Here is a 59,122-nt window from a genome sequence, read left to right on the forward strand (position 1 = left end):
AGGCTTTATTTAAATGGAAAACTTCCACAACACTATGATTCAGATGTTGTTTGTCTGTCTTTGTAAAACTTTCACAGTGAATATCAGTATGTTGTGTTTCTCTGAAGCTCAGTTCAGCTGAGAATATTCAGTTCATGTCGCCTGCAGTCAGTAGCGGCCCTAGCCTGTTTCCTACATAATTTCCTTAGGGATTAATAAAGTATTCTGATTCTGATTGCTTCAGGATACATGACCTGCCATTATCCAATGGCACATCTGCTTACCTGTATCTTTTGCTCGTTTCTCCTCTTCTTTTCTATTTTTTCTAAACTGAGCACCTGATGGCTTTGAACTTTTCTTGTCCATCTTCCATTGGTTTTAATTTTGCACTCCAGTATGAACACAAATCCCCCATATCGAGGATCACCACAACATAACCTAATAGACCTACACCTTAGTTCACAGATTCACTTTGTCTAGGGTGTATTTCTGGGATTTCACACAACCCAGGATTCAAATCATGAATACAAATGGGCTTGGATTTACAACATTATGAATGAAATGTGCTCTATTTGGAAGCACCCCCTCCCCTTTCGACAGGTTGTGTGTGAGAAATCATCAAACTGTAAATTATAAATTTTAATTGTTATTGATCCCTTTACCCCGAGTCCTAAAGTGCATATTTATTTTCTTACTCTTCTTATATTTATTGTTTGTTTACTTGCACTGCTGTAACTGGAGCTTCGTCGTCTCGTGTCTGTATATACTGGACTGTATGTAGCGGAGATGACAATAAAGTTTTACTTTGACTTCAGCAGCGAGCAGGCGCACCGAGGGCTCTCGCGCTCACTTTTCGCGTACAGAATTTCGAAAAAACATCGGTGCAAATTATAAGTCTATATTATAATATCTGGTGTTTTCATGTTTGTTGGTTTGTTTTTATTTTGCGAGTTGGTTATTAGATGCTGTGCCAGCCAGCCAGAGAATCCCCCGCCCCGCCCTCTCCTCCCTGCAAGCAGCAGGCGCACCTCGCAAACGAGGGCGCCCTTACTCCCAGCAAATGGCCGATAGAAAACCGATCGGTGCCTGTGACATTCCCAATATGCGCTGGCATGACGTCGTGGCAGCATGAGTACGAGCAATTTTTATTATTTTTTTTTTCTTTTTGCTGATGCCCGTGATGCCGTCCCCCACCACGATGCCGCCCCGGGCAACCGCCCGTGCCGCCCGTATCGCCCGTATCAAAAGCCGCCACTGCCTGCAGTTATTTTGCTGCAGATTAGAAAAACTGTGATGTCAGCTTTATTGCACTGCTTCCTTCTCTGTCAGATAAGACTCAACAGGTTGCAGATAGAAAATGTATTCCTTCAGCAGAGTATTAAAACAAGAGTATATGTAGTGTAAGATATATCTGCATTCACATTACAGAATGTGACAGCTTTCAGTGAGTAATGTGCAGAGACAGAGTCTGACTAAAGAGACATTACAGTGAGACCTGTTTGATCAGCGGAGACAGTCTCTCTCTGCAACAAGTGTTTGACTTTAACTGTCACACAAAATGATTCAGCTTCTTTAAACCCTCCAACAAACCTTTAAATTTTTATTCCTAAACAAAGGAAGTGATTCTAAACTTATGTTTCCGAGCACCAGCTTTCTCACAAACCCGTCCTGTCCCAGTTTTTTTTCTTCTTTGTCACGGTCTGCAGACAGGCCGTGCGGTGGTGTGTGTGATGGACCCAGGTGCATACACAAGTGAGTAGACGGGAGTGGACTTAACAGAAAGCGAGCCTTTATTATGGCTGAAGACAAAGTGCACAAACAAAGCAGGGATGGCGTGACTAGACTATAACTAAACTGGGAAAACTAATACTGCGACAAACTAAGAAAACTCAGACTATGATGATCACTGCAAGGACTGACCGGGAAAACATGGAGGTGAGAACACAGACGACGCGACACAGACTGTACGAAACACAGAGACTAAATACACATGAGGGAAGATCAGGGGAAGTGGATGCACACGGGGAACACAGGTGACACTGATAATCATAACAAGACACGGCAGGAGTGAACGTAACACTGATGGGAGACGGGCAAAGTAAAGCAGGAAGTACACAGAGGTTCAAACAGGAGGAGAGAGAGCACGGGGAGAACGCAGACATAACGGGCTGGGGAAAACATAGAATAAAGCACAAAGAGAGACGAGGGCTCATAAATACACAGAGGGGCACACAGGGGGTAAGAGTCACGAAGGGAAAACACATAAGGAACAACGTAACAGATCAACCCAGGAAGCATGGCCTAAATAAAGAACAAAATACAAAAATACATGAAAACTAAGAATACTGGGCCCACATGGCCCAGGACCATGACACCACCCCCCCCTAAAGGGCTGGCTCCCGACAGCCCAAACCCGAGAAACAAAACACAAGCGAAACAGAAAACACCCCACCCAGGGCGGGAGGCGGGGGACCAGGACGGAGGGAACAAAACGAACCAAAAACAAGGAGCACGAGAACAAAACTGAGTCCACAAATACACAAAAGAGTCCAGAACAGGAAGGCGAATGTCCAAAGAGGCCCGAAGGCCAACCCGAGAGGCGACAACACAAAAGTCCAGTCCAACCGTTCCGGAGGCCGGCCACGGGAAAGGTGGCCACGGTGACAGAACAGATCCGGAGGCCGGCCGCGCGGAAGGCAGCGGCGGCGGCGGAGCAGTTCAGGGGGCCGGCCGCGCGGAAGGCAGCGGCGGAGCAGTTCAGGGGGCCGGCCGCGCGGAAGGCAGCGGCGGCGGCGGAGGAGACGACGGAGCAGTTCAGGGGGCCGGCCGCGCGGAAGGCAGCGGCGGCTCTCCAGTGTCAGGCGTGCCGGCCATGGCCCGGTGGGCACAGGACCAGCCGAAGCACAGGCCGAAGCCGCGGCAGACGAGGCTGAAGACTCGGAGGCCGGACCAGGCGAAGGCTCTGAGGCTGCTGCGGCTGGCGAAGGCTCTGAGGCTGCTGCGGCTGGCGAAGGCTCTGAGGCGGCTGCGGCTGACGAAGGCTCTGAGGCGGCTGCGGCTGACGAAGGCTCTGAGGCGGCTGCGGCTGACGAAGGCTCTGAGGGAGCTGCGGCTGACGAAGGCTCTGGAGCTGCGGCTGACGAAGGCTCTGGAGCTGCGGCTGACGAAGGCTCTGATGAAGCCACAGCAGGCGAAGCACAGGCTGGAGCTGCAGCAGGCGAAGCACAGGCTGGAGCTGGCGTAGCAGAAGGTGGCTGGATGGGCTCCTCGGGCCCTCCAGCAGACGAGGCGTGAGGCTGGACGGGCTCCTCGGACCCTCCAGCGGAGACAGAAGGCTGAACGGGCCCCTCGGACCCTCCAGCTGACGTGGCATGAGGTTGGTGCGGTTCTCCAGAACCCCCAGCTGACGAGGAAGGTTGCTGAACGGGCCCCTCGGACCCTCCAGCGGAGACAGGAGGCTGAACGGGCCCCTCGGACCCTCCAGCTGACGTGGCATGAGGCTGGTGCGGTTCTCCAGAACCCCCAGCTGACGAGGAAGGTTGCTGAACGGGCCCCTCGGACCCTCCAGCGGAGACAGAAGGCTGAACGGGCCCCTCGGACCCTCCAGCTGACGAGGCTTGAGGCTGAACGGGCCCCTCGGACCCTCCAGCGGAGACAGGTGGCTGAACAGGCTCCTCGGGCCCTCCAGCTGACGAGGCTTGAGGCTGAACGGGCCCCTCGGACCCTCCAGCGGAGACAGGTGGCTGAACAGGCTCCTCGGGCCCTCCAGCTGACGAGGCTTGAGGCTGAACGGGCCCCTCGGACCCTCCAGCGGAGACAGGTGGCTGAACAGGCTCCTCGGGCCCTCCAGCTGACGAGGCTTGAGGCTGAACGGGCCCCTCGGACCCTCCAGCGGAGACAGGTGGCTGAACGGGCCCCTCGGACCCTCCAGCGGAGACAGGCGGCTGAACGGGCCCCTCGGACCCTCCAGCTGACGTGGCGTGGGACTGGACGGGCTCCTCGGGCCCCCCAGCTGACGTGGCATCTGAGGAGGCCCTGGGGAGAGTCTCAAGCTCAGAAGCGACTGGTGAGGCAGCACATAGAACACTGTTAGCATGACAAGCTTTGAAAACATAATTTCTCAGGTCATGAACACTTTCGGTAACTCGAGTAGTAGATGCCAACTCCCTGTCGGTATTGTCAACACAATAGTTCATGGTAGGATTGCACATAAGTCCGTAGCTGGATTCAGAGTCACATAAAGAGGCAGGCATGCTTATGGCTGGCCTAACAGTCTGCGACTGAGAAGCAGTAGCATCAGAGCTCACGTTCCTGTGCATTTGGTCTTGAGCCCTGTCTGCAATCCCACCATCAGGGAATACGGAACTAGACTCCACTACGATCTGCACGCGGGGGTAACACTCCGTCTCGGCTGTACGAGTTTGCTGCAGTAGATAACAGTCTGAGGCGGAGAGAAAGCTCACGCCATTCCTAGCAGGCTCAGAAGCAGACTGTACAGTCGACGTGTGAATCCCTTTCGCTGTCTCATGAACCTTTGCTCCATGTGGTGCGGCTATGGGAGCAACACTAGAAAAAGTCCTGGATTCTACAGGGCCAAGAACGTTGTCTGTGGTTTCGTTGTGTGGTTTTTCAAAACAGTTACACACAGTCCTTTCATTATCACAACACTGCTCTGACTGGCCCTCATTCGTAACTAGAGTTAGGTCAGTCACAGCATGGGTGTCTATGAAATCATGATTAATGGTAGAGCAGTCTTTGGCACCAGTTTCTTCATAGCTGGGCCCACAAAAGGGCAACCCAGTACACTCCACTATATCTGGTTCATGAGATGAAAAAGCACAGTCACTCACCTCCGTTACAAGAGGAGTCTGGGGCAAAACTAGGACGGGTGCTGACTGGACAGCTGCTGCCCCCACCTCTTCAGAGACTTCAGCACAGTACAAACAGTCTGTAGTTGCTCCTTGAGGAAAGCTAGGCAGTCTCTCTTCAGACTCGGTAGATGGTTCACGCAAAGTTTCAAACCTGGCATGAGGTGGCTTGGTAATCGTTGAATTGTCAGAGGTAATAGGATTTAATTCTTGATCACCCACACAACTAGGACTGCTCGCTAAGGATGTCAACACATTAAATCGAAAGTCGTCTGATACAGAATACTTTGAGTCTGACCCCTTACTCCCAGCATCTTTCATTATTCCAGAAAAACCCACCGATTGCAGGCTCACTGTGTGAGACGTAACGTCCTCATCACTAGTTACCTCAGAAAATCCCTTTGACTTGAGGTCTTTGGCTAAGGGGCTAGATACGACGTCAGAAACTGAGTCAGGGGTACTCACGGCTGGATGGCTGATGGGAGTTAAAGCCTCAGATGGCATTAACTGAGGGACCTCCTTAGGGTGGGGCTCAGAGCGCCGGCGGCGAGAGTGCCGTTTCTTTCTATCCGTGGAAGCGGGCGGGGTGAGCGGTGGAAGTCCCTGGCAACTCCGGGGACCCCCAAGAGCCAGTCGAGTTCCCCGGAAAGAGCGCTCGTCATGATCAGGAGCGAGCCACGGCTCCCTCCCGAACTCTTCCACTAGCTGTGCGCCTGCGGCGTGCTGCTGCCCCTCGTGACCGACGTCCAGGACCCCCACAGCGTCCGCGGGACGCTTCGTGGAGGGCGAGACAGGACGTAGCAGTGCGCGATGGCGGCGAGAACGCCGCTTTCCCCTTGAAGCGGCGGTGGACAAAGCCTGACTCTCCCTGGCGACCGGCTCCTCGTCCTCCAACCACATCCGTGCTAGAAAGACAGCAGGGGACGAGTAGTCCGATCGGGGCGGCGAGGGCGGGCGGCAGGTGCGAGGTGGGGAAGTTGGCGAGAACTCCTCCTCGGGGATGAGCCAGGGCTTCCAGCGGAGCTCGTCCTCGCGATACGCCCGTAATACCTGCTGCCGCTCCTCCTCACCAAAGTCAATAGCAGCTGGCATCTCCTTGAGCCGCGTAGTGCAGTCAGGCGATGGCGAGGAAGCGGAAGCCGATGGAGCGTGAGCCGAGGGTGCGTCGGCGGTGAGCCACACCGTACCGATTCTGACCGCTTCAGGCTCACGAGGCAGCGGGGAAACAGAGCTACAGCATGGCTCAGGCGACGGCTCACGCTTACCGGGCAGCTGCTGTCGCGGGCGGAGTTGAAGAGTGGAGGCGAGAAAGTCTATGATGAGGGGATGCAGCGCCTCCCATAACCAGGGGAATGCGTACATGCATACTCCGGCTTGGCGGGCTAGCTCAACCCGTTCCTCCTCCCCGGAACACTGCAGCCAACCGCCGCATAGCGACTCCACTGTCCGAATGATCTCCTGGTCTTGTGACGCTGGGTCCGGCATGGTCGCGTCGTACTGTCACGGTCTGCAGACAGGCCGTGCGGTGGTGTGTGTGATGGACCCAGGTGCATACACAAGTGAGTAGACGGGAGTGGACTTAACAGAAAGCGAGCCTTTATTATGGCTGAAGACAAAGTGCACAAACAAAGCAGGGATGGCGTGACTAGACTATAACTAAACTGGGAAAACTAATACTGCGACAAACTAAGAAAACTCAGACTATGATGATCACTGCAAGGACTGACCGGGAAAACATGGAGGTGAGAACACAGACGACGCGACACAGACTGTACGAAACACAGAGACTAAATACACATGAGGGAAGATCAGGGGAAGTGGATGCACACGGGGAACACAGGTGACACTGATAATCATAACAAGACACGGCAGGAGTGAACGTAACACTGATGGGAGACGGGCAAAGTAAAGCAGGAAGTACACAGAGGTTCAAACAGGAGGAGAGAGAGCACGGGGAGAACGCAGACATAACGGGCTGGGGAAAACATAGAATAAAGCACAAAGAGAGACGAGGGCTCATAAATACACAGAGGGGCACACAGGGGGTAAGAGTCACGAAGGGAAAACACATAAGGAACAACGTAACAGATCAACCCAGGAAGCATGGCCTAAATAAAGAACAAAATACAAAAATACATGAAAACTAAGAATACTGGGCCCACATGGCCCAGGACCATGACATTCTTCTTCTTTTTATTAAAGTTTCACTTTCGTTTTCCTGAACTTGGTGTCGCAGATGATCTTGTCGGTGTGAGTATCCATGTGAAGGTAATGAAAGCAGTCTGTGATGGTTTTTTTTGTTTTGTTTTGTTTTTTTTAAGTTAACATCAGCTGTGTGCAGCTTAGTTCCAGCACAAACAGCACAAATCTGCTGCTGCATAGTTCACAGTAACGGACTCACGAACAAAGCGACTGGTAACCTGTTCGCCATTTTCTGTGTGTGTGATCAGAGTCCGGGAATGAGAGCAGAAACAGTTAGTTGATGGTCAGCAGCTTAACTCAGAGGATAGAGGGACAGGTCTGTGTAAATTATTGTTTAATATAGATGTAACAAAAATTCGACATAAACCTCGAAATACAAATACTGCGTCACAAACCTCTGACTCTCTTCTAACAGGAAGTAGGCTTTTGTTCACTGTTTACACCCACAGAAGAGTGGTCTTACTCAGAGACTGACTGGACCAAACTTTTTTATGAACTTTTATTGTTCATTAAACTTTATTAAATTTAAACATAATCATTTAAAGCTGATTACATATCAATCACAATTGTTACTGACTTTCTCACTGACACGCCCAGGGGAGCCTGAAGCAGCTGTCTGTAAATCATTACCTTATTCCTAAAGCTGATATCAGAGTACAATTAATCTGCACAAGTTTGTGTTTAAAGACCTTAAATTCCAGTTAGACATCAGTTCATCAGTTCCCCACATTCTGTGTTCAGCATGAGTGCTGATGTCATCAGTCTGTCATCAAAGTAGAGACAGAGCCAGTGATCTCGGTAAGATCTATACATATCTAGAAATACTGAGTTTGTGGACATCAGGGAAGCTTTTTCCCTACATGACTGCTTCCAAACATCACTGAATATATTTTTGGGGAGTTGTTGAACATCTACAGAGAGTCTGGATGTGCTCTGACAGCATTTTACACTGAAATATTCAAAACTCTTAAGTACAGATAAAATGTTGCTAAAACATTAAATTTAAAAAAAGATCGATGTTAACGTGAACTACGTCTACAGGCAAACAGAATCATGATCACATGAAGAATGTTTCCAGTGATAAATAATTAATCTGTGAATAAATCGGAGTCCTTTTCATGGATCTTTGTTGATCTTTCTCAGAAATGTATTAAATCAAAGTGTTTTTAAAAATTACGATAGATTTCTCTGTAGTAACAACGGTTTAATGTTGTAATTTTAAAGCTGTGAGCTGAAATATGTGTGTGAAATAATCAGTTTCAATTTGTTCCATTGGTTCGTTTTCTGCAGGCAGACTGCAGACTGGGAAACACCAGTCCTTCTTAGTCCTTCTACTCACAACATATAAGAATCCAACTGGAACACGTCCTGTTACTGAGGTCTGTACTACGAAGCAGGATTTGATCTTATCAAGGTAATGTCAGGGTTCTTACAGGGGTATGTTCCCAATGGTAACTTATGCAGCTATTTTTCAGTGTCACGGACCAAACTTTTTCAAACATGCCGCACTTTTAATTGTAAACTTCTGTTCACTACTTTTCCTGTCACACACAGTCATACGTGTGTTTTATTTTTAGCTTGCATTATCAGTTTAATCTCTTCATATACTTCCTATAATATAGGTTTACCTTACTTTGTAAAGTCAGCAGCTCTGTCACGACTACACTCTTCTCTGACTCCTCATGTCTACACCATCATAATGCCCATTAATAAATATATATATATATATATATATATATATTTGTTTTGTTTTTTTGCTCAGATTATGGTTTTTGTTCTGAGCAACTTATAACAGGTTGCCAGTCTGTCATATGACTAACACAAACAGACAGACAGTCATTCACACTCACATCTATGGGCGTTTAGAATCATCAGTTAACCTAACCCCACTAGCTGCATGTCTTTGGACTGTGGGAGGAAAAAAATGCAAACTCCACACAGAAAGGCCCTGAACTGGTGGTGGAGTCAAACTCAGGATGTTCACACTGTGAGGCAACAGTGAGCCACTATGCTGCCTTAAAACTGACAAATCTCGAAATAGTTAAAAATTTACTGAAAATGTACTAATTGTGGTTCAGCACAATCATGTTTCAGTTTTTAGCCCTGTTTTGGTTCATCATCCTTTTGGAGGATCTGTGACCTGTGACTGAGACAAAGCTTTCTGATACTGGGCAGCACATTTCACTGCCCAGTATCTAGGGTTTTGTTGTTGTTGTTGTTGTTTTTTGTTGTTGTTGTTTGCAGGAACACTTTTCTTTCACAAATAATCAGATTCATCCATTATTTATTACTTATATTTATCCAACATGATTCCTTCCAGATGTCTGAAGTAATGCTGGTATCTGTACTAACTGGAAGAAGTAGTCTGTAAACAGATTTGTTAATATTTCAACCTTTGCAGTACAAATGTTCATATTTCAAATAAAGCAAGCAGGCTGGGTGTGGCTGTGTCTGTTTGTTTTACAGCATCAGAGTCACAGCAGGAAGTTGTTGCTGTTGTTGTAATCATTGATAAGTTCAAAGACATTAGGTAAAGGTAGAGCAGCTGATCTTTGAGCTCTGAGATGCATCTTAAAACTCTTTTATGATTTAAAGTGTTCAATGTGGCGGCAGCCAGATCACAGAGAAGAAGCAGAGGATTTTCTGTTTTTCTAAACAGACGTGGTCCACACAGTGGAGAACCAAAGAGTGAAGAAGTTCATTGGAAGAAGCTGAGTAAGTGAAACTTGGATTCATTAGAGTCTCTGAGGTTTTGTCTTCATCACAAATCAGCTGCTGCTCTTTGTTAGTGTGTTTATGCAGAAAACTGATGAGGACTGTGATACATTGGATAAAGACTCAAAACCATAATGTGCCTTGAATATAAACTTGACAAAATCTACAAGTAGATATTTGGTTTACTCTCTTCTCTTCAGGCAAACAGTCTGTGTCAGTGTCTTCAGGTGGCTGCAGGTTTTTACCAGCTTCATTAAATGTTTCTCATTCTGCATTTCATATCACATCTGCCACTGTTTGAGCCTCTTTAACAGAGGAGATCAGACTGTAATGTGATATTTAGTAAGATTCAGTTTTCTTGTGAACTCTGAACAGATTAGATAGAGGCTCACAAATCAAACTATAAAACGAGCTCTGATTTGAGTTCAGATGGTTCAAATGCTGGACTCCAGTCTGACTGATACTCAAGTTGTTTTATGGGCATCAAGGTTCATGTTCATTTGTTAAATATTCTCCATAATTCGTGGATAATATTTAACAGGAATCAGTGAGCGCCCCCTGCTGGTTCCCCCTGAGTGCTGCTTGTCAGTCTACAGTGATACTGCAGGATGGATTTATGGAGGCTTTGAGGGATTCACTGCAGTTCTGCTGTAGTTGGTCCCTCACAGCTACATAATCAGTTGCAGTGCCACTGATACGAGCTACACCAGTTCTATGGTGCCTACAAACAAGACACAAAATACCAACAGATTGTAAGGGAGACCAGGTAGTGTGAACGATCACATATGTGACATGTAAGGTGTGGATAGATAGACAGAAAATCAGTAATAAATAAAAGGTAAAATTAAATAGCCTGTCTCACTCATTGCTGATAATGTGCGGTAATAGGGATAATGATAAAACTAGAAAGATGCCATTGTTATGTTCTGTTAATGAAAACTAATTTATTATCCTCATCTAAATAAACTTCTGTTTCAATAATCACAACATGTGCATGTATAGAATCATGAGCAATTTGCATTAAATAAATAAATAATTGATTTTTTCAAAACCATTTAAAAACTCTGCGTACTGCCACAATGTGATTTTTATTCTTCCCTGGAGGCTATATCTCTACCACCATTATTTATTTATTTTCATAGAAATCTTCCATAGATGTTAATTCAGGATTATTTTTGATCGCTGTGTCTCTGATAAAACCTCAGTAACATCTGCAGCTGCAGCTTTTGTTGTGAAAGTGGAGTTTCAGAACAGAAGTTTGATTAATTGATTCTCTGAGGTTTTGTTAGCGTGTTTATGTAGAGAACAGATTTATTTCATCTTTAATGTCTTGGCAATCAAACCACAAAGTTCCTCCAACAATAAACTGTAAAAGTCTGTGAGCTGATATTTGTAGAGTCTGTAGGTAGAGATGTATTCTCCTCACATCAGAATAACTGTCTGAGTGTCTTAATCAGAAGACTGCAGGTTAGCTTCAACATCATGAAATGTTTCTCACCATCCACTTTACATCACATCTAGAACTGTCTGGTCCTCTTTAACAGTGAAGTTTGAGTATGATGACATGTTTATTAGGACTCAGTTTTCACTTTGACCCTGAAGCTCTGGGCTCATAGTCAAACTATAAAACTGGAGATGTGATATGAGACACTGGTGCACGTGACGGATTCCAGTTTGATTTTGATGGCCAGATTGTTTTATGGAAGAGTTCATTATTGTGCTAATGAAGAGGTTCAAAGGAAGTTTGAGGTTGTTATCACCATCTGGTCAGAATGTGAAAAAAACAGCCATCAATCTGTTGAAGTATATTTCAGTTGATTGAATTGTAATCAGTGGTAACTCAACTTAAAGGAAGACACACATGGACTTGTAAACTCTAAATGAGAAAACAAGGTTGGACTACAAGTCACTAACCTAACTTACGAATAAAGGTTTAAACTCAAGAGACCAAATCAAACTCACCTCAGCTCCCACCCTATGTGAGAGTGAAATGAGTGAGCTGTAAGTGAGTGCAGTCCTTATATAACGTGTGCCAGATGAGTGCAATTAAGGGACAAAGTCCAGAGCCAATCAATGGTGAGAAAAGGAAACAAGGCCAATCTGGTGAGCTGAAGGAGAGTGGGGAAAAAATGGTAAGAAAAACAAGAATCTTTACAACAGCCGCCCCCATATTTCTAGTTGGAAATATGTTTAAATTACCATAGTCAAAAGTCCTTTTCAGGAAGTGAAGGCAGGGGGATGAGACATGCTACAGGTTTTTGTATATGTTTTATCCCGCACTGCGACTTCTACTGTTCTTATGTGGCTATCTGTGCTCTTTAGAAGGCGTGTTACTTTCCCTACAGGCCAAACACTTCAGTGGGTTGACCCAGAGGTAGACGGCATAAAAGTCCACAATTCAAAGTTCAAGGGGCTGGCTGCGTGGAAAGCGGCGGCAGCGCGAATTTAAATTTGATCACGCCTGTATCCAATTCAGTTCCAGTCATTTCCTGGCTCACAGCTACTTATTGTGTCCCAACATGATCTGTATTTAAAAATGGCTCATCCTCAGTAAGAATGGAGCTTTGAACTTTAATGCTTTCTGTTTGTGTAGAGACACAGAAAAACTTTGATTTGATCTTATTCATGAGATCAAATGAGGTTTTGTGAAGTTATGCTGTGCCTGCTTCCTGAACATGTTGATGGGAGGGAAATCAAAGGGCAGATTTAATCTAATGCCAACAGGAAGGAAAGGAGAGAGATGTTCCTGTGTCACCTGGGAGAGTGATATTTACAGGAAAATCAGAGATGTTTAAAGTGAGGAAATGGAAAAAGAAGAAAAGAAGGAACCTTTACTTTTGATGTTAAAGTCTGCTGCTCCTGCTGAGCATCTCCTTCCTGTCCTGCTTCAGGTGGAGTCTTGACTCCTTCCAGGAAGTAGCTCACCTGTGTGTCAGTCCATGTGTGGGGTGGAGATTCTTCTTCAGCACTTTCAAAAATTAAATGCAGTTTGCTCTATGACATCACTTTTTTTCATTTTCTCCAGATGCACAACATTCTAGTGATAAGGAATTTGAAGATCCATCATCTAGTATCTCTTCTGTCCACAGTTGTTCACTAAGCCAGAGTGAAATTGGTTAGTCTGAGATTTAGATCTGCCAAAGGAAGCGACTGAGTTTCCTGCATCTAGCCCTCCTGTCGTGTTCACCTCCCACCCCTTACTTTAGTGTTGACTGGTCTATTTCAACAGCTCTTAAATTAGCATAACAAACATTTTTCACCACCAAATTCAGTTCAGTGGGTCGTTCAGTGGTCATTCAGTGGGTAATCAGATGTAAAACACAATATTTATGAGTGTTTTAAGTTGTAAATTGGTCAAACTTCCAGTCACAGTGAATTAGTGTGTGTCAGTGAATGCATCATGTGTGCTTTATGGCTCCATCTAGTGGACTGATAGTAGAAGTAGAGCAGCTGATGGCAGCTTCCTCTGCCTCACACTGCTGTCTGACTGCATTCAGCTGACACTGAGAGGAAGGACAAAAGAAGCAGCTGACATTTGGACAGCACATGTGATGGAAAAGAAGATTTCAGTTGATGTGCACATGAATGATTTGTGTTTCCTCTGCAGGTGAAGGTAGAAAGTGTGTGTAAGCTGATGTGTATGTGTATTTAGCAGCATGGATCAGTGTGAGGACAGAGAGGAGGGAGTCCCTCCCTCTAAAAGAGCCAGAGAGAGCCAGACCACAGCTCAAAGGTGAGATGACAATCTCTAACGGTCCATGACTCTTCTCCATGTCACAGCTCAGCACTCACATCACTGCTCCATCATTATTCACAGGAAGAAACGAGGAACTAAACGTAAACATCAACCTGAACCCAGCTGTGTGTCCTTAAAAAGTGATGAGTCAAAGAACTTTAATATTGATTTCAAAGAAAATTCTTCTGCTGCAGAGAGGTAATGTGTCACTAAATGCTGTTTCTTAAAATGTTTACATTATGTTTAATGCCAGCTCAGCTCTTTTCACACACATTTGTATGTTCGTATGTAAAGCTGTGTGTTTTGGGAGTTTTTCTTTTCATAAATACAGCAGTCAAAGATTGAAGAATGAGTATTTGTAGGATATGTTTCTATAGTGAGTGTACTTTTTACATATTGTATTAACACAATTGACCTAAATACACTGGAAGGCCATGAAGTTGGAGTGGGAATTATTATGCTAGATGTTTGTACCTATGTACTGGATTTGTGCTGACCTATTTACACGTTTTAAGTACATTTATATCATATGTTATACTACTATATGAACACCTGTTAAAGAAGAGTGTTTGTTTTGCAAGCTAATTAGTACTAATGGTTAGTTTAGAAAGTTTTCGTTTTTATAGTTTTTATTTTAAAAGAGGTTCACCTGGTGATTATGATTAGTTATGGCTCTTTTGATAGTGCAAATTGTTTGATACTAAAGAAATTCCTAATTAGTGAGATATATGGTTTATTTTGGGAGGGTAACCCGTTTTTAAGTCATAAAAATGTCAAGTAGATTAATTAATTATTTCTTTCTTTAAGACAAGCATAACAGCCATGATTTCTAACTCTGAGTTAACATCAGCCACAAAAACCTATCAAAAAGGACAATAATGAAGATGGATGACAAGCTCTGTGAAGAATGTTCACAAAGTTCTTGATCTCATGGGATGTACTTCATAGAGGGGTTCAGATAAATTTATTATTTTGGCTTTAAAATTTAAGACCTGACTATTCCGAAACATAAAAATGAAAATAAACAAAATCCAAAACAAAACTCTTCATACTTGTCACCTGATCTGATCTTCTCAAATGTCAGAGAGAAGATTCTCAATTTGACACCAAGACAAACAGCAAAGCATCTGTTGTGTCCTTTAGCTTGTATTTATCTCTGTGTGGAAAGTGTGAACTAATTCTTTATGACTCTTTATAGAGTGGACCAGAAGAGTTCAAAGGTTCCCATTGATCAACCTGCCAAACACCATCAGACACATTTGGACTCTGTATTTATGGTTTGTACATGCAGAAAAACAGCTCTTACATCTGTTCTGTTTACTCCATTCTGGACTTTATAGACCACTGAATTGTTAATGTTTCCATCGTCTGAGGTTTTGGTCAATTTCAGTCTGGCTGGATTATTCATATCATCTTCTGTTCCAGCTACTGGAGGACAACATCATCACTTTTGTGAAGAATGAGCTGAAGGAGATCCAGAAAATTCTAAGTTCAGATTACCCAGAATCCTTAGGGAGCCAGAAAGAGGATGAGGAGGTCTTGGAGGGTGAAGATAAAGAGGAGAACAGAAACAGCACAGAAGCATTTTTGAAAATCACACTGCACTTCCTAAGGAAACTGAAGCAGGAGGAACTGGCTGACTGTCTGCAGAGCAGTAAGAGGATGTCTTTAAAGATTTAAGCTGCTGCATAAATGGGAAATTTAGGAATGTCTCAAGAAATGGACCAACATAGATTCAAAAACCTATTCTTTAGGCAAGAAAAATGTAAGCGTATTTACTAAATAATAATTCCATAATTAAATGTATTTATTTTGTGTGTTCAGAAATATTTGCTCCAGATTTTCGACATGAACTCAAATCTTCTCTGAAGAATAAGTTCCAGTGTGTGTTTGAGGGGGTTGCTAGAACAGGAAACCCAACCCTTCTGAATCAGATCTACACAGAGCTCTACATCACAGAGGGAGAGACTACAGAGGTCAATGAAGAACATGAGGTCAGACAGATTGAAACAGCATCTAGGAAACCAGACAGACCAGAAACAACAATTAAACAAGAAGACATCTTTAAAGCCTCACTTGGAAGAGAACAACCAGTCAGGACAGTGTTGACAAAGGGAGTGGCTGGCATTGGGAAAACAGTCCTAACACAGAAGTTCAGTCTTGACTGGGCTGAAGGCAAAGCCAACCAGGACATCCAGCTCATATTTCCATTCACTTTCAGAGAGCTGAATGTGCTTAAAGAGGAAAAGTTCAGCTTGGTGGAACTTGTTCATCACTTCTTTACTGAAACCAAACAAGCAGGAATCTGCAGCTTTGAAGACTTCCAGGTTGTTTTTATCTTAGATAGTCTGGATGAGTGTCGACTTCCTCTGGACTTCCACAAAGCTACAATCCTAACTGACCCTAGAAAGTCCACCACGGTGGATGTGCTGTTGATTAACCTCATTAGGGGGAATCTTCTTCCCTCTGCTCGCCTCTGGATAACCACACGGCCTGCAGCAGCCAATCAGATCCCTCCTGAATGTGTTGACATTGTAACAGAGATCAGGGGGTTCAATGACTCACAGAAGGAGGAGTACTTCAGGAAAAGATTCAGAGATGAACAGCAAGCCAGCAGTATATTCTCCCACATCAAGACATCAAGAAGTGTCCACATCATGTGTCACATCCCAGTCTTCTGCTGGATCACTGCTACAGTTCTGGAGGATGTGCTGAGAACCAGAGAGGGAGGAGAGCTGCCCAAGACCCTGACTCAGATGTACATCCACTTCCTGGTGGTTCAGGTCAAAGTGAAAAAAGTCAAGTATGATGGAGGATCTGAGACAGATCCACACTGGAGTCAAGAGAGCAGGAAGATGATTGAGTCTCTGGGAAAACTGGCTTTTGAGCAGCTGAAGAAAGGAAACCTGATCTTCTATGAATCAGACCTGACAGAGTGTGGCATCGATATCAGAGCAGCCTCAGTGTACTCAGGAGTGTTCACACAGATCTTTATAGAGGAGAGAGGACTGTACCAGAATAAGGTGTTCTGCTTTGTTCATCTCAGTGTTCAGGAGTTTCTGGCTGCTCTTCATGTCCACCTGACATTTATTAACTCTGGAGTTAATCTGCTGGACGAGCAACAAAAATCATCGCATCAGTGTGAAACAGATGAATACTTCTATGAGACTGCTGTGGACAAGGCCTTACAGAGTCCAAATGGACACTTGGACTTGTTCCTCCGTTTCCTCATGGGTCTTTCAATTCAGACCAATCAGACTCTCCTACAAGGCCTGCTGACACAGACAGAAAGTGGCTCACAGACCAATCAGGGAACAGTTCAGTATATCAAGAAGAAGCTCAGTGAGAATCTGTCTGCAGAGAAAAATATCAATCTGTTCCACTGTTTAAATGAACTGAATGATTGTTCTCTAGTGGAGGAGATCCAACAGTCCCTGAGATCGGGAGATCTCTCTGCAGATAAACTGTCTCCTGCTCAGTGGTCAGCTCTGGTCTTCATCTTATTGTCATCAGAAAAAGATATGAATGTGTTTGACCTGAAGAAATACTCTGGCTCAGAGAAGGCTCTTCTAAGGCTGCTGCCCGTGGTCAAAGCCTCCAGCAAAGCTCTGTAAGTAAAATGGACTCATCTGTGTCTGTTTAAAATGTTTATTCTACTTACCTGAACAAAACAGAACAACAAAAAAAGAAAACAAAACACAGACTGTGCCTAGTGTGCCTGTGTCAGTGGGTACTACACAAGTATGACTAAATCTACCAGCTCCTCACTGGTTTAGATTTAATTATATAGGCATAGTTGTGTTTTTACTGGGCAAATTTAAGGTGTTTTATATTTGACAAATTTGAGACATGTTTTAATTTATTTTAAATAACCAAGAACTGTAGTACACACTCTGTTTTCCTTTAATACGTTCAATATTAAGTGATTTAATTTAACCACTATTATCATTGTTTTTCAGACTTAGTGGCTGTGACCTCTCAGAGAGAAGCTGTGATGCTCTGTCCTCACTTCTCAGTTCCCCGCCCATTAGTCTGAGAGAGCTGGACCTGAGTAACAACAACTTGCGGGATTCAGTAGTGAAGCTTTTGTCTGTTGGCCTCAAGAGTCCATACTGGAAACTGGAAACTCTCAGGTCAGGTTTCAGACTTTTACACTGATTACCACTTAAAATCTGAACCATATTAGTGCATAAGCCACTACCTGTGCAGAATTCTTTAGTCACTTTGAATTAAATTTGGTTGGAATATTGTCTGAAAAGGTTTTTCTTCTTCAAATTCTTTTGTTTTTGAACTGGTAACAATTACTGATATGCATGACACTGGTTTGAACATACACCAGTTACCAGGCTAGTTTAAACCCAGAGAATTACATGTCCAGGTGTATTTCTATTTTTTACTCTTTTCACTCTTTGCAACGAAATATTCTGGAATTTTAAAATATATATTTTCAAAGTCTTTCTGTGTGGAGTTTGCATGTTCTCCCTGGGTCCTCCAGCTTCCTCCTATAGTCCATAGACATTCACTTTGTGGGGATAGGTTAATTTGAAAATTGCTCATAGGTGTGAATGTGGGAGTGAATGTGAGTGCAAATGGTTGTCTATGTCTATGGTCAGGTCATAGACTGGTGACCTGTCCAGGGTGTACCCCGCCTCTTGCCCTAAGACAGCTGGGATAGGCTCCATCCACCCCCCACGACCCTGAAAAGAATAAGCAGACGCAAATGCATAGATGGACTTTCAAAGGTTGATTTCTCAAAATGAGAGTATTGGGAATTTAATGTCACAGCAATTAATGTTGACTGTGATATACTTCACACCCTGCAAATCTCAATTAGATGGAAGTGATTTGACTTTGTTTTTCTTCGATGCCATGTGTCACCACAATTTATAGACGCTACCTAAACTTTACTTTCACACAGGTAGATTGTCTTGTTAATAGTATTGAAACTTCATGGATGGATAATACATGAGGATTAGACTGAGTTAAACACTGAGCAGAACCCATATTAATAAACGAAGACTAATTCATTTCAAAGTTTCCTTCTTATTCCTTAGTCCTATAAGTATATTTATTCTTGACTTTCACAATCCATTGCAGCCAACACATCCTACACTAATGCTAACTCCGAGTTGTTCCCTATAATTGCAACCCCTTTACCTTAAATATAAAATGAACATCACAAACACATCAAATATTAACTGTTCTCTGGGCCTATTTATTTTTGTCGCAAGTTTGCCACAGTCTACAAATCAAAGTAATATATCCAGTCAGCCCTTTTATGGTAATGCAAGGCCTGTTCCGATATCATTTTAAATCAAATAATCATCAATTGTTTTCTTAGCTCACAAGGGTTTAACTTATAAGCGCCTTGAGGCGACTTTTGTTGTGATTTGGTGCTATATAAATAAAATTGAATTGAATTGAACTTATTGCCTTTGGAATAGTTTGAAATCGTTACTGAAGTTACAACCAAAAAATAAAAATCTGAAATTGAATGAGTATTTAGTACGAGGGTGACTACCTTTAGCTTGATGTTTAAGAATGTATTAATTTTTGGTTTTTAATTTATACTTATTCTAGATGGCATTACCTCAGCTTCTGGTAACATTGTCATGAAACTTGAATACACTTTTTTAATGATATGTTCTTTGATGTGCACATTTAACAAATAACTGGAATTGCTCTATTTAATGTTTCTATAATTAGAAACAAAGTCTCAGAGTAGTGCTGATGGGTAGCATTTATTGCTTTGAGGTTAAACTGCTTTAAAAGCTCCCTGAAGAGTCTTTAGCTTAAGCAAAACCTTCCAGTGGGAGTACTGAGAGTGACTAGAAAGAGAGAGATCAAATTTTATCCATATTGGCTTTTCATCAGTGGCTTCCTGCTATATCCAGAGCAACAACTTCTTCTCATTTACAACAGCAAAAATAAACATTAACACATCACCAACTTTCTAAGTAAATATATTTCTATTTGGTGCTGTTGACATGAAATTATCACCAGATGTCAGCAACAAACAAAGAAATCAAACCATAGATGGCCATTAATTATGTGTGACAATGAGAAATGATACAGGGAAAAAAGTATTGAATACATGAAGCAAAGGAGGTGTAAAAAGGCATGGAACATCATGGTAATTAGAAAGCAATCTTTCCACTCAATGCAAGTTAATATGATTTGTCAGGGTCACAACTGATGGCCTATGTGTCTCATAACCAAGGTGTCACACAAGAAAAATATCACTATGTGTATAACTGATGAGATCTCTCAAGACCTTCACAATTGCTGCAAAGCATACTGATGGTATAGGCTAAGGAAGAATTTCTGAACTACAGAAGGTTCCAGTGAGCTCTGTTGGCGTCATAATCCAGAAGTAGAAAGAACATAATTTCAAAATAAACTGACAATGACAAGGTGCTCCCCACAAATGCCAGACAGACAAGTGAAAAGAATTATCCAAGATCCAAGAACCACTTGTGAGGAGATACTGAAAGACCTGGAAACAGCAGGTATAATTGTTGCTAAGAAAAGTAATTCACTCAACCACCATGGCCTATTAGCACTCTGATCGTGCAAGAATCCATTACTGAAGAAACACCATGATTTAAAGTTTGCTGAAAAATATTTAGACAAGCCTGTGAAATACTAGGAGAATATAGTCTGTTCAGATTGGACCTAAATTAAAATCTTTGGATGCCATAGTATTTCACTGTATTTCACCCCCAAAACACCAGCAGTGACGTTTGGATGTGGGAACATCATAGTGTATTGGTATTTTTCAGCACAGGGCACTTGCATGCTTCATATACTTGAAGGAAGGATGTTTGGAAAAATGCAACGAGACATTCTTGATAAAAATCTGTTGCCATCTACCAGGATGATGAAAATGAAATGAGTGTGGATGTTTCAGTCAAGGAAACTCTCAATTGTTTTCAGAGAAAGAAAGTAAAGATTGGCCCAGCCAATCACCCAAACTGAATCCAACTGAAAATCTATAGCAAGATCTAAAGGTCAGAGTTCGTAGATTGGAGCCTTCCAGATTTGAAGATTATTTTTGATGAAGAACCACACCTGAACGATGCATGTGACTAATTTCTCCATACAGGAGGCATCTTGAAGTTGTCACCGCCAACAAAAGCTTTTAGACAAAAAAAAAAGAAAAAAAAGAAAAAAAGAAGAAGAACTCTTACTAAAATTTTCAACACTAGAAAACATTTTTCCTGTGTCCTTAAATTAAGTTTATTACACAAAACTTGATTTAAGGACATCTATGGTTTAATTTCTTTGCAAGTGTGGATTGGATGGGTTATTACACATATCTTTTGAGAATTTCATGCCAATAGCACCTTTAGAAATAACTTTACTTAGAAAATTGGTGCTGTGTTCGGTACTTACTTTATCCATTCAAATAGAGCACTTGACACTAAGACTGCAGACTTACTTATGGCTGTTAGAATTTGTATAACTAGGATAGAGATCTCTCTTCTATGGAACCAGAAGTTCAGAAAAAAGACGCCCTTCATACTTATAGTTTACAGTTAGGACTGGATCAGGTGACTGAACCACATTTTAGCCATGCTAGAATAAACGCCTTACACCTTACACAATTTAACAACTTGAAACAGCTGTTGTTGTCTGTTGCATGTGGTCACTATAAATAAAGATACATTGATTTAATGGATGAAAATGAATATGGATGTGTTTTTTAGAAAAACTAAAAAACATTTAAAATAAAGTGTTCACAGATGGATTGTTATTTTTGTGTGTCTGCAGTCTTTCAGGCTGTCTGATCACAGAGGAAGGCTGTACTTCTATAGCTTCAGCTCTGAGCTCCAACCCCTCAAATCTGAGAGAGCTGGACCTGAGCTACAATCATCCTGGAGACTCAGGAATGAAGCTGCTAAAGGATCTACACTTGAGCCTGGACACTCTCAGGTATGGAAAGAATATCTGATAGAGGAGAAAGAGCTGGAAACATTTTCTGTGTACTTCACTTAGCTCTTGTTTGTTTCATGTAGATGTGACATGAACAATAACACACTGAGAACAATCTTTCCTTTGCTTACAACAAAAACACCAGTCTAACTGAACAATAACAAGAGGTATTTATGTAGGTGGGCACCATTTATTCATCATTTTGATCTCTGTAGGTTTAACTATTAACTCATTTTCAGTATTTCTGTATTCTTTGTATAGAGACAGGTTTACGGCCTGTTTATCCTAGCAGAAAGACTGTACGCAGGGGAAACCTTCAGCCTGGCTTGATCAAAAATAAATCATTAGAAAAGGTTTATAATTAAAACTGTGGTAGAACCTGACAAGCACCAGGCATTTTTTCTGTACATTTTAGAGCATGCAAGCTTGCAGAATTAAAAAAAAAAAGTTTTTATTCATAGCACTTTTTATGAACAAACGGCAGTGTTTTTCTAAATTAGTGCACAACATAGAATAATGTTATTTAAAGCAACACAAAAATAAAAAGTTAAATTAAATGAAATAAACAGCTGAACTGAACAAAACAGGAATTTAAAATTGGCACAGAAGCCATTTTAAGCTAGATATCGTGATCAACAGCAATCATCAACACTTCAGTTCACTATTTCAATGCAGTGCATCAAAGTAAGTAATTTTATTTTCACTTGATTATTTGAACTACAGTTATAACCAAATTAAAGCAGTAATATAATATATTTTTTAATTTTGCTTAACAGATGCCAAAGAGATCAGTGGTAAACAAAACTGCAGTGTTGGAAGTCCTTGGTGCTTCAAAAGAAGCAGTCAAAAAAAATGAAACATTTCAACTCCAAGTGTTGAAATATGGCAAAATCTGTGCAAAGAACTTGGTGAAAAGATGACGCCAATAGCTCTTTACACTTTTGTTAAATTAAACACAACGTTTGATCAAATCTAAGCAATCATTCAGATGCTGAAGCTTAGATAAATCCTCGGGCATAAAAGAAACGTATAACAGTGATAAGAAATGTCCTCAAAAGAGCCCATTATATGCTATATTAAAAACAATAAAGGCCCCAAAACTGACCCTTGAGGGACACCATAAGTAAGGGAGGTAGAGGATGACCTAAAATCGGAGACTGCCACAGAAAAGGATTGGTGATGGAGATAAGAGGAGAACCCCTCTAATGCAGTTCCAGATTCACCAACCCAATTTTTCAGCCTTTCAATGAGGATGTGATGGTCAACTGTGTCGAAAGCTGATGTGAGGTCCAACATGAGTAGAACAGAGCATTTTCCTGCATCATTATTCATCAAGATAAAAGTGGGAGAATAGCAGCGTTTTTAAAATGAACCGGAACTATACCAGATGCCAGTGAAGAGTTGATTAAAGTCAGCACACATGGGCCAATAGACTGGAAGACATTTTTGAATAATGATGCAGGTACAATGTCAAGTGAACAGGAGGATGCTTTCACAGAATTCACTAATTTCACTAGCTCAGGTAGTGAAACAGGAGAGAAAGTATCCAAGATAATGGGCCGAGATGGGGTAGAGATCGAGATAACAGGTGCTGAGTGTGTAAAATTGATTCTCACGTTATGAATTTTTGCAAGCAGAAAAGAGAGAAAATTTTCACAGTCCTCGTTAGAAAAAATAGGGGCTGCAGGCAGAACAAAATGTCACTTATGGTGTTGAATAGCACCTTAAGATTGCCTCTGCTCTTTGTAACCAAGTGTGAGAAATGGGCAGCCCTCGCATCTCCGATCGCATTATTAAAAGAAGCTAAAAGGTCCTTAAGATAGAGGAGGTGAACATTTAGATGAGTTTTCCTCCACCTGCGCTCCGCTTTACGACAATCACATTTTAGACAACGAATACTGTCATTTAGCCAAGGAGGAGATTTGGAGGCAGAAACACTCCTCGTCTTAACCGGACAAATTTCATCTAAAATAGAAAGGCAATAATTATTAAAAAGACTGGTTGAGAAATCAATACCATTTTGAGGAGATAGCTGTAAGTTAAAAGCATCCACAAATTTCTCTGCTGAGGAGGAGTTTAAGATGCGAGAGCTAACCATCCGTATAACGGGGGACAAAGGCTCATTAAAAGAAAAGTTAAAAATAATAACATAGTGATCAGAAATAAAAATGTCCTCAGAGCAAATAAAATCATTATTTAAACCCAAAGTAAAAAAATCAAGGTCCAGTGTGTGACCTTTGCTGTGAAAAGAAGCAGAAGTTGCTGGACAGGATGGTAAAGCTTCAGAATCCACACCAGGCCTCCACAAACTGGAGAGGTCTTGCAGTCCCACCAAAGAAGAGGAAATTGACTTCATACTTCTCCCTTGGTCCTGAATGGCTCCACTCAGATCCAGTAAAAAAAGAAAGAAGTAAAAATGGAAATAATCAACAGCCAGTCAAGCTTGGCAAAGGACAGCACTGTTTCATGAACACCTGTGCCTTTGATGCCTTCTGTAAAAGTCTGTGCTCTGCTTTCTGTGACAGTCTCTCTGCTCAAAACATGTTGAATAGTTCAGAGGAGAATACAGTATTCCAGCTTGTGAAATCCCTTGCTTAAAAGGGTGTCATTCAACATACCTATTCTTTGAGGGCAGAGGTTCTGAGGTCAATATTCTGCCCTGTTCAGTTGAAGACTGGTGTGCATCATGTTGATGCACAGTGCCATGTGTCCACAGTAATTCAGAAAACAATGACAGAAAATCAAAGTGTTAACTTCACTCACATTGAACAGTCTATTTTGCATACTGTGTTTATACACAGATCAGGCACAACATCATAACCACTAACAGCTAAAGTGAATAACACTAACCTGTTAGTTGGTGGGATACATTAGGGAGCAAGTGAATACCTTGTCCTCAACATTGACTTAGAAGCAGGAAAAATGGGCAAATTTAAAGATTTGAGTGAGTTTGACAATGGCCAAATTGTGATGGCTGGATGACTGGATCAGAGCATTTTCAAACCTGCAGCTCTTATTATGAGTTCCCAGTCTGCAGTGGTCAGTATCTATAAAAAGTGGTCCAGGGAACAGTGGTAAATCAGTGACAGGGTTATGAGTGACCAAGGCTCACTGATGCACATGTGGAGCAAAGGCTAGGCCCTGTGGTCCCATGAATTTCAACTTAATATTAATGAATTATGAATTAATTACATCATTACAAAGAAACCTTCCAATTCCACAGACTAATTTCAGTTCAGATGAACATTACACTAACTCACAGAGTTATTTAATCTAGAAATGTCAATCAGACTGACTTGATAATAAGCAACTCCATGCATCGATTCCCATGCCACCCCTCATCCCCACTCAGCTTTTCAGATCACAGCTTCCAACATTTGCTTCAGACTACATCCCCAAGGTGAATAAAACACCATCAGCAGTGAGCTCTGTAGATCGGGTCGGAGGGGATGTGGTGGATTTCTAAAAGCCTGAATCCACATCATTTCACCCTGAAGAAATTCAGCAAAATTGTTAAAATGTGTGACCTGACAGAACCCAATGAGATGCTGAGGGACTGTTTCGAAACCACAAACTGGTAGACTGGTAAAGAGGGCCAGCTTTGTCCTGCCCAGTCACCTACACCCATAGAGCCCCATTATTTACCTTTTTCTGATTTTACTTTTCTAATATATCTCTAATTGCTGCTGTAACTAGTAGTCTTTCTTCAGCGTGGCATTAAATCATTTCTGTATCGATGTGTATTTCTATCCAGGAACAGTTGAAATCAACAGTAATTTAATCCACTTGATTCATTTAATCAGTAATAAAATATACCAAAATGTCAGATTGAAAATCTGATTACTTATGTAATATCTAAACTTATTTGACCAGGTTATATTTAAGAGAAGTAATAAAAGCAAAAAAACATAATGGTCTGATTGAAGATACTTACATGACAACCACAGGAAGGGACTTTAGAGACATTTTCTTTAAATGTGTCAAAATGTTTGACTGTTCCAACGTAGAAAATGAACCTCAGTTTGATTTAAATGAACTAAATAATGCAATTTAAAAATGAAAAAATAAAAACTTAACAATGTGTATGAGAGCAATGTAATGTCCATGTGTGCATGCTGAAAGAGACTCTGCTGGTCTGATCCCCCTCCTCCTTTCAGGGTGGAGCCTGCTGGAGTCCGATGGTTGACACCAGGTCTGAGGAAGTGTAAGTGTGTTTTTAATGTGATTCATTAAAAACATTCAACCATCTTCAAACTGTCACATCACTCATTCACATCTCTGATGTCAGGAGTCATCATCAAAGTGTCAATCAATGAACAGATGATGGATCAATAACTGCAGCTGGATTGTGTTTGTTCTCTCCATCAGATTCCTGTCAACTCACAATCGACAAAAACACAGTACACAGAAATCTCAAATTGTCTGACAACAACAGGAAGGTGACACATGTTGAGGAGGTTCATTCATATCCTGATCATCCAGACAGATTTGATTACCAGTATCCTCAACTGCTGTGTAGAGATGGTCTGACTGGTCGCTGTTACTGGGAGGTCGAGTGGAAAGTAGAGGTTCAAATATCGGTGAGCTATGGAACAATCCGAAGAAAAGGAGACAGTAAAGACTGTGTGTTTGGAAGGAATGATCAGTCCTGGAGTCTGTTCTCCTCTAATGTTAAGGGTTACTCTGTCGTTCACGGTAACAGAGAAACATATCTGTACCCCCCATCCTCCTCCTCCTCTGTCTCTAACAGAGTAGCAGTGTATGTGGATTATCCTGCTGGCACTCTGTCCTTCTACAGAGTCTCCTCTGACACTCTGATCCACCTCCACACCTTCAACACCACATTCACTGAACCTCTTTATCCTGGATTTACAGTCTGGTTTCCTGGTTCCTCAGTTACTCTGTGCTGAGTTGAGTGTAAAGAGGTTCCTCCTGTTAGAGAAACGCTCTGACTGTTGAACAGATAGTCTGTACATGTCTGTCTCTTTCACTCAGAAACATGTTTTCAGATTCATGGATTCAGTCAGTTAATGTTTTAAACTGTTTTAAATTATGGAATCACTGAACAGCAGTTACCCAAAAGATGAATTTACAAACTGCTCAGAGACATTCACACATTATTGTCTATGGTTACAAGTTTAATGAGCATCCAGGGCTCATTGTGATTTTTACTTTTGCTGTTAGAATGATGAAGCGATAGCTAGACTTTAGCTAGCCTGTAATGGCATTAAATGATCCTTTAGAAAACAGTTATAAATGTATTAGTTCTCAGCTTTGTACATTGCTGAATCATTATTTTGTCTTCCTGGTTTCCAGTTTTCTACTTTCATTGTAAGCCTGTTCAGTTTCCAATCTAAAAATAAAACTGTCTGACTAGCCTGCACGTTACAGTTTGACTTTCCTGTTTTATCAGCAGAAAAAATAGATAGATCGAATACTGGAGAGAAATAAAAAATGTAATCCGATCCATTAACTATCAGAAAAGCAAATCACAAAACTTGCAACATAGTGTAACCCAGCTTATGACCTTAGCACGTTGGAGGAGTATGCGTCATGTGATAGAGCGGCTGTGGCGTGCGAGACCTGTCGGCGGTCTGGTTGAGCATTTGGAGCCTTGCTACCAAACCACCATTTCATCTCAGAGAAAGGTATCCCAGAGAAGTAAAGCAAGTGTGTAAGTTTATCTCTGAATGTTTGTAAAGCCTTCCCACGTTAAGCTTACCAACCGATATATGGACCGACTGTCTCTTCTTCTCTCCCCCTCCCTCACCTGTTACTATTTCAATCATGAAACTGATCAATGATCAGCTGATCGGCTTTTCTGTCGTGAGTCCCATCTCTTTTTTGTTTATTGCCCACTTTGCACCAGAAAACCAGCAGATAAACAATAATGGCACGTTTAATCTTGATAAGCTGTTGTTATAATTTATTTATTATTACTTTCTACATCTACACCTTTTCTACGTAGCTGACGGCTGGTAACTGTGCAGGGGCGGGTCTAGCAAAGTTTAGCCAGGGGGGCCGATAGGGCATTAACAGGGAAAGGTGGGCATAAAGAAATAATTTTCTTTCTTATTATCATTTAAAATGTCTAGCTTTTAATAAATAATTATCTGAATCTTACAACCAAAGTTTTCATCTGATGTAAAATGTATAGAAGTACATAGGGCTGGGCGATATGGCCTAAAATCCATATCGCGGTATAATTTGAAGCACGTGCGGTAATGATATATATCACGATATATTATTTTCTTCTGTATAATGTATTTTCCACACTATAAGGCACACTTAAAATCCTTTAATTTTCTCAAAAAACGAGAGTGTGCCTTATGTATGAATTCTGGTTGTGCTTAAGGACCTCGAACCGATTTGGGCGTGCAGAAATCTGTTAAAAAATGTTTTAGTACAACTTTGGTAAGCCGCACTGCTTGATGGATTGCCAGAGCATTACAGCTGCCGTAGTGAGGAGCTTCGCAGAGTAATCTGGGTCCAAAACTCCGTCCGTTTCAGGTCCCAAAGTCAAACGAACACAGAGAGTTAAAAACGGTCTAAATTCTTTCATCTTTAACAAAATCATCAGCGTTGCTGCTTTATCGGGTGTAACAATTAAGTTTAACATCCATGCATCCATGAAAACAGAATTTATTAAATTTAACGGAGTTAGAAGTTAACAGGAAGTTAGCTCGCTAGTTTCCACCTAAACATGACATACCATGTTCTGACTGAGATTTTTGAAACTAATTCAAATGTACAGCTCTGCTACAATGAAATGAAGACAGAAAACTAAACAGCAGTGCCGTTTGCAGGGTTATTGAAGTTGGACTACCTGGTATATAATGTTGTGCTACGTGATTGCTACACAGCTATGTTAGCATAACATTAGCACAGTGAAGCTGGAGGATGAACGCCAACTTTTTTTCCACTCGAAAGTTAACGTGAGGGATTCTGGTGGTCAGGGACAAATGCAATCGCATAGCAGGATGCTATACACGGGCCAAACTTCAGTCAGGAGAACAACTGAGATTATTCATCCACAATACGAGGTTAGTTATTAATATACTGCAACAACATGGGAACAGAGCAGCTGCAAGAGAATTCAACATTAATGAATCAACGTTACGGAAGTGGAGGAAGTGCAGTTTTTCGCTTTCCCCATATTTCAAAAGTGCTTCATCTCTTTGCTATGACTGTCACCCGACATAATTTGCAGATGATAATGGTTGTAGCCGCAGCTATGCTTTCGACCAAAACAGGCGCAGCTTGATGACATCATCAACATGTGCTATCTATCGTTTGCCAAATTTATATCGTTTATATCATATATCGTTTATATCGCCCAGCCCTAGAAGTACATTATCGTATATAGTAACTATTAAGTCTAATATATACCCTAGTAAGCTACAGTACTTTTTCCTTTGGGAAGCTACCATCTGTGCAGTCTGCAATTCTGTTGAAGAAAGATGTTGAATCTATTTAATTATTGTAGAAAAATAATTGATTTCTGTGAATTTGTTTTACACATGCATGAAATTAAAGTCAGTTACATTGATTAAGCATCATGAGGCGGAGGGTGGGGGGTGGTTCCCTGTTTTGTTGTTGTTGTTGTTGTTTTTGCTGGGAGTTTGCAACCCTGTTAGTAAGGCTGTTTAATGTTTCTGTTAAGTACTCTTGAAAATACCAAAATAGGGAGGATGGTGTAGTTTTAAGTTTATTAGATTGATCAGTATTGATGAACTATGGAATATTTTGGGTGCAGTGTATTTTTTGGATAAAGGTTTAACAGAATAGCTTTAGTGTTTTGTTTTTTAAAACCTGAGTATGAACTTCTACAAAATGCAGCAAGATATTTTAAAAAAAACAGTTTTATTCATTATAAAATACACTATCGGATTCATATCGGTATCGGCAGATATCCAAATTTGTGATATCAGTATCGGACATAAAACAGTGGTATCGTGCCATCTCTGTCTTATACATGTTCAAAATATGATGAATTTTCAGGGAATGCCTAAATGTAAAAGAGTTTGACTCCAAGTTGATAATTTGTCCCTTTCCCTTTGCATGTCAAATGTATAACTAAAGACAGTATTTTGGTTGGTGTAGCCTCACAACTGTAATGTACGGAGCCCCGCAAGGGACACCGGAGAAAAAAAATGAAGATGAACTTTTGCGAGATCCCGAGTTACTTTTGCGAGATCCTTTCCTTTGGAGGCTGCCAGGTCGAAGCTGACCGGGAGGTCAAGGCACGATGTTCTGGGAGTGCAGTGTTCTCGCCGGCTCTAGTGGGCCTCGACCTCCTGATCAGCTTCGACCTGGCAGCCTCCAAAGGATGGTGGCCATAGCTGGACTGGCCATCGGGCATACCAGGCCTTTGCCCGGTGGGCCGCTGGCGATTTTTTGTTTTTATGGGCCGATGGATTGGAAGGGTATATATAATGAAAGGTGTTGGATTGGCCAATTGGTCATGATCGACTCTGGGCTGGACCAATTACAGCCGAGGAGGCCGGATGCACCCTCCCCCTTTTTTTTAGCAATCACGTGATTTTCGCGCGTTGCATGCCGGGAACTAGTGGCAAAACAATCCAAGTACCGCATCAAATGCAAGCATTTGCAGCACCGCAAAACGTTCATTCTCCGGTTCCAATACCTTCTTGTTTTTTCTTTGCCGCACAAAAAAGGAATGTACAAAACAAAAGGAGAACAATGCCGGTCCGTACAAAGACAGACACGACGAAAAGACAAAGAAAAGATACGAGGAAAAAATCAAAGGTGTGAAAGGGTTAGACCCTTACGAGCACACAGAGGGACAAAAGACGTTAGCGTGCTGCCCAACTTTCACCACGCTCAGATTTATAATTATACGGTTCTTGGAGTGAGTGCATACACTCATGAAGTTTAGTAACTTCAGGTCACTGCAACAAGCCCAGGTACAGTTTACCGACGGATGGGTACAGGACCTTGAAATGCACCGTGTAGAACGAAAGACCATCGTACGAACAAAGGTAAGTTTACCAGTCTCACAAATCGTCGTCATAAATACACATTCGTTAACCGTTTATTAATATAACCTTTGAGCTCAACGGTAATTAATTAGTAGTGGAAATAATTTCTGGTAGCATTACAGAAATGTAGCAGTGACAATAATATTGTATGTTGTAATCGCACTGGACAATTAGTGATACAAAACAACTGTTTTATCCTGTGAATAAAAGTATATGTTTTTGTCAATGTACCATAATAACAGAAGCGAAACGCAATATTGTGTCAGGACAATTCACTATTTATGCACAATAAACAAAGGAGCATAGCGCAACAATTTCTGTTCAGTGCCAGACTTGCTTGTAACCTATTTCACCAATTATGTTAAGAAAAATGACGTATTAACTACTACAAAACTCTGACCTTTGTGGGAATGCTTGGAGCAGACTAACATGTGAGCTGGAGTGTTCTGAGACGTTATATTTGGTATATTCAGACCATCCGTCGGCTCTTACTTCGGAAACATGGCTTAAAAAATTTCTCTTCAACGACGTAATCCGATAAAAAAAGAAAACGATCTCTTTACCCGTGGCTGCCATGTGACCGGCTATTGAAGTTAATAATACAACAGCTTCTTGCCATTTTTTGGGTTTCTTTTTATCGCTGTGTAACTGAGTTCAATTGAAAGCCTGCGTGCGCTAGTACCTCTTGCCACAAGTTCCCAGAACCCTTTGCGGTTTTACCCCTGAATGACGTCACATTTTCAATCTTTATCCTGGTGGGCCGGTCTCTAGTCAAAATGCCCGGGCCGATTTTTTGTCCCAGTCCAGCCTTGATGGTGGCTAACAGATGTCTCCAAAAATGTCTGAGGACTTTTGCAAATATGTGATGTCTTGATAAACCAAGCAGATATTTGAAGTTTTCACAGCTACATTCTCGCCTGAAAATATTTTAAACATTTATTTTGTGACCCAGAAAGAGTAATATTAAAACTAAGTAGCTGCCGACATTGTTGGAAACTGGAATTGGCTTGACCGTGCTATGAATTCTAGGATAGCTTGGGCCACGAAGGATATACCCGACGCATCAGTCAAATTTGGGAAAATGAAAGATGCATTTGGAGCAGCCTTCGAATTGGGACAGCCTTCGTTGCCTGGCTGTGACATAATTGGCCTTCAAATGCGGCCTCCGAAGGATGATATGGCCTAAGTCGCAAAAGTTCATCTTCATGTTTTTTTTCTCCAATGTCCCTAAAACTAAATGGAGGGATAGTAACTGCATGTGTATATGTAAGTGTGTAAAAACTGCAGATAGTAAGATTAACAGAAACAGTATTTTGTCTGTATCTGCCAATTGTAGAAATTCATCTCATGTAAACAATAACATGGCACAAAGCGCAACGTCAAAAACAGCGCACACCTTTGACGTTGCGTGAGTAAATCTGTTTTACTCGTCCACACCTAAATGCAATAGCATTTAGGTGTCTGCATTTATGGTGATTTCCATCTGTCTGCGCTATGGCTGAGTAGACCTGCACTCACCATCATCCCAGAACTTTTCATCTGTACATAAATGAACATGAATGAAACAGCGATCTCTGTATGGAGACCAGTTCCAGGGGCAAACCTCTTTGCTGTCTCCTGCAGACATAATATATATTTATGAGTGATTCACTTTACACAGTTCAAATTTGGACAGGTTTTCTGCTTTTAGTATATGCAAGGCAATACATTCAACCAGTTGAAAAATTTCCACTTTCCTTGGTTTTGTCATGATTCGCTGTGTGGCAGGAAGGATTGGACCCAAATGCAGGACTCGTAGACGGGAGGTTAAACTTAAAGCGCAGCTGTATTGCTGAGAAAATAGACTTTACAAAAACAAACCAAAACCTCAAAGCAAAACTAGAAATTAAACTGGTAACAGGAACTAAGAAACCTACACTACAAACCTAACAGGAGTACAAGGGAAAAAAAACACAGCATGAAGAGGGTACAACACAATACAAGGTAAGGAAAACAGGGCTTAAATACACACTGGAGTAATCAGGGAATATAAGACAGGAGGGAAACACAGCTGAGAAAAATCAGACTTAACAAGACAAGGGAATCAAAACTAGACACATCGACACAGACTTTCAAAGTAAAACAAGAAACATGACAGGCAAAACTTAAAGCAAACACTATGACATCACAGACATGGGACCAGGGCAGGCACAGAGACATAGACTACACACAGAATAGAAGGGCTCAAAATACAAAAACAGAAACCAGAACACAGGATAATAATAATAATAACCAACAAAGTACAACAATAGAATCAGAATATAACCCATAATGCAAAATAAAACCAAAACATAAGAAACTCAAAATGCTGAGTCAAAATGACCCAGAACCATGACAGGTTTATTTTTATCATCTGGAAGAGCTTAAAGCATACAATTCAATTATTAATTAATACAGTTGTTATTATTTATAAATAGATAGATGACAAACACACCAAAAAATACCAGTGGAAACACACACTCTTCTCTCACAGTAGTTTTCTGTATTCCACTTTCAGTTTTGGTGCCTGAAATTGGACAATTCCATTAGTCAGAATTTATGTTAAAATAACTATACTCTACCTCTACTTAATACTGGTCTAATGTCTTACTACATTAAACTGTGATTTAGAATCCAAAGAAACAATTATAGGAAAACAGTCACTCACCTCCAGGAGATTTCGCAATTTGAATTTCATTCTTGGAAACATTCAAACTGTCAGAAAAGATGAGAAGGAAAAATATCAGCATCCTCCACCTGTAAGACCATCCCATGATAACCATAAAGAGTCCGTAGGATTTGGTCACAAAAAAGATCAGAAATCAGATATTAATATTTTTTACCACAATTTCCAGGGTCGTAATGTTTTATCAGCTGCAACTCCAGCAGTATGAAACAGACTTTATATTTCAAACATAAAACATTTTCTGCATCACCAGTTGAATGCAGGTAAACTCAGCTGTAACTTCACTGCAGTGCTTCCTTCTTAGTTTTTTGAAGTGAAATACTGCTTCATCAGGTTGCCTATATATATACCGTATTTCTTCATCAGAAAATCTGTAGTGTAATAAAATAAAAGTGTATAAGTGGTATAAGGAGTATTTACTAAATGTAAATGTGACAGCTTGCAGTCAGTAATGTAGCAGAGACAGAGTCAAAGTCAAAGTCAACTTTATTTGTCAATTCTGCCACATGTACAGGACATACAGAGAATAGAAATTTCGTTACTCTCAAACCCTAGATGAAATAGCAAATGAACATTTAAATATAAGAGAGTGATTAAAAAATGCAAATAAAATAATTAAAAAGTAAAAATTTAAATAAATACAATACAAATTAACAAGAAAGCTATGCAATATACAATATACAATATTCAGGTAAGGGTAAATGACATTGAGTGTAAACAAGGCAGAGTAGTGCAAATAGGCAAATAGTGCAAATGGAGATTTAGTAATGTACGGTAAGAGATAGTATAACAACAAAGTCTTATGAGGTAATGGCAGTCCAATGCTCCACAAAGTGACTGGTAACTGGTGCAGGCCAGTGAGTGAGTCAGAGTGTGTGTGTGTGTGTGTGTGTGTGTGTGTGTGTGTGTGTGTGTGTGTGTGTGTGTGTGTGTGTGTGTGTGTGTGTGTGTGTGTGTGACAGAGTTCAGTGAGACCATAGAGGAGAAGAGGGGAGAGGGGGCAGAATCGGGAGGGAGTTAAGCTTCCTGACAGCCTGATGGATGAAGCTGTCCTTCAGTCTGCTGGTCCTGGCCTGGAGACTCCGCAGTCTCCTCCCTGACGGCAGCAGCTTGAAGAAGCTTTGCATTGGGTGCGTGGGATCAGCCGCTATGCAAAGGGCTTTTTTAGTGAGACAGGTGCTGTAAATGTCCTGGAGGGAGGGGAGAGAGACACCAATGATCCTCTCTGCAGCTCTCACTATGCGTTGGAGGGTTCTATGACAGGACGCATTGCAGGCTCCAAACCACACAGTGATGCAGCTCGACAGGATGCTCTCGATGGTGCCTCTGTAGAAAGTGTACATGATGGGGGCTGGTGCTCCTGCTCTTCTTAGTTTGTGGAGAAAGAAGAGATGCTGCTGTGAGTCTGACTAAAGAGACATTACAGTGAGACCTGTTTGATCAGCAGAGACAGTCTCTCTCTACTACGAGTATGTTTGACTTTAACTGTCACACAAAATGATTCGGCTTCTATAAACCCCCCAACAAACATTTACAGATGCTTAGAAACATTTCCACTCCCAAACACAGAACTTGATTATAAACTAATCAGTTACTAATGTTCCCCAGCCCCCGCTTTCCCACAAACTCCTCCTACTCTCACTGTTTCCTTTTTTAAAGTTTTACTGTCTGTCTCCTAAACTTGGTGGTGCAGCTGGTTGTCTTCGTGTGAATCTCCATGTGAAGGTAATGGAAGCAGTGTGTTATTTTTTTCGGATTAATATCACCTGTGTGCAGCTTAGTTCCAGCACAAACAGCACAAATCATAGCATTGTTCATGATGACGGACTCATATGAACAACGTCGACTTGTAACACAACGTTTATGTAAGCAATCATTTGTAAGCCTCTTAAACTTTCTTGCGCTTTTACACTAAGTTTTATGGTAGTGCTTCTCCTTCTTTGGTGATTATTGTTCAACAGACTGAAAAAAGCTGTAATATGTTTTTGAAGCATAGTTAAATTGTTATTTAATAGACTATCACATATCATAATTAGATTTATGATACTGTGTTAAGGCACAGTAAAATTGTGTTTTTGTGTGTCTGTGTGTGTTTTGCTGTAGTGCACTTCTTAATTGATGATCCGCCTGATTGGACTGGAAAATTATTTCTAGCATAAATTACAGTTTTATATTACAGAAAAAATTTGATATCTGGAAAAATAATTAAAAAAATTCATGCTTACTAGTTGACACTAAATTTTTAACTGATTTCTCTTTTCATCTCAGCCCACTGTGTGATTCCACAGACATTTCTCCACAAATTCAACAAGCTCATTGGAATATTATTACTACATATAAAAAATTCATTTAAAAAAATGTTTCTTAATTGTCTAAATGAAAATCTCAGTAGATTCTTGATTCTCGCCTACTCTACAGCTGGCATAGTTTCATTTCAAACTGCGGCCATATTTCTGCCAAATTAAAAAATTAGTTCTACATGAGATGATTAAAAAAGAGGAACTAACACACACATATGTACATGTACGTAATACACATACAGAGAAAACAAAGGGAAATATAACTGAATGTGAAGACATGCCAAATGGGGAAATCTGACAATGACAGACACATAAGACAGAGAGACAAGACAGACACAGGGACTTGACTGAAGAACAGGAAGGGATCACTAAAGCAGATAGCTAGTATTAAGGAAGCCGAAACACGAGTGGCGGGGCTCGAAAACTGGTCAGCGGTGGCCTACGACGCGCTGAGACAATTGCTAACGGAGCAGAGGAAACTGACCGAAAAGCTAGAAGACCTTCAGTGTAGATCGAGAATAAATACAAGCTTTGTTGATCCGAAGAGAGAGGCTAATACCTGATGGCACTGACCCACAAATATAACGGGCTCACCGGTCTCTCGGTCCTAGGCCAGGTGCTGATGCCACTCCCCGTTCCATTGTCGTCTGTTTTCTTCAGTTCAAAACAAAGGAAACAGTCCTCAGAAACGCATAGCAGAAGAAGATCCTTGTGAAAGACAAGCCCATTGGTTTTGACTATGGCTATGCTGCTACGGTAGTACAACAGTCCCGTGCATATAGAGAAGTGAAAAGCACACTTAAACAAAAGGGCATACGATCTCCATTAACAAAACTCTAGATTCACAGGGACACGGGCCCTCAGGTGTACCAAAGTCCGGCCGAAGCGGTATGAGAAATGCAGCGGAGAGGATTTAGGGTGGAGGAGCCATGTGAAAGAGGAGGATTTGACCCTACGTCTCTGATAGAGCCACTGGAGCAAATGTCACCATGGCAACCCGTGACCCGGAGAAGCAACGACGGAGCCATTCAGTGCGCGACAAACTACAAGTGTTCCAGCGCAGAACAACTTAACTTCAGAGGAGGGTTTTGTCACGGTCCTGGGTCATTTTGACCCAGCATTTTCAGTTCTTATATTCCTTTGTATTATGGTTTGTATTCTGATCCTTTTGTCATGCTTTGTTTATTAGTATTATTCTATGTTTCAGTTATTCTTTGTGAGGGATTAGTTCTTAAGTTGTGTCTCTCATTTAGTGTAAGTTCAGTTCAGTGTCAAGTCTGTGTCTGTTTCTTGTTTCCCGTTTTATTGCGAAAGGTTGTGCCTCATCTCAGTGTGTCTAGCTTTGCTCCCCATGTCTCGTTAGCCCAAACCCTCCCAGCTGTGTCTCCCTCCTGTTTTCCATTCCCTGATTACTCCCCTGTGTATATAAGCCCTGTGTTTTCCTGTGTTCCCTGTCGTGTCGTACCCTCAACTAGCTGTGTGGTCTGCTTTGGTGTTTCTGGTGTTTAGTCACCTGCTCCAGTTTAGTATTTCTTTTCCAGTGTTTCAGTACTCAGTTCCTCTGTTCAGACTTTTATTTGTCTTTTGGTGAGTTTAGTTAGTACGAGGTTTTTCCCAGCAATAAAGCTCCGCTTTAAGTTTCACTTCCGTGTCTGAGTTCTCCATTTTGGGTCCACCACTCCTGCTTGCCTGCCTGCCACACAGCCAACCATGACAGGTTTGACTTTATAGATACTCTATAAGTGTGGGGACAGAAAACTACAAATAGGTAGTGATGGGCAGGTGAAGCTTCATGAAGCACTGAAGCTTTTCATCCAATTGGTTCACCCCAGCGCGAAGCTTCTTGAAGCTTCATTTGCTCTAGTAGGACACCTACTGGACGTAAAAATAATAGCTGGCATGAATTTGAAGAGTGTGGCCTTTTGCACACAGCCTGTAAATGTCAACAACAAAAGGAGTGTGTAAAACATGTATATTGTAGTGATGGCAGTACACTGTGTATATTTATACTGGCAGTATGGAAAATGATCATTTGGAAATGCTTAAAATGGAAATGATCATTTACTGTGAGGTGAGGTGTGGTTGGGGTGTGGACAGTGGTTGTGCTTTTGTAACGTTGAGGTATGGACAGCTACACACTGAGGCTTTGAGCCTCAGTCCTGCCTGTTCACATTTTATTCAGTAAAAGCTAAATTTTCACTGCTTTTATAACCTTTAGTGGGGAGAACATAGCTAGGATTTAATGATTTAACAAATCTTTTAAATCCTTTGTCCTCCACAATGCTAAATGGCTGGGAGTCCTCAATCACCATGCTAACCAGGTCTTCATCTATTGGAGATTGTTCTCCTGAGGAAAGACAATAAAGATAAAGCACAAATATAAATATCACACACGTAACTTATAACAGCTGTATAATATTGTTATATCATTTAGTAACATTACTGCATGCTGTATTATCATTGCATTTGATGGCTCACCTGGTCTTGCTCCACAATCGGTGTCCCCCTTATTCTCATGCAAAGCTCTGTAGTGCCTAAGCATGGATGAGGTGTTGTTGTTATATCCCAGCTCCCTGGCACATAGCAAACACTTCACCTTGTACAAAAGTAAAGACAGCGTAACATAAATTGTATTGCACCATCAGTATTATGAAAATACATCTTCTGTAGAAATTTACATACCTTGTTGGGAGGAATAAGATCAAAATGTTCCCACACAGGGGAGGACATCCTCCTCTTCTTAGCTGGCTCCATTCTCTCCTGACTTTCTCTCCTCACTCTCATAAACCTCCAAACGGTCTCCAAACTCTCACTAACCGCAACTCTCCATCAAACACCCACATTCTGAATGAAGTCTGAGGGGTTTGTATCTCTGTCATATCTCGCGGCAAAGTTCGAACCACTTCATGAACCAGTCACGTGGTACAGCCAGGCAGCGAGGCTTCGGACGTCATCATTTTCAGCTCCTCCCATAAATGAAGCAAGCCTCGATACGTGCATCGCGGAAACGCCCCCTCCATTACTCGACACAAGCTTCGAAGCCTCGATACAGAACGTCACATCACTACAAATAGGTATCTGGCTCTCCCGAATAATTAATATGTTCTTTACGGTTCAAGTTGTATATAATCGCTCTACTTTGAGGTAGCCAACAACTTAAGATAGGATGAGTGTGACTCAGATCGTGGTTCTCACTGATTCTAAGAGAGGGCCCTCACTTTTTGTGAGGCTTTCTCTCTCATAATTGTATGGGGGTGTCTCATTTACTTCATATTGGGAGTCATACTGCAGTGTTGTTCAAGTTTTGGATTCTGCAGCTTTCTTTAATTGTTCATCTATTAGTTCAACCGCGTTTTGGTTTAGGTTTCGTTTGTTTTAAAGGTCAGTGGTGGAGGATTATTTCATTTTCACAACAGTATACTATGTCATAGTGTCTGGAAATAATGTTGCTTAATGTTAATGGCCTGGGAAATCAAATCAAAAGTTTTAAAAAATTGAAAAATAAAATAAGAATATAATCTTTCTGCAGGAAACTCATTTGTCACCACAATGGAAATTATAGAAATTTGGATATAGTAAAACATATTATAGCTCCCATATCAACAGCCATAAAAGAGGGGTGGCCATTCTTATGGCGAACAATTTGTTGTTTGACCTCTTTAAAGAAATAAAAGATAAAGAAGGACGGTACATCATTGTGAGGGGCAAAACTAAAAATAGTATTTTGACTCTTGTCTTTATATAATCACCACCCAATAGCCCCAAAACTTTCTTTAAAGATCTCTTTGACTTTGTATTTATGCAGGACACTTCAGTGTAATACTGAATTATAATTTGGACACAACTAGTCAAACTAGATACAAAACACATATAAACAGACACTTAAACTTGACACTTGAGGAAATGGGACTAGTGGATGTCTGGAGATTACTGCACCATTCACAAAGGAATTACATACATTACTCAATTCCGCACTCAGTGCGCACCTGGATTGATTTTTTTTTTTATTATTCAAAAGGAAGAATGTCACAGAGTGTTAGACTGTAAAATTGGGGTAGCAGATGTCTCGGATCATAAAGCAATTTTTCTGACAATTCAGTTGGACTCACTTCCAAGGAACACAGCTTGGCACCTTCATGTAGGGCTTCTCCATAACGAAACCATTACAAATTATGTTAAATGAGAAATAGATACATTCATTAAAGAGAATAACAACGGAGAAGTGAATCCTCTAATTCTTTGGATTCAATGAAAGCCGTTCTGCAGGGAAGCTTGATGGCAAAAGCCTCTTTTGTTTATATATATAAAAAAAAAAAACAATATGACAAAAAACTGAAAAGAGTTGGAACAAATTTTCAGGACTAAAAAGGACCTCATAATACAGAAACAATTTTTAGAGGTTAAAATACAAATAGAAAATGTATTGAATCAGAAAGTGGAAAGAAAGGCAAGATATTTGAAACAAAATTACTACGAACTGGGCCCTAAATCCACCAAATTATTAGTTGCGAAAACGGCAGATAGATAGAGCAATACACAAAATTAGAAACTCCTTAACTCAAGAGTTGGAAACTGAACCAGAAGAAATAGATAACAATTACTACCAGAAACTCTATCTGCAAGAAGGAACTGTAGATGTACAATCAATAAGAAATTTTTTTGTACTCACTAGATCTACCCAGCATCGGGAAAAACCGAAACGAAGTACTTACTAAGGAAATCACAATAGAAGAACTGAGCAAGGCAATCAGGAGAGAGAAATCCAACAAAACCCCAGGCAGTGACGAGTTCCCTGTGTAATGGTATCAGGTATTTTGGGAGAAACTAAACCTCATCTTGCTAAGAACCACTGTTGGGAAAGTTACTTTGAAAAATTAATTAATTATAGTTACTATTTACTTCTTCAAAAAAGTAACTGAGTTAGTAACTGAGTTACAGGATTCTAAAAGTAATTAATTACTTGAAAAGTAACTATTGCATTATGTCTAACCCCCTGGGGTCCAGGGTATAATTGGCCATTTTTAAGTACTTTTGATTTTCCCTCTACATTTCACCTTTAAAAAATATTTACTTTGCCTTGTTTGGTATCATCCTTTTCAGCACAACCTCATGTGTCTGAATTTACTGTTATGTTTTCATTTTGACATACTGTATTAACACAATTGATCTAAAATCACACAAAAAACATAAAATCAGAGTAGAAAAAGTTATATTTATTACTGTAACAACCACAAACATGTTTAATGAATCATATTTCATAACTTTAAATGCAAATATAAATTGTCAATTTTTAAATCCTATGCACACATTTTGCAAACAACAAAGTTATTTGCAGCCATTTACCTTTTACCCTTTTTATTTATAACCATTTCAAACTATTTGCATAACAATCAGGTGTTCTGCATTCAATAAGATGCCACACAAATTATTTGTGCCACTCCAAAAATTTCTGTCCACTATAAAGGAGAACACCACAGCCTGATACCTGCAGGTCTGACAGCAGGTGCATCACTCCTGTTTTTTACCTGGAGACAGCAGTCACCTCATTGTTCTGACACACAACACAAAACTATCCACAACACTACACACTAACTACACGTCTCTCTCTCTCTCTCTCTCTCTCGCCGTCACTTCTAAAATTTCCCCCTCTTTCTAAACAACCAAATGTCATGTTGCCATATCATTTTTTAATTGGTGCATTTTTCCACCAACACGAAAGGGCAGTTTTTTTGTTTTGTTTTGTTTTTTTTAATAAAAAATTAATATAATGCCAAGGCTGCTGTACATTTTTCAGGCACTGCCAGCTGAAATTCCATCTCAATAATTTGAGGCCTGGGATAAAATGTTGTTGAGATTCATATGGGGAGGCAAAAAGGCAAGAATACGCTTCTCCACTCCGCAGTTGCCAAAGGACAAAGGGGGTATGGCTTTGCCTAATTTTTAATTATATTTTCAGGCAGCACAATTACATTCTCTATGCCTATGGTGTGATAATTAATACACTGCAAAGTGGAAACAGATTGAGACACAAGATAGCACGGATTATAATGTCCAAACACTGTTAGGAGAAGATACCTTACCTGACATTGTTAAATCAAAACTCAACCCCATAACCCAGTTTTCACTTCAAACGTGGTACTCTAACATTTAAAACTGAAGGGTGGCCACAAAAAGTTGAGATGGATAGCCTTGTGCAATAGTGTTAAACCAGGACAATATGACAAGGCTTTCAAAGAGTGGACCAATGAGGGCCTAACTGCTTTCTGTTTAATTACCAGAAAGGACAAAGTTAGGAGCTTTCAAGAGCTTAAAGACATGTTTGAATTGAAAAAACAGAATTTGTTTCGATATCTACAACTTTGAGATTATTACAATAAAGAGATAGCTGAGGCTGAGATGATTAACCCTTTAATTGAAATGATGTGTGATGCCTGCCAACAAAAAACTACCAAACTAGTATCTAAATTATACCTCAATTTGATGAAGAACCAAAAATTTACCTCATTATATGTAAAGACAAAATGGGAAGAGGAACTAAAACTATCAATTACAGATGAAATATGGTACCAGATATGTGGCTCACTTCAAACATCTACAAATTCCCTACAGTGGCGGGAATTTAATTGGAAATGCTTTATTAGGTTTTTTTTTATCACTCCTCACATTAAGAGTAGGCAGTTGGGCACACAGCAGCCTTGTTGGAGAAACTGTGGTGAAGTGGCAGCTAACCACTCTCACATCTTCTGGTCTTGCTCTAAAATTCACTCATTCTGGAAAACAGTGGGTGATACTCTACAAAAAGTATTAGGTTACAAGGTTCCTGAGGACTGTACTGCACTATTATTACTGTCCTTTATTTGGACAAACGTCCTAGTTTCAACAAATTTTTAACATGAAGGTTTTGGTATCACATAGGAATCTTAAACTACAGTATTTTATTTTATAATTAAATTCTAACTTGGAATAAGGTTTCTGCAACTGAACTAATCTCCTACTCAATGTAACTCCTCCACTGCCTCCTATTACTTTCTATGATTACTATACAATGTCCTTTAAGTATGTTCTGTTTGTTAAAAAGGAAAAAAATGCTAATAAAAACAGATTTGCAAAAAAAAAAAAAACAAAAAAAAAAAACACTTTACCTTTTCCTCAGTAACCAAATACTACATGTTCCCTTATAATTTTGTTATTGGCTCATGTGGTTCATTTTTCCAGCAATAAGAAAGGGGGAATTCACTCAAAACAAAAGAAAAAAGTATGTGGTTTTTCTTTTTGTTTTTTTTTCTTTTGGTTTCTTTTGGTTACTGAGATTTGAACTCGTACAATATTTTTGGTCCTTGATTCACCCTCGTCTGAACCCTCGGAGAGCCTGCTGGGGAGCCATCCCAGCAGGAAACAGAGGCTACCCTTGTAAGGCACACTTTATGATTAAAAAAAAAACCCTAATTGAAACCTAAAGGCCTCTTTCACGCAGAAAGCAGTGATGACTGCTGCATTAGCCCAAAATGTGTCTTACACTGACGGCTGGTCTGTACCTATGCTTCATCATTGTTTGCATTTAGTACAGCCTTTACATGTACTATATGCAACCACTCCCTGACACCCTGATTGTATGTCAGTGTGTTGAATTTTGACTGTGGCATGTGTCAACTGCTCCCTGAACATATGCTTAATAATGGAGGTTATGATGTCATGTGATTATGATTTTTGCTCTTTTGAACGTTAGACATTTTCTTCAAGTGTATGTGTCAAAATGTTGGACTTTTCCTTTATCATTGTCTAACAGTATGTGTATGAGAGCGATGTAATGTCCATGTGTACATGCTGAAAGAGACTGTGCTGGTCTGACCCCCTCCTCCTTTCAGGGTGGAGCCTGCTGGAGTCCGATGGTTGAGACCAGGTCTGAGGAAGTGTAAGTGTGTGTTTTAATGTGATATGTGATCATGAAAACAAAGCAGCACACATTCAACCATCTTCAAACTGTCACATCACTCATTCACATCTCTGATGTCAGAAGTCATCATCAAAAAGTCAATCAATGAACAGATGATGGATCAATGGGCGATCGTGGCTCAAGACCTGGGAGTTCGCCTTGTAATCGAGCCCCGGCTCGGACAGTCTCGGTCGTTGTGTCCTTGGGCAAGATACTTCACCTACCGCGTACTGGTGTTGGCCAGAAGGGCCGATGGCGCGATATGGCAGCCTTGCTTCTGTCAGTGCTCCCCAGGGCAGCTGTGGCTACAACTGTAGCTTGCCTCCACCAGTGTGTGAATGTGTGTGTGAATGGGTGGATGACCGGGTGTGTAAAGCACTTTGGGGTCCCTGGGGGGGACTAGTAAAAGTGCTATACAAATACAGGCCATTTACCATCAATAACTGCAGCTGGATTGTGTTTGTTCTCTCCATCAGATTCCTGTCAACTCACAATCGACACAAACGCACTACACAGAAATCTCAAACTGTCTGACAACAACGGGAAGGTGACATGTGTGGAGGAGGATCAGTCATATCCTGATCATCCAGACAGATTTGATTATCCTCAGCTGCTGTGTAGAGATGGTCTGACTGGTCGCTGTTACTGGGAGGTCGAGTGGAGAGGAAGAGTTTATATATCAGTGAGTTACAGAACAATCAGAAAGAAGGGGAAACATACAGACTGTGTGTTTGGAAAGAATAATAAGTCCTGGAGTCTGTTCTGCTCTGGAGATGATGGTTACTGTGTTTGGCACAATAACCAGAAGACATCCATTTCCTCCTCCTCCTCTGTCTCTAACAGAGTAGCAGTGTATGTGGACTGTCCTGCTGGCACTCTGTCCTTCTACAGAGTCTCCCCTGACACTCTGCTTCACCTCCGCACCTTCAACGCCACATTCACTGAAGCTGCGTATCCTGGATTTACAGTCTCATGTGGTTCCTCAGTGCGTCTGTGTGTAGTTTAGTTTAAAGAGTGTCTTGTTAGTGTCCTGTAAAACTCTGATTGTTGAACAGATAGTTCAGTCTATACATGTCTGTTTTTTCACTCAGAAACACAGTTTTAGATTCATGGATTCAATCAGTTGATGTTTTAAACTGTTTTTCTGTCAAAGCTTCACGTTGAATATCAGCCTAGGTCCACACGTACCCGTGTATTTTTGAAAACGCAGATTTTTCTATGCGTTTGCACCTTTCGTCCACACGTAAACGGCACTGAAAACTGAGATTTTTAAAAGCTCCTGCCAGGGTGGAGATTTTCGAAAACTCAGTTTTTGTGTTTGCGTGTGGACGCGGAAAACAGAGAAAACGCAGCGTCAAAGGATTGCGCCTTTTTTGACGTCACACTGTGCGCCACATTATTGTTTCGGTGAAATGGATTTCTACGATGGCAGACTTAGACAAAATACTGTTACTGTTAATTTTACTCTCTGCAGTGTTTAAATGCTTACATATACACACACAGTTACTGTGCCTCCACACATAGGACTCAGTTCTGCTTCTATGCGCCATCTTTTTTTACTCTTTCCCACCCAGGCTTCTAGACTTTTGATTGGCCAACATTTCTACACGGTTAGCAATATATCTCCTGTTGCTTTGGCATGTTCCTAGCAGCGTTTTCCTTCATTTTTGCGTTTACATGTGGACAGGATTTTTTTTTAAAAACAAAAGCTGAAAATCTCAGTTTTCAAAAATACCCATGTACGTGTGGATGTAGCCTCAGTATGCTGTGTTACTCTGAAGTTCAGTTCAGCTGAGATGATGAAGTTCATTTCAGTGTTGGAATAATGAACTTAATCAGTGTGATAACACTGCATATTTGAAAACGGATATTATTAAACTGAGAGAAACACTGATGTCAGTAAAGAGGAACTGATTAATGAGTGCTTACTGCCCTCAGATGGTCACAGATGTAAATACAAGCATGTAGCTATATTTTAAAAAAGCAGATCTCTTCACATATAATTTTCATCTTGTAGCTCTCTAACATGTTAGCTAGGTAATTTCACATTTGTGTCTTTTTGTGGAATCAGTATGAATCCTGCCTTTTCTTGTTTTGAAAGACTGAGCATGATATAAACAAAATTAAATCTGATCTGTCCCTCTACAAATATGGACAAACCTCAGATTCTGAAGTTCTCAACTTTTACATTTTGTCCTCTCTTCACTTCTGCTGACAACTGACGTGTCATCTGTTTGTTAAAAACTAACAGAGGAGGCTATGCACACTAATAAATTATCCAACAGAAGATTTTACCTTTGAGACAATTGTGTAGGTCTACTTTCCAAACTGAGAGCTGCAAAGATGAGATGATGGTGCAGGTTTCTAGTCTTAATTCAGTCTTGTTGCCGCATTGTGGTCACCTGCAGGAAAACAGTATAAAATAAAACTGAAACCTGAAATAACACTAACTAAAACAGAAATGACACACCCAGTGATGATTACACAGTCCCATGTATTTCATAATGAATAATGTAATTCATGAATTAATGCTTTATAGCAAGATCTTTTATGACGAAAGGCAACGTCAATGTAAGACATTCTTTCAAAAACACCTCTTAAGATCCAAATGCACTGCACATTACCTATCTGCTATTGCAATTATACCAGAATGCATGTGCAACGTTTTGTAAGTACAGTGAAGTATAGCTAAACTTTAGACAAATACAAAAAGCAAAAGATTATTTTATATTTACAAAACTAAAAATGTATTGCAAAGTTTACCTCCGCACTGAGGGGCAATAGATAGTTGGTGGATCTGAACCCCAGGACGTTCTTGGTTTTCGGTGGCAGTGCTAAAAACTGAACCACCAATAAACAAAATGTAAAACTAAATAAAAATGGAAATTGCAAATAAAATAAAAAAACTCAAATGTGATGCTTTGTGTGTAATCTTGTATGCATGCACACATACAATAGTCTTCACTGTATTTGATAATATGATTCACCTTCTGGTAATCATAGAATGACAATTTAAATGTCCTAAAGAACTGCTCTTGCTTATTTGAAAGTTGTGCACATCATCTGTATTTTGCCCGTGATTTTACCAGCATCACTTCACATTTTCATCTGATTTGAAATGTGTGAGTTCACTGGGTGAGAGGCACATGTGCACTCTATGAAAAGGTATTCCATCACAGACAATATACAGGTAATCTTTCATGGTCACTTTACAGAGCTCCCAGTTTGCCTACTACATCTCTGCACTGACTGACCTGAAGAACACCAATGCAGACACAGGAAATTTTCCAAAACCTACACTAAAACTCTGGATGTTGGTGTAGTGGTTCGAAATGATCTCTGAAGGTGTTCTTAATCTCTCTCAACAACTGCAATGACACAATATCTAATGTGAGTAAACTGAGTTGTCCTAAATCATAAGTTACCTTATTGTCAAATTTTAGCTGTTGCAAAATCTTCACCATTTAAACTGTGAAATAAATAAATCAGATCAACAATGATTTGGATCATCCAAGCTAATATAATCAACATTCAAAATCATATTAGTCACAAATAAATCTTGATTATTTATTATAGCCTTACTCAGGGCAGATACACGTGGAGACACAACCAGGTTCTCAGGTGTCTAGCTGAGAAATTTGAGTGCAAAAGAAAATCCATTAACGCTCACCTTTCATGAATCAAGAGGAGCGTCAGTTTTCATCAACATTTGCCCGGGAAGGAGCCAAGCCGAGGACAAGCCCCTCAACCCCAGACCTGGGCCCGCTGAAGGTTGCCAGGGATTGGCAGATGCAAGTGGACTTGGATCAGAGGCTAATTTTTCCCACAGAGATCGAAACAACAACTCTGCGACCAGACCTCGTCCTCTGGTCTAACTCCTGAAATCTTGCGTACGTCATTGAGCTGACGGTACCATGTGAGGAAGCAATTAAGGAAGCATTTGAGTGTAAGAAGCTGCGGTATGCCAACTTGGCAGCTGAGGTAGAGGATAGAGGCTGGAACATCAAGGTGCACCCGGTGGAAGTGGGGTGCAGGGGCTTTGTTGCCAGTACAACACCAAAAATGCTTATGCTGGGCTTACACTGTGCGATTTTTGGCCCATTTCGAGCCGATTTTTGAGTCGTGCGACCGTTTTGGTGATCGGCCCAAGTTTGGTCTTCGTCGTGCATCGTGTAGTATATGTGGGGTAACGAGAAGCAATTAACACCTTACGACCAGCTCCCGATCATTAATCGCTTGGTCTCTGTTTGAAATCCTCCCGACCGTCGTAAGGGTGTCACTGCAGCCGCTCACACTGCGCACGCACAAACACATAAATGTCGACGAAAAAGACGGAGTAGCACAGCAGTGCAGCATGTGATCTGGGCACAAGCGATGGAAGCACAACTTGTAGAACTTTGGAAAGCTCATCTGAGCCTTTTCGATGTGGCCTCACAAAATTATCACAACAACTGTGAAAATAGTTGTTGCTGCTCAATCACAACTGCATGATCAATGTTTTTCATTAGCAATTTAGCAAAGTTGATGGTGGTGGTGTCTCTGTGTGAGTGAAAGACAGCGAGGGAGAGAAAGGGAGAGTGAGCGACAGATTTTCTGTTATAACCTTCATTTTAAGGACGCACAGTGTGAGCACTCAGGTCGCATCAGAGCATCGGGCCGTATAGTGTGAGACCCTGCATCGTGACCTGCGAACTTCTAACCCCTGCGAGTCAATCGTGCAGTTTGAGCAGAATAGCTGAATAACGTGACTGAAAAAATCGAACAGTGTATGTCCAGCTTTAGAGAGATTGGGATCAGAGGACAGGCGCAATGGCAGGCCATAAGAGAACTAGCTAACACTGCTGAGAGGACCAGTTACTGGCTATGGTTAAAAAGGGCTGACATCACTCGGGCAGCTAAGGCAGTCAGCTAACCGCGAGACAAAAGAAATGTTCTGCTCTTCTCCCCTCTGCTCTTCTTCCCTTTTCTGGGAGGCAGTGGGGAGGTAGAGTGTACAGCCCGATCCGGCGGGGAGGTGTGGGAAGCCATATCGGGCGCCCCCCTTCTGGCTCTCCTCTCTGCTCTCTCCTATCTTGTCCCTTTTGTCTTACTTTTCTCTATCACCTTTTCTATCCCTTTAAAGAAGCTAGGCTCCATAAATGCTAACGTGGTAAGTATTATTTCTCAGTTGCAGTGAATAGATAGAAAATAAACTGTAGGAAACTAAACAGAAAAAAGAAGAAGAGAAATAACAATTTAACATAAACCAGTGACACACTCCAGGGCCTGATCAGCCCTGGCAGGGCCTCCTTGATGAGGGTGTCTAGTGATAATGGCCGAAACACCCGATGAAGCCAAGGTCCACTACTGACGATGTGTCCCAAATTTTACAATTATAATCTAGATCAGATCTCTAATCCCTAAACCTGACCAAGGAAGGAAAATGGCAGATTAGCCTGGGTAAAAGACCAAAAGTTGAGGCCCACAACAATGTGTGCTGCTGCCAAACAGTCATCCCTCAAAAGGCTCTCCATCTAAAGCAATGCATTATCAGGGACTGTAACATCTAGTCCTTTGTACTGAATTAAGTTAACAAGGATCTTGCTGTGGTTGAAGTGTACCTTTTCACAGGGGAATTCCTCGAAATTTAAGTATAATTAAAATAATCAGCAAAGCAGGGAGCAGGGATAGCTCAGTAGGTGGAGTGGTTCCCCCATAATCAGAAGGTCGGGGTTTCAAATCCACCGTACAAGGTACACACTGTTCCCCGGGTGCTGGATTGGTAGCTGCCCACTGATTCACCGAGTGAATGGGTTAAATGCAGAAGACAAAATATCCCAAGTGTGGGACTACAAGGGGTTTGAAATTACTTAAAGTTTATAATAATAAAATTCTAATTCTACATTGCCCATAGGTGTCAATGGTTGTCTGTTTCTGTGTGTTAGCCCTGTGACAGACTGATGACCTGTCCAGGGTGTACCCCACCTATCACCCTATGATAGCTGGGATTGGCTCCAGTAAACTGATTAGGGGTGTGGCTGATTTATAATATCAAGATGACAAGAAATGAGAGCTTTGTAGCAAAAAGGAATGCAAAGAAAAAGTTTTATGTGAGTTATCTAGTTTATATAGCACTATACACTATTACACCTGTAAGCACCATAATAGCTATAGCATAATAATAGTAATTACTTCTAATATAAACAATGGGGGAAAAATCTGTATTCTGAGTGATTCACTGTTAGAACTTGTAAACATTTTTAAGCTCCTAAACAGCATTGTTTCTGAGGGGGAAAGATGGAGAAACATAGGGGGTGAAGGACAGACTTGCCTATACCATTTATGTTACTGCAGCCTTGATTTTCAATTTGCTCCTAGAAAGCCTCACATGTGGATGGTTGACTGTGAGAAGAAAGTGAAAACAACAATTAACTATGCAATGAAACAATAAGACAGAGTCAGACGTTTAGATGATGACATGGAATATTTTACCATAAACTTTCACATAACAGCTTACTTTATCTTACAAAGGGCCATCAGCAACAGAACACCGTGGTCTAAACATTTTAGTCTTAGCTAACTTGGCTAGCATTAGCTAAATGGTTGCATGAAGCCAGCAGAGACCTTGAGTACATTTTTACACAAAATTCACTGTACTGCATGTGGTTGACTCTCCAACTCTGAATGTCCTGCTTTTGAAGTGTTTGCTTGGCTGTCAGCAGACATGAAAACAACCACCTGAAAATGCACATGCTCCATGACTGCCTCTCGGCCATCTGTAACCTCCCTCTTCCCATCACTGATGCTACAGTCCTTTGGAGGGTGCTGTCTGAGATGAATTCTTTACTAAAGTTATGCCCATGTTAGCTTATTGTTTTGCTCTATAGTTCAGATAGTTCAGCTAGTTCAGTCTGTACATGTCTGTCTCTTTTATTGAGAAACATGTTTCATATTCATGGATTCCATCAGTTCATGTTCACTTAAGCCCCACGGCCCCGGTACCGGGGGGAAAAAGGAGGAGATCACGTTTAATCGATTATAACACGGGATCAGAAATATAAGTCCCGACATGTGTGGTATCCACAGAAACCTCTGACTCTTTGCTAAAATCTCATATAAACCCTTTCTACAACCACCAAACACAACGAAAACAAGCTAGATTAAACGAGCAGTTACGTAAATGCGCACAGGTCCGCTTAACAACAAAACCGTACCAGAAATTCTTTAGACTTCATCTAACCGGCTAAAGAAAGGCTGGTTACGTTCCAGAGCTATCACCAATTCCAAACACCAAATTTCAGCACACTCTGACCAAAATTCACAGAATGAGCCGCAAAAAAGATCACAAAAACACATAGCAGCGCAAATGCGCTAAGACAGAAATTGGCTTACCGTCCTGATTTCCTCCGTTATTTTCGCCGGTAGCCATGTGATTATCAGCATTTACCATGGCTAACTAGCCGCACCAGAGCCATTACCATCAACAACCTCCATTTTAGACCAATGACTGTAGAAAACATGGACGACACGACAGCACCTCCTCCCATTGTGCAAAAATGAAGCCAAAATATCCCTCTTGTGGAGGCTGTCATCTTGCATTTTTGGAGCCAGATTCTGCGCGGTAGTGACTTGAGGTGGAGCGACTGAGTCACGCTCCCGGCACCCACACACCCGCTGGACATGACCGCAAATACGCCCCCCTACACTTTTTACGTAGCCTGTCTGCTCCAGTTTTTTGCTGATGGGTTTACCACGACTGACGACTCGTTTAATTAAGATAAATACAACTAATAATTCACTGTTATAAAAAAGACACACAGCTTATCATCTTATAGTTCTAAAATATCTAAAATCACTCTGTTGTTAATTCGTTTGCTAGATTACCCACTAGGATATGTACTGTGTTGGAGGCTTGTTGCTAGCTAGTTAGCGATGCTGCACACCTATTATTGAATAAGTCAGCACTTCTTAGGTGTTGTTATCCATTTTTAGACAGCGATGAGATCAGCTGCACACTCCACAGAGGCCCAGAGTTACTATTAATATCAAAAATATAATGCTGTCCTTTAAGACTTTAACATTTAAGACTGTGAGTGTAATGGATCTAAAACTGTTTAAATCTTCAGAGCCGTCTACAGCCTGGTAACATGGAATCTTTAAAAACAGTAGCAGAAGGTTTCAGTAGTGTAGTCTAATTTGTTCTTTTCATTTATTAATAATAGAGTCCATATTATATCAACAGCTAAATTCACCCTGGGGAGAAACTAGTGAGAGAGACCATGAGGACTAAGCTGGGTTTCCTGGGTCCAGAGGTTTGGAGAAACTTCTTCACTTTCTTTCATCACAGCTGTCCTGTGCCAGAAGTTCTGTTGACCCACTGAGAGAGGCTTCATTTAAGAAACACCAGGAAGACAGAAGCTCATCGCATTGATCAAGCAGGACTCATGATCTTCACCAGCAGCTCCCACACAGGGAAATCTTCAGCACTCCTTCGTAGGCCTGCTCCAGAAGATAGATAAACCCAGCATTTCATAAACACTGTGATGGAGACCTTTGGTTTGTGTAATGTTATAAATACTCGGATACTCCCCAGAGGCTCCGGACTTTTACATAAAGATATTATATTTAGTCCTGTAGAAAGTTATATATTTAAAATATATTATCCTCTCTGGTTACCCTGGTAAGAATAACTCTGAATCACTTTATGGTAAATAACACACTATCTGCAGAAAACTGTGAAAGAATTCCAGATCACCAGTTTGTAGTTTGACATACAAGTGACAACCTTTGACCTTCATCAGGTTTTATTTAATTGTGTCAGAGAAAATGAAATGTGCTCTTCATGCAGCGGAGTACATCAAGTGTTTAAAACAGAATCTGTGCAGGTCTGAGATCAGCAGCTCTGTAACACCAAACTGAGGTCCTGTTAATGCTGATATATAGTGACACAGTTACATGGATGATTAATCCTTTTGACTTTTTGTCTTTAACTTTATCAATAAAACAGCTGCAGCTTTCACTGACAGCACATGTGGCTTCTTTAACTACTGTCCTTAGCTAAGGTTCTGGTGCCACTGATCCAGTGGCGGCAGCGCTGCATCTCTGGTGGTCTGCCACGGGTCTGGCAGCAGCGGCGTAACGGTTCCGGTGGCCTGCCACAGATCCACACGTCCAATGGTGGCAGCGGCGGCGCAGCTCTGGCAGCCTGCCATGGGTCCGGCAGCAGCGGTGCTGCCGCTCCGGTGAGCCACAATGTAACATGACACACGATCCATAACGTGCTGGCCATGCAGGACGTGGCCGCGCCGGACGTAGACGTGGTGACCGTGCTGGTCCCTCTGACTTGCTGAGCTCATCCGAGGCCAACACAGGCTCCTCAGGCTTGGTGAACTCCACTGCCGGCGGAGCGTGCTCCTCCCGCTCGCCGAGCTCCTCTACCGACGGTGTGTGCTCCTCCCGCTCGCCGAGCTCCTGCTCCAGCACACTGAGCTCCTCATCTGGCGGTGATGCGGTGACACGGCAGCAGCAGGCGGTGGATGTGGTGGCAGAGTAGTGGATGTGGATGGTGGAACAGATGACAGCTGAACTACACGCTGAGCAGCAGACTGAGTTGAGGGTGATATGGCTAACATGAAAGGTTCAAAGTTCAAGGTTCTTTATCTGTCACATGCATAGTTATACAAGTATAACACACAGTGAAATGTAGCCTGACACGCTCCTCGACATGTGCAAAAAATTTTGGGGGGGGGGGGGGGGGGGGTGTAGAGGAAGAACATTATATATATATATGTATATATATATATATAGTATATACATTGGGTGAATGTGCAGTAGTAGCAGCAAGCAGGTGAATTCTGTACATTAATAAGAATAGACATCTGACTATTTTACAGGATAGACAATATAGACATATTTAAAATTAAAGGAATTTGAAATGTACATTGTGCCTTGGTTTAGTGTCTGGAAGAGTCCTGTCTCAGTCAATTATAGATGATGTGAGAGGGCGGGTGTGTGTGTTTAGGGCCCGGATGGCTTGGGGATAGAAGCTCCTCTTGAGTCTCTCTGTCCTTGCCCGGATGATGCAGAACCTTCTACCAGATTGCAGAAGTTGGAACAGTTTGTTGCCAGGATGGGACGGGTCCTTCAGTATCTGCGCTGCTCTAGTCCGGCATCTCCTGGTGTAGGTGTCCTGAAGCGGGGGGAGAGCAATCCTGCAGCAGCATTCTGCTGTACGGATCACTCTCTGGAGAGCTTTTTGGTCCTTCACACAGCTGTTCCCAAACCACGATGTCATGTTCTGTGTGAGGATGCTCTCCACAGCGCCTGTATAGAAAATCCTGAGGATCTTTGGAGAGACCCTGAACTTCCTCAGTTGTCGTAGGTGATACAGGCGCTGCCTAGCCTTTTTGGTCTGGACCTGAATGTGGGCAGCCCATGTCAGGTCTGAGGAGATGTGGACACCAAGATACTTGAAGGACTGCACCCTCTCCACTGGAGCTCCATTGATGATAATGGGCTTGTAGTCTCTGTGCTGACCCCTTCTGAAGTCCACCACCAGCTCCTTGGTCTTGCTGACGTTCAGCTGGAGGTGGTTGTCCTGGCACCACGATGCCAGATTCTTCACTTCATCCATGTAGGCCGTCTCATCGTTGTTGGAGATGGCACCCAACACCACTGTGTCGTCAGCAAACTTCACAATGGTGTTGGAGCCATGGGTGGCCACACAGTCTGAAGTGTAGAGGGAGTAGAGCAGTGGCGAGAGGACACATCCCTGAGGTGCTCCTGTGTTGATGGTGATGCTGTTGGAGAAGCACCTGCCCACCCTCACCACCTGAGTTCTGCCAGTGAGGAAGTCCAACACCCATGCACACAGACGGCTGTTAAGTCCCAGATCCCTCAGCTTTGTGAACAGTCTGCAGGGCACTATTGTGTTAAACGCTGAACTGTAATCAACAAACAGCATTTGCACATAGTTACCCTGTTTCTTGTCCACATGGCTGAGAGTGGTGTGTAGGACGTGGGCGATGGCATCCTCTGTGGATCTGTTGGATCTGTAGGCGAACTGCAGCGGATCTGTGGTGTCTGGGATGGAGGAGGAGATGATGTTCTTCAGCAGCCTCTCAAACACCTTCATTACTACCGAGGGCAGTGCAACTGGCCGGTAATCGTTCAGGGATGAGGGTTTGCTGTTCTTGGGCACAGGGATGATGGTGGATCTTTTGAAGCATGTGGGGACCACAGACTTCACCAGGGACTCGTTGAAGATGTAAGTGAACACACCTGCTAGCTGGTCAGCACAGCAGCGCAGCAGACGGCCGGTGATGCCGTCTGGCCCCGCCGCTTTCCTTGTGTTCACTCTCCTCAGTGCCGCTCGGACGTCATGCTCCGCGATGCTGGTCACCGGTCTCTCGCTGATGACGTCACTGTCCTCGGTAGTCAGGCGGTAGATAGCATTAGCCGCCTGGCTAACCTCGAAACGGGCGTAGAACTGATTCAGCTCGTTGGTGAATGCAGAGTCGGCGTTGATTGGCGCAGTGTCCCTGGCTTTGTAGTCCGTAATGGTGCGTAGTCCGTGCCACATACTCCGTGTGTCGCCCTGGTGGAAGTGGGACTCCACACGTTCCCATTACCGGCGTTTGGCATCTATCACCGCGCGCCGCACGCCGTATGAGGCCGCTTTGTAGGCGCTCATATCGCCAGTGGCGAGACCCGCGTTGTAGGAGGCGGTCCTGGCGTTTACTGCAACGCCAGGACCAAAGGGTTGGAGAGGATGTGTGCAAAGGGTGGAGAGGATGATAATGTTACAGCTGGCTCAACAAATTCCAGGGGTCCAGAAGCATCTGAGGCCTCCAGTTCGGCCTCTGGGGAAGCCCTGGGGAGAACCTCCGTCTCCATGTGGCCAGACTGGGCCAAAAAGTCATCTGGGTCTGCATGCTCTGAGCTCCCTAGCTCCAAGCTCACAGTCTCAGAGTGAACATTCTCTGAGTGTTTGGAGGTAAAGCAAACAGTGTCTGACCCCACCGACTCTGAGCTAACTACTTCAGGGCTGACTATGCAAAATTCTGCCCCAGAATTAGGACTCAGGCCACATTCATGTGTCGGTGGTCCAAAAATCTCCACTGGGGTTTCAGTTACACCTTTCACAGTTTCTCCATTGTTAATTGCCGTAGCGGCTATAGTCTCTATTTCCATGTTCACAGGGAGGGAATTTACAACCCTGGCAGAGTCCATTTTACTCACTGTGGCGTCCAGAGCCGCTGGTCCTGAATCTTCAACAAGCACAGGAGCGAGTGTAGATATGGCTGAACGCTGCTTGCGAGGACGCCTTCTCCTCCGTGAAGGCGGGGCCGTGTGTATGGAAACCGTCCTCTGCTGTTCATCTGTGTTTTGATTTTCAATGACAGGATTTATTGAAACAATTGAGTCTGGTTTACCCACTGCAGTAATGAGCAGGCTGACTGGGCCAAAACCGCAGGAGTGGGTGGAGGCGTAATGGGGTGATGATGGCGAGGGCGACATCTCTTCTGTAATGGAGGGTCAAGCAATTGTGCCGCAAGCATCAACGGGAAAGCCCACCGCCGATGCATGAAAAACCAGGCGGCTAGAGCCTCTAGGAGAGCAGCCGGACTTTCCTTGCTCAGGCCACCCAAGCCAAATAATTCAAAACTAGAGCTATCCCTTAAACTAGTGACCAATAACGTAAGTTTGTTAATGTCCAAAAAGTTTGCGGTGAAGGTAGTGGATGAGAGGTAATTGTCCAAAAACACTACCTGTATGTGTCTCTTGGGTGGATCTACAGCCTGGATTACGCTCTGGCAGTAATCCCATAGCTACGCGAGCGATCCCTCCTTCGTGACAGCTCTTGAGTTTGCTGGGTCCATGGTGGTTGGTGGGATCATTCTGTCAGGGATTGCCAAGACAAACCGTGGGGATGTGGGAAATGAGGACCCAAAACGCAGGATTCTGCGATGCAAACAGTGCACTTTATTTACAGTGAAAGCTGTAAACACAATACATCCCCATTGCTCCCTAGACTCCCGTGTGTGTGCTCCCCTCTGACGTCTGTGCTTGTGCTCCCCGCTGTCGTGTTTCCGCACACCCCGAGCGTGCTGCCTTTCTGGTCCACTCTTCCGCCTGCAGGAAAACCACAGAAACAGCCGTCAGCACTGATCCCCGCGGGCATACACGAACTGCACTGTCATACGCTGACACACACTAACTTGGGATAACAACGCAATGATCCCACGCCGGTGGGAGCTCCAACACTCTCCTAAAGCTCCCCCGATGAGCCCTGATCAGCAACAGGTGTGTGGCAGGAACTTCAGGTGTGGCCAGTCCTCCCGCAGGGCCACACCCATTAGGCCTGCAGGTGGCTGTCCTCCATCCTCCAGCCACACCCGCAGACACACACATATACACACCCACACCCTGCCTATACATATAATGAGTGGAACACAGAATAACACAGCATTGTGCAGAAAAACACCCACATCACCAAATCATAACAATAATAATAATATAATAACAATAACAACAACAAACCACACTGCTCACGGACCCCCCGAGTCGTCCAGAGCCGGGTCCGTGACACATCCGCTAACATGGAGGAGGCGGGGTTTATAACCTATACTTTTTGGGGAGCTGTCACATCATCATCATCCATGTTTTCTACAGTCATTGCACCCACCGCCTATTAGCAGGTAGCTTTTCAGCTGCTAATAGGACATCTACTTAGCGTTTAGCTACATTTAAGTTTTGGATACCGGGAAAAACACTGTGCAGTTTATTTTATTAGTCGGATTAAATGAGGATTATTGCCTTTGGTGTTACTCTGGGCTGTAACTTTTGATTGTGCTCTCTGTAATTTAGTTTCTCAGTCCTTACTTCCTACTTTGCTGCATGTCTATGCAATATAAATTCACACTAAATGCTCTACATTATACAATCTAATGCACTATGTTTGAAATGCGTTAATATATAATTATAGTCAAATTGGCCATAACTAAATATAGTTTGTAATGTTACCATTGTAGGCTATTTATTAATGACTGCAATGCTTTTGCTGTTATTTAAATTCTACAAAGTGTACATTGGTATTATAATTGTATTTGTGCATTTATTTGTTTTATTAATTTTATTTATAGCTAAGTCTCATTTTGTTTTTAATTTTCTCTAGGTGTGACTGTTGCCCCAACTGCACAGCTGGCAGACAGAAGAAAATCACAAGAGTTGGAGATCTATAAGATGAGGCTAGAGTGGCAAAAGCATAAAATTGATGAGCTCACCAAAGAAAGGGACTATCTAAAGGAGCAATTAGCAACATGTAATTCCACTCTTAAAAACATTACATAGCTTTTCACATATTTCCTCTGGTTGAATACTTACATAAGCATTCTGATGAGTAATTTTGTCTGTGTTGTCTTTTTAACTGTTTTACTAGCTCTCTCAAAAGAAGGATTCCAGTGAGGTATTGAGCATGCCTTCACTGTCCTCTGATGGGTCTTTTGATGTGAGTTCTGACTCCTCCGTGAGTACAACTTCATCAGATGAAGACAGTAAGAAGAGGAAGAAGAAGGGCAGAGCAAAAGAGCACAAGAAGTCAAAGAAACATGACCAAAAACCTAGAACAAGAGGTAAAGTGATTAACTCAACAGTTTGATTCTGCATGCTGTATGTTACTGTGACACACTAATGTGTGATCCCATCAGAAGTTGTACTTGTTAAAAATGAGAGTCCTGGAGTCTGAGCTGCTCTGATCATGGTCCTCTTTATGTAAGGTACAATAACAGATACACATCTATCTCCTCCTCCTCCTCTGTCTCTAAAAGAGCAGCAGTGTAGGTGGACTGTCCTGCTGGCACTCTGTCCTTCTACAGAGTCTCCTCTGACACTCTGATCCACCTCCACACCTTCAACACTGCATTCACTGACCCTCTTTATCCTGGATTTTACATCAGTTGTGTTTCTTCAGTGTGTCTTTGCTAAGTTTGCTAAGTCTCATTATATTAAAGAAATACTGTCAACATTAGTTGCCATGGTGATCTAACAAGTAAAAAGAAAATATTAACCTCAACATACCTCACTAACCCATTAATCTTATGCTGTATTTCACCCTTCAGCACAGGTGTTCTACAGGGTGTGTCATTTATATGGATACACCATAATAAAATGGGAATGGTTTGTGATATTAAAGTCCTGTTTGTGGCACATTAGTATATGTGAGGGGGCAAACTCCTCAAGATGGGTGGTGACCATGGTGGCCATTTAGAAGTCGGCCATCTTGGATACAACTTTTGTTTTTTCAATAGGAAGAGGGCCATGTGACACATCAAACTTATTGGTAATGTCACAAGAAAAACAATGGTGTGCTTGGTTTCAACGTAACTTTATTCTTTCATGAGCCTCTGTCAGTGCGCCCCAGGGTGGCTGTGGCTACATGTAGCTTGCCATAACCAGTGTGTGAATGTGTGTGTGAATGGGTGGATGACTGGATGTGTAAAGTGCTTTGGGGTCCTTAGGGACTAGTAAAGCGCTATACAAATACAGGCCATTTACCATTTATTTACAAGTTTCTGACCATTTATAAAATGTGTTCAATGTGCTGCCCATTGTGTTGGATTGTCAATGCAACCCTCTTCTCCCACTCTTCACACACTGATAGCAACACCGCAGGAGAAATGCCAGCACAGGCATCCAGTATCCATAGTTTCAGGTGCTGCACATCTCGTATCTTCACACCATAGACAATTGCCTTCAGATGACCCCAAAG

The 59,122-nt window shown here is 42.0% G+C and overlaps 1 protein-coding gene and 1 long non-coding RNA gene across 12 annotated transcripts; one reads left to right on the top strand and one right to left on the bottom strand.

Moving 5' to 3' along the window:
* The first annotated feature begins 6,326 nt into the window (after window positions 1-6,326).
* On the top strand, window positions 6,327-46,254 carry LOC113015719 (NLR family CARD domain-containing protein 3-like). 11 transcript variants are annotated; one of them, XM_080297575.1, is made up of 12 exons: window positions 6,327-7,115; window positions 8,340-8,463; window positions 9,645-9,764; window positions 13,372-13,497; window positions 13,582-13,698; window positions 14,699-14,777; window positions 14,926-15,154; window positions 15,325-17,110; window positions 17,460-17,633; window positions 21,274-21,435; window positions 25,593-25,639; window positions 25,804-26,818. In XM_080297575.1, the coding sequence occupies exons 4-12, from the start codon at window positions 13,421-13,423 to the stop codon at window positions 26,343-26,345; spliced, it is 3,213 nt and encodes a 1,070-aa protein (XP_080153701.1). In that variant the 5' UTR covers window positions 6,327-7,115; window positions 8,340-8,463; window positions 9,645-9,764; window positions 13,372-13,420; the 3' UTR covers window positions 26,346-26,818. The 11 variants fall into 11 exon arrangements, with proteins under 11 accessions (XP_080153701.1, XP_026013687.2, XP_080153705.1 ...); XM_026157902.2 differs by having other exon boundaries at window positions 13,417-13,497; XM_080297579.1 differs by having other exon boundaries at window positions 13,420-13,497.
* On the bottom strand, window positions 36,387-51,335 carry LOC113015726 (uncharacterized). Its single transcript, XR_013905389.1, has 8 exons — window positions 50,746-51,335; window positions 47,045-49,755; window positions 46,800-46,843; window positions 46,138-46,215; window positions 45,670-45,776; window positions 38,124-44,365; window positions 37,920-38,037; window positions 36,387-37,788 (listed from the first exon to the last, which is right to left on the bottom strand). It is a non-coding gene; the product is annotated as an uncharacterized LOC113015726 (long non-coding RNA).
* Window positions 51,336-59,122: the final 7,787 nt, after the last annotated feature.

The sequence above is a fragment of the Astatotilapia calliptera genome, chromosome 23 (genome assembly GCF_964374335.1).
Source record: "Astatotilapia calliptera chromosome 23, fAstCal68.1, whole genome shotgun sequence".
Taxonomy (NCBI): domain Eukaryota; kingdom Metazoa; phylum Chordata; class Actinopteri; order Cichliformes; family Cichlidae; genus Astatotilapia; species Astatotilapia calliptera.

Bases quoted from the DNA above. Each gene is read 5' to 3' on its own strand.
- LOC113015719 (XM_080297575.1), top strand. From the start codon at position 13,421: ATGGATCAGTGTGAGGACAGAGAGGAGGGAGTCCCTCCCTCTAAAAGA. The intron at 13,699-14,698 runs GTAATGTGTCAC...GACTCTTTATAG, and splicing joins AATTCTTCTGCTGCAGAGAG to AGTGGACCAGAAGAGTTCAA. The intron at 15,155-15,324 runs GTAAGAGGATGT...TTGTGTGTTCAG, and splicing joins GGCTGACTGTCTGCAGAGCA to AAATATTTGCTCCAGATTTT.